Source organism: Brassica napus, unplaced genomic scaffold (genome assembly GCF_020379485.1).
Source record: "Brassica napus cultivar Da-Ae unplaced genomic scaffold, Da-Ae ScsIHWf_1457;HRSCAF=2047, whole genome shotgun sequence".
NCBI classification, from domain to species: domain Eukaryota; kingdom Viridiplantae; phylum Streptophyta; class Magnoliopsida; order Brassicales; family Brassicaceae; genus Brassica; species Brassica napus.
In genome coordinates, this window is record NW_026014870.1 from 931 (window position 1) to 64,597 (window position 63,667).

General features: G+C 31.9%; 6 protein-coding genes, 1 long non-coding RNA gene and 3 pseudogenes across 7 annotated transcripts; 5 read left to right on the plus strand and 5 right to left on the minus strand.

The window, feature by feature from the left end:
* Positions 1 to 1,055, plus strand: part of LOC125597410 — a 1,749-nt pseudogene extending 694 nt beyond the window's left edge.
* An 854-nt stretch (positions 1,056 to 1,909) lies between these two features.
* On the minus strand, positions 1,910 to 6,201 carry LOC125597412 (annotated as a pseudogene).
* A 6,456-nt stretch (positions 6,202 to 12,657) lies between these two features.
* LOC125597413 (B3 domain-containing protein At1g08985-like) lies at positions 12,658 to 13,506 on the minus strand. The gene is made up of 2 exons (XM_048772142.1): positions 13,158 to 13,506; positions 12,658 to 12,872 (listed from the first exon to the last, which is right to left on the minus strand). The coding sequence occupies exons 1-2, from the start codon at positions 13,460 to 13,462 to the stop codon at positions 12,797 to 12,799; spliced, it is 381 nt and encodes a 126-aa protein (XP_048628099.1). The 5' UTR covers positions 13,463 to 13,506; the 3' UTR covers positions 12,658 to 12,796.
* A 5,763-nt stretch (positions 13,507 to 19,269) lies between these two features.
* Positions 19,270 to 22,192, minus strand: LOC111211163 (inactive GDSL esterase/lipase-like protein 23). The gene is made up of 4 exons (XM_048772141.1): positions 21,814 to 22,192; positions 20,482 to 20,600; positions 19,836 to 20,295; positions 19,270 to 19,744 (listed from the first exon to the last, which is right to left on the minus strand). Exons 1-4 carry the CDS (start codon positions 22,130 to 22,132, stop codon positions 19,425 to 19,427), a joined length of 1,218 nt encoding a protein of 405 aa, XP_048628098.1. The 5' UTR covers positions 22,133 to 22,192; the 3' UTR covers positions 19,270 to 19,424.
* Positions 22,193 to 32,867: 10,675 nt separating this feature from the next.
* LOC125597405 lies at positions 32,868 to 34,125 on the plus strand. The gene is made up of 3 exons (XR_007331695.1): positions 32,868 to 33,326; positions 33,414 to 33,587; positions 33,681 to 34,125. It is a non-coding gene; the product is annotated as an uncharacterized LOC125597405 (long non-coding RNA).
* Positions 34,126 to 36,993: 2,868 nt separating this feature from the next.
* LOC125597409 (inactive GDSL esterase/lipase-like protein 25) lies at positions 36,994 to 42,680 on the plus strand. Its single transcript, XM_048772139.1, has 5 exons — positions 36,994 to 37,329; positions 37,412 to 37,527; positions 41,424 to 41,624; positions 41,699 to 41,951; positions 42,043 to 42,680. Exons 1-5 carry the CDS (start codon positions 37,107 to 37,109, stop codon positions 42,417 to 42,419), a joined length of 1,170 nt encoding a protein of 389 aa, XP_048628096.1. The 5' UTR covers positions 36,994 to 37,106; the 3' UTR covers positions 42,420 to 42,680.
* A 594-nt stretch (positions 42,681 to 43,274) lies between these two features.
* On the minus strand, positions 43,275 to 44,943 carry LOC125597411 (epithiospecifier protein-like). The gene is made up of 2 exons (XM_048772140.1): positions 44,806 to 44,943; positions 43,275 to 44,462 (listed from the first exon to the last, which is right to left on the minus strand). Exons 1-2 carry the CDS (start codon positions 44,851 to 44,853, stop codon positions 43,464 to 43,466), a joined length of 1,047 nt encoding a protein of 348 aa, XP_048628097.1. The 5' UTR covers positions 44,854 to 44,943; the 3' UTR covers positions 43,275 to 43,463.
* Positions 44,944 to 57,914: 12,971 nt separating this feature from the next.
* On the plus strand, positions 57,915 to 59,241 carry LOC125597407 (trihelix transcription factor ASIL1-like). Its single transcript, XM_048772137.1, has one exon. It carries the CDS (start codon positions 58,034 to 58,036, stop codon positions 59,027 to 59,029), a length of 996 nt encoding a protein of 331 aa, XP_048628094.1. The 5' UTR covers positions 57,915 to 58,033; the 3' UTR covers positions 59,030 to 59,241.
* A 228-nt stretch (positions 59,242 to 59,469) lies between these two features.
* On the plus strand, positions 59,470 to 60,508 carry LOC125597408 (dormancy-associated protein homolog 4-like). The gene is made up of 3 exons (XM_048772138.1): positions 59,470 to 59,792; positions 60,140 to 60,233; positions 60,342 to 60,508. The coding sequence occupies exons 1-3, from the start codon at positions 59,564 to 59,566 to the stop codon at positions 60,373 to 60,375; spliced, it is 357 nt and encodes a 118-aa protein (XP_048628095.1). The 5' UTR covers positions 59,470 to 59,563; the 3' UTR covers positions 60,376 to 60,508.
* Positions 60,509 to 62,852: 2,344 nt separating this feature from the next.
* On the minus strand, positions 62,853 to 63,572 carry LOC125597406 (annotated as a pseudogene).
* Positions 63,573 to 63,667: the final 95 nt, after the last annotated feature.

Genomic DNA, 63,667 nt, shown 5'->3' on the forward strand with positions numbered 1-63,667 from the left:
CATATTTAAAAAAAAAATATTACATAACTATTGATTTAGTTTTTTTTGTAACTTGATAACTAATGATATAGTTGTTTGGCTAATGTACTCTCTCTCTTTTAAAGGTGATTGATTTGGGAACGCAGTTAAAAAGCTTCAAAACCGTTAAAAGGAGGGTGCGATCTGCATTAGGAGAAGCTGAGACCAAAAGGATTTTCTCAAGAGCTGTTTATCTTTTTAATATCGGAGGCAACGACTTATTTTATGCCTTATTTCAAACCTCTTCACTTGTGAACCTCAATGCCAAACAGAAACTAGTTGATTTGATTATTGGTAATACAACATCCGTGGTTGAGGTAAACCTAAAATCGAAAACTGATCTCAAGTTTATTATTTTTGGTCTAGAAAATGAGATATATATTGTTCTCAGGAAGTGTATAAAATGGGAGGGAGGAAGTTTGGATTCTTGAATGTGGGAGCCTACGATTGTGCACCAGCCGCATCGATCTTAGACACAGCAAACATAGGATCTTGTAACAAACCAGTCACTGAGCTGATAGATTTGCACAACAAGAAGTTTCCAGATGGTTTAAGGCGGCTACAACGTGAACTATCCGGATTCAATATGCCCTTCACGACTATCGCACTTCCTTATTGGATAGAATCAACAATCCTTCTAAATACGGTAACTAGAACAACCTGGTTATTACATATATGTAAGAGATTAAATCTTTAGTAGAATTGTAAAAGTTCTGTTTGTTTGTTTTGAAGGGTTTAAGGAAGGGAACAAAGCATGTTGTGGAAGCGGACCATTGAGAGGAATGCCTACTTGTGGAATCAACCAAACGGGACTAAGTTACGAGCTATGCGAAGACGTTACCAATTATTTGTTTTTCGATTCAGCTCACTTGACAGAGAAGGCTCATCGTCAATTCGCAGAGCTGATTTGGAGTGGTCCGCCTAATGTTACTGGGCCTTATAATCTCAAAGCTTTATTGAACTTAATTAGAATCACCAATGTATATGAAAATAAAGATGATAATACTATATATCTTGTCTAAGCTTTTTATTTTTAAATAAAAAGGTTTCTATTGAAATGCTAGAAGATAGTGCATGCATGAAGGCTGAAGCTATTTTTTGGTTCACTGATCACGAGTTTGTTAATCATTTCATCAAAATCATGTAAAATACTTTTTTTAGTGACTTCGATTAATATTGTTAAATTATCATTAAAAATCAAATGTTTCTAAAAATACAATACTTAAATTTTAGATTGTCAAACTATTTTGAGTTAAAAATTATCTTTTTTAATTTTATTACTATTCAAAATTTATGGTATTGCATATTATATATTTTCACGCAATATTATATCTATGAATTCATGGGCAGACACCTATAATTATAAAGAACATAGCATATACATGTTTTCTTAATATATGTAAAAAATACCAAAGTAACACTATTTATCATACCGAGAGAATATTTTTTTTGTGCACTATCATACGGAGAGAATATATATTATTACGCAAATACTAAATGAGCCGGATTTATTGGCACACAACTTTTATTTTTTTTCTAAATTGTATATACCATTAAATTTTTTTTTGTTGATATTGTGATACATAGCGGACGGGCTACAATACTGTCTGATCCGAATTCGGAATGTCTTCTCACTAATACAAGGGGTGGACTGATATATTTATACACCAAATCCCAGAGATTATCACTATACTACCACTTGGTTACCATTAAAATTAAGTGTTAGCTTTACAACGTTTCTAAAGATTGGTCTCGTAGCTAAAACTATAAAGTGGAAGTAACATTTTAGTTTAGTAACATTGATATCAATTACTAGTGAAAAAGGATTTGAAAATGAGAGCAGGAACAGCTGAAACCGTGATAGACTTTCGAATCAATCCAATACAGAATATGAATTGCAAAGATCAATCTTTTATTATAGATGAAATGAAAACATCGCAAACTAAAACATCATTATATGATTGTGATACGGATATAAATTAACTCGTGGCCCTTGTGAAAACCAGATTGACCACAAGATTTTGATTTGCACTGACTCAGTAGGACTCGTAACCATGGCTAGATGACCTAGACTCCCTGGCCTGGACAGTGGCTGACGTTGTAGGCACCCAAACCTCAGTCATAGGTTCATCGACTGGGTAACTACGAGCTCACGGACGTTCATTGGCTGGATCACATTTTTGTCGCTCCAATAAGAAGATGAGCAAACATCTCTTGTGCCTTCTCGGTATTGTGACGCCCATCAAAGAATAAGTAAGATCGTTGGTACTCGCATAGCCTCACATGCACGTTAGGTAGACCGCAACCATAAGCATCGTGTGTCCCAATTCCGCAGCACGATGAGTTCGTCATGAAAAACCCCTAGTAATAACCAATTGTAACGGTTTTATATATGAGTATTCACATAATATCAAAGCTTGAAATTAAGTTGTAATTAACCAACTCACGGTAGCTTGAGGGTTTCTGCGTCCTACGAATAATGGCATCATAGAAATCGAAGACGGTGAACTGGAAACCAGGAGTGGTTCTAGCCATTTCGTTCAACATCGGTCCGATTTTCTCATTATGTTGTTTAGCCAAATCGTTGAGAGGTTCATGGCATTTTTCCATCCCGGTGTTGTATTCTTGTCTGACGATTGGTAAGCAACCCAATGGTGCTAGGGTTTGGATCACGAACTTACTAGCTCCTGATGAATACAGCAAGCTGATATCGTTCTTTAACTTGTTGGTCACGGAAGTTACAAAAGCTTGTTGGGCAGATGCATCGGCGTTAGGGTTGTTCTTGGAGAAATTCAAGTAATCATTTGCACCAATGTATATCAAAAACGCGGACTTTTTGATGAAGTCATCATTCCAGTTTGCTTTCATTTGATTGAATTTCCTCACTTGTTGACTCAAAGTCAACTAAATCAGAAAGAAAAAAAAAATCTATATTATTATTGCTGTTAAAACAAAAAAGATTATTGATTTTAAGCAAGTCTTTATATGTGATGATGAATAAAACAAGACGGCTTTTAATAATGGGGGTAAGAAGACTGATGTAAGAATATATCTCGAATGATCTTGTAAAAGATATCAATTCAATGTGAGTTAATAGACATATAATATGTAAGATATTATATGGACTTACAGATTCCACCGGAGCTCCAAGAAGAGTAGCATCAGCGACGGCAAAACTAGCTCCACGTGAGACATTGACGTTCGGTACAAGTGCTGGTGGGATCTCGATCGGAATCCCCATGAATTTTGCTGTGTTTTTAAAGATTTTTCATATATTTCTGGTTAATTATTTTTTGGTTGAGTAACTAATATAGCAACACTATTTGATTAATAATTACTTCCTCAGTTCCAGAATGATTGATGTTTTAGAAAAAGATAAAAATTCTAACAGATTGATATTTTACCTTTTCATTATATGTAATAATGGTAAATTATAAATTTCAAAGACATTAATTATATTTACTGATCTTTGATTGATTAAAAATTATACTTCATCCGTTTCACAAAAATAGACTTTTTAGTATTTTCACACATATTAAAAAAATACATTAAACTACCATAATAAATGTATCGTTTTTTGTAATTATCAATTTTCAATAACTTTTAACCAATAGTAATTCAATAAACTCAATTAATTTCTTGAAGTTTACAATTTTTCATAGAAAACACAAAAATACATCTTTCTGAAACAAACTTTTTTCTAAAAAAATCTATCATTAAAGAACGGAGAGAGTAGCAAATAGGTAAACAAGGAAAATAATGCATTTGTCAAAATTTTACGTGTTTTTTAATAAGCGTGAAAACTCTAGCTATAATACACATTATTTTGAACGGAATAAGTATTAATCTATACTATTAAAAGGGAAGGAGTCTAAAAAAATCTACCTATGAAAAGTTGTTGGACCCTTTTATTAAACTTAACTATTTTATTGGTCTTACCTTATATTTCTCTAACTATACAATAATCAATTATCTTACATTTATTTAACTATAAAACAATCAATGTTCTTAATTATTACTCAACTTAACTAAAATATCATTCTCATGAATCTATAAGCAAAAAGTGACTGATGAATTTAAATACCAAAACTATATTGTTCCTTGGTGCCACCAACTTTACAGCATTTCATTCAATCATTTTTTTTATCAAAGGCTTCACTCTATCATTTTTTTTGAATAAGATGACCTTTCTGAAATATTTATCTACAAACCTTATACATCGTAGCTTTTCCTTGACTAACACTTCTAATATATTTATCTACAAAGCTTACACATCATATTCTAAATATATTGTTAGAACATTTTTGTTAAAAAAATATTATAGATGCGATTTTGAAAATTTATATTATGAAAAGAAAATCATTTTAAAAATCTATTATAAAAAAGTTGTTGCAACTATATATAACTCTTTATATTTTTATCCTACCATTTACTACTATAACTATAAATAATTTAAATATTTTAAATAAATCTTATTATTATTTCTCATTCTTTTCCAATAATTTTTCTCCTTACATAAATATATTATGCTCAATGATGGATATATAATATTTAGATATCAATTATTAAAACGAAAGCATATATCATACAACATATTATAAAATGTCATCTAATATTATATAATTCTAAATATTTACAAAATCAAATTTGATAAAAACACTTCACCAAATTATTTTTTAAAATAAAATTATTTATATTTACGTTTAATTATTTTTTATAAAAAATATCTATAATAAAAATTGTTATTCAATATAATTTTTTTAAAAAAGTCCTGAAAATATATACTATTAAATTAGCTTAAAATCTGCCAATTAAGTCTTAAGTCTTACTAATTGAACAAAATAAATAAGTAGAATAGGAATTGGCATTCGAGTCTTCGGATCGGATAAGAGTCGGGTTTTTTTCTGGTCGGGTCCGTTAAATCCTAAATATTATAACTCAACTAAATATCTGAAAATTTTCTATCTGAGTTTGGGTCAATTCCTTCCAAGGTTGGGTTGGTTTGGGTCCATAATTCAAATACTTACAAAAATACATGTAAATTTTGGGTACATAGCAGGTCCGGGTCGATTCTGGTTTAGAACCCAAAGACTCGAAGTACTCGAAATCCCAGAAAAATCCAAAACTCGAAAAATATAAAAAATACCCGATAATATTCAAATAGCCGAAAAGACCCGAAAATTTTACCCGAAAAACCGAAAATACCCAAAGTTTAATCCAGATACCCAAAATATTATATTTTAAGAAATTTTAAAATTTACCTAAAAACTAAAATTATAACCGAAAACCAGAACATGAAACTTAAGAGGATATAGTAATATCGAAAACATAGTTGAAATATCCAAAAATACCTAATATGCACATAACATTTCGGGCACTTAGAGTATCCGATAGGGTCTCGAGTAGGATGTGGACTTGAACCAAGAACGTGGATCCAATAAATACCGAACATGTATTTATCTATGGATCCAAATCAAGTCTGTATTTTCTGGTCGGTTTTTGGATCCAGATAAATGTCCAAATTTAAGAGAGAGTTGCGTAAAAACATACATATAAATTATAAAATATTAAATAATCTAATTCATAAATTGCATAATTTAAAACAAATACTCTACTTTGTTATAATACAATTTACTAACAATACTTTCAAAATATTAATTCATATCAAATTTTGTTTATAATCTACAGAAAACCCGCGCTTTCGAAGCGCGGGTCAAAATCTAGTTAACGTATTAAATGGTGCATCTACTCTTTGTGTACGAGTTTCGAAGATAACTGGCGAAAAAATGTTACCTAGAAAGATGGAAAGATGTATGGGTATTCGTACCAGAAACTTTTAGTCATTCAAAAAAATGGTACCTAAGAAGTCTGGAGCGATGAAACCGTCGGAGAATTTGCCGTTGGGATCATCTCGAGATTTTCCGTACGGCCAGAAACTCTGTGCAACGTTAGTTTTGGTGAGAGTCTGTTTGTTCCCAGCGTCAAAGTTGGAGTCACCGAACGTGAACAAGGCGGCACCCGAGTTTCTTTGTCCGGCGACAGTGACCGGGTTGTGCATCAGTGTCAGTACTAAAAGTAGCCCTAGAACACTCACTAAATTACAGTTGCTCGCCATGGAGGAAGAGAGATAGAGAGAGATGAAGATTGCTTTGTGCTTAAGTTCGTGGACCGGTTCACTGTATTTATATTGCAAATTTAGTTTTTAACAAGTTTCAATATATATACTATTAAACCTAGCGTGTCGCGCGAGGTTAATTTTCTAATACAACTACGTACGCACTAATGAAAGTGAATTGAGTAAACCGTTTATTGATTAATCATATAATTCAAAAGTAACTTCTCACGATGTATTTGGCTTTAATACTGTTTTAGTAAGAAAATCTATTTATTGTCACCCGGATCAGGAATCCAGGATCGTGCATATTAGAGGCCAAATAAACTTTCAAAAAATGAGAACCTTTAACCCACGTGAAACAAAATAAGACATCTCAAATGTTAAGCAAGAAAAAAAGAGACACGCAGAAATAAGTAAGTGAACAAATATAATCTATAGTGGTAGCGGCCACGACGATGACAATAGAGATTTGAGATCTTGCTCGAGATGACAACGTTCGAATAAAGACGATACCGTTCCACAGTATTTTAAATACAAAAAAAGATATGCTGGGCATTTTATCAGATACCCGAACCAGTATCCGAACCCGATCCGAAAAAACCGAACCAAAATAGCAATATACCCGAACATGTATTAAATTATGAGAGATTGAATATCCGAATCCGAACGAGTAATATCCGAACCAGAGGCGGACGGAGGTAAGAAAAGGGTGTGGCATGAGCCCCACTCTAATTTTTTTTTAAAGTGTTTTGGTACAAAATTTGTTAAATATCTTTAATCTAATTTGTTATTGCATTATGTGCCCCACACTTTTACTTTAGATATCCTTATACTAACTATTTATAACATTTTGTGCCCCATGTTTTCTAAACTTCTGGGTTGCCTCTGATCCGAACCCGAATGGATATCCGAAGACAACTGTACATATGTATACTTAATTCTATATTTTTAAGTTACTTCTCTTATTTTATTCAAAATATTTATATTAATGATGCACATTGCTCAAAATCTGACAATATACATATAATTATAGACAAAATCATAGCAAAACGAGTTTGTCCTAGCTGCTTTTTTTCCAAGCACGACTATCGAGGTTACTCGTTCTCCACTTTTCTCTGGCACCGGAAGAGCTCGTGCTCACCGGCGTCGGGACCTATTGTCACATTTTCGATTTATCTTCTTCAGTCTCGTGTTTTATCTCCTTTTTCTTCTGCTGTCTGTGTTCCGTTCTTCTTGGAGGCGTGACTCCATGGTGTCTCGACGGAGCTGCAGTCGGATAGAGTATCCCTCGAGACTCTTCATCCTGTTTCTGAACTCATTGAATTCTTCAATCACCTCCGTTCTCTGTTTCCTGGTTTCAAATCCCGCTGCAAGCTTTTCAGGAAAGAATCACATTTCTTCGCCGCTCATGACGGAGACGGTCTGTTCTGTCAATTTCGCTGCTCTCTTTGTCACCACCGGATCTGCTCAATCTGAGTGCATGCTCACTGGATCTACTCGGCTATCCACCGCCACTAAGCCTCCGCTTCCTCGGTTTAGCGTTTCTCCTCTGGTTCGTGTCAAACCCTAACGAGGAGACCTCTCTTCACCGCGACAATTTGTGTCTTCTTCAGACGAAAGGCCAGAACAGAAGCCTCACCGTCGCACCAGCGAACCCTCACCAACTGGACTATGCAGCTCCGCCGCCGTTTCTGAGCTTAATCCCAACAGATCTTTTGATGTGAGCTTTCATTGTGTTGTAATGGACTTGTGGTCTAGCTCAGGTCTTGATGAGAACTATGGATCCCAATACGGTAATATCGGAGTTCTTTTTCTTAGTTGGATCTCAGTTCGCTTCCCCCATGGATAATAGTCAAGAGTATTGTCTCACCTCGCCGTCGTCTGGATTTAGTATATAGGGTTCACCTCGCCCAAAAATGTGATGTTGTACTTAATTTAAGTCCAATCGTTTTTCATCCATTACAGCTATACTGGAATCCTATTTCCAATTGTAGGCGTCTATGGTATCTATTCCACGGTTCCGTCCGACAACTCCTCTGACTATGCCAACCATTCTGTTCGGGTCAGTGCCAAATTCAACAATGGTTTTGGAGAAGAAAATAAGTTCAATTGCCTCACCATCTTGCTTGCCGATAATGTTGCTTTCCGGGTCAATTGAGATTCACCTAATCTCCCGGGTCAATATAATCGGTTTTAGAGCTGATCTCATTTGTTTGATGGGTTCTTTAGCCTCAATCGGCTTCTCACCCCTCTTTAGAACCCTTTCCCCAGGGTATTTCAACGTCGTTTCAGGCTATTTGAAGCACCTTTCGAGTTGTGGGTTCAAGGATACAAGTGAAGATTATATGCAGATCTCTCTACTTTGAGCAAGTATCTCCTTGAAACACTTATATCCCAAGTTATATTGTTCTACTACTTTTGTTGTTCATCTTGCTGTCGAGCATAGCTCCGGTTGTAATCGTGCCTTAGACTTTATTTAATGAAATTTGTGTTACAAAAAAAGACAAAATCATTTGCTACTCACTTAAAATACATATCAAACACTTGTTTCTTGTGTTAACAAAAGTTGCATCCAAATTTTCAAAACCATGACTAAATTAGTATCTTTCTATTTTTAAAGTCTTATCTCCAAACCTATTAATAGTTTAATCTATTAAAAATTAGAAAACCAGTTAAGTTAAAGTATATTTTAAATACAAAAAACTTAACAGTGAATACTTTATTTATTTTTATTCAAACTTTAAATATCTGAACCCGACCCGAAATATCCGAACCCGAACATAAATTATCCGAACCCGACCCAAAGTGTAGAAATACCTGAACGGGTTCTATACTTCTATACCAAAATACTCGAAAATATGAAATATCCGATCCGAACCCGAACGGGTACCCAAACGCCCACCCCTAGCTCTGAAGGACAATGAAAAACAATCGATTCAGCGGCATAGATCCATAGAGGAAGTCCAATTGATATACCGGAACCAAGAGCAGGCCCAACGCGTTAGATACTTAAAAGGGTATAATAAATAATATTTGTTGATATAAATAGATCAAGTAAGTAAATTTTAAATGATAAAATAATCTTAGCCGATAAAATAATGACAGTTGACAGTAAAATTTCTGATGGATTTCTTATAGTATTTCTTTGCAATTTTGTTTTCATTATCTTCCATCTTTTATGGTTGGTGTTATACCTTGTTCTGAAGAAGGAAAAAGTTACTTGTCCTTTGATGGTTTAGAACGGGTTGGTGTCTTGTGGCTTAGCATGCGTCTGTGTTTGGAGCTTAATAACAAAATTCACCTGAGCAGGAAGCACATGAGCATCTTCATCTCCAGAAAAGTACTTTCTAATTCTACCTCTCTTGAGGCAGAAGCGCATGAATCTTAATTGATTCTAGCAAAAACTGAAGAGTTTTTCCTGTTCAAGATATCTCATATAACTAAGATACAATGGGGTGACAGCAATACAGCTTGCTATCACAGGCTCATTAATGCAACGAGGAAATCGATTAACCATATTCATTACTTGATAGACGACAACAATAGCCGTGTGGAAACTCAGTCATGGATCTTGGACCTTTTTCTTCAACACTCACCAAGATAATGGCTGAGAATCAGACACCTCCTTTGTAAGATGCTGCAGATTTGTCCCTTTTCATGCCTTATCATTGTTCTGAAATCCAGAAAGATACGTTAACAAAGTACTTCTCGAGGCAGGATATCAAGGATGCTTTTTAGCATTAGCAAGAAATAAAACAAGTGGCTCGGATAACTACTATGCAGAGTTTTTCACTGGCGCTTGGAGTATTGTCGGCTCTGAAGCAACGGACGCGATCCTTGATTTCTTCAAATCAGGTTCTATGCTCAAATAGTGGAATTCTACATCATTGATATTAGTCTCCAAGGTCAAAAATGCGGAACTGGATACTGAGTCCAAACCCATTTCTTGCGTTAATATTCTCTACAAAGTAATTTCCAAGCTGTTGATTAAGAGACTTCAAGAGATTCTGGTTCAAGTAATATCGCCTTTTCATTCTGCTTTTATAAAAGGAAGATTATTAGCTGAGAATGTGCTCTTTACTATTGAAATGGTCCATGGGTACAACATGAGAAATATAACCAAGAGAGAAATGCTAAAAGTGGATTTGAGAAAGGTATTTAACTCAATAAGATGGGACTTCATTCTATCCAATCTTTGAGCTATAGACTTTCCAAAAACATACATCAGTTGGATTTCTGAATGCATAACCCCACCAACCTTCTCAATTGCAGTTAATGGTATTTATGTACCTCTTTGTGTTGGCAATGGAGGTTTTCTCTCATCTGTTGTATTCGAAGTTTAATTCTGGGTATATCACGTATGATCCAAAAGCTTTAGAAACTGGGTCATCACACTCGATGTTTTTCTGATGACGTGGTGATCTTTTTCTGATGGTGGGTATACTTCTCTCCATGCCATCACAGAAATGCTTGATTATCTTGCAGGCTGGCCTGGTCTCCATGTAAATAGAGACAAATCTGAGCTATTCTTGGTGGGTCTAAAATAATCTGAGACAACCAAAATAGCAAGGTATGATTATCGTCTTGGAAAGCTGCCAATTAGGTACCTTGGTCTGCCATTGATGCATAGGAAGTTTAGAATCTTTGAATATGAACCTTTACTTCGTAAGCTTGGTATTATATTTAAATCATGAGCTGTTAAGATGCTTAGTTATGTGAGTCGCCTTTAGTTAATGTCCTCTGTGATAAATAGAACAATAACTTTATGGATGACCTCTTTTATCCTCTGTGATAATATAATACTATAAGAAATTATATTTAATTTATGACTAAACTTGTTTTTTACAACAAAAAGACATTCTATTACTCATACTTGAGTTGGTATGAATAATCAAATCAGAATAAAATAGCCAACAAAAACAAAATGTTCCTATGAAAGTATCTCACTGTCCTACCTAAGTGATCTATTCTGTTATGTCCACTTGGGATATAGATGATCTTGAATTCTTTAATCCTGCTCTTGAAGTCTTGAATTACTCCACTGAGAAGCTCAGCAGCCATGACTCAAGATCCTTTACCATTGTTATTACCTCTTTGCAATCTGTACAAAGCATTGACACGTCGAATAATGCATCATGTTATCCACAGCCCATCGAAGCGCTTCTAACTCTGTATGCAATAGAATATCTATTTGTCTTATATTTCTTCTACCAATGATCTGTGTCCGTCCATCACCATCAATCCATGTCTATCCACATCCACTGTATATGGAAGAGGTCCAAGAACCATCGGCCAAGCAAATACTCTATAAGCGTAAGACTTGAGGTGGTATCATAGTCTCAAGCTGTGAAGTTGTGGTTACTGCATTAGCAGTAAACCATTCTTGACCTTTTCCTTCAGAATATCTTATCAACTCCAATGGGTCTCTGTCGATTCCTTTAAATAGCTTATCATTTCTCGCTTTTCAAAGGTACCAAATTATCCATGGATATGGATCCCTGTCCATTTCCAGATCCTCGATAGTATTCATTCGCTAAAAAAGAATTCATATTTTTCTATATGCTGGAAACGGGGAAGATATTTGTATGAGATAGAGTGGCTGCTAGTACCCATGCTTGAAGTGCCGGTGGGCATTCAAAGATCGTGTGAGTTACTGACGACTCATCTGGAACCCACATCGCGGCAAATATTATCACATCGCATATGACAATGTTTTAAATTCCTCGTGAGTGCAACGTGGCCTGTGATTAGTTGCCATATAAGATGCTGAATGTTCTGAGGAGCATTTATCTTCCAGGGAAAGGCCTGTAGTTTCGTAATGCTTGGCTACGTATAAGAAACATCTTCCTGCTCCTTAAGTATGTCTCTTGCAACCCAATACCATGACTTTTGTACCTACCACTCTTGGTGTAGCTCCAACAAAAAGTATCCCTTTGTAAAAATCTGTTTATGGCCAGACTCTTAATCAATGGAATATCCTCTCACGCAACAAAGTTCTCGAGCATTTCCTCGTCCCATTCCTTTGCATTTCCATTTATAAAGTCGCTAACTGTCATTCTGGGATGTGCCACTGGGACATTTGGTCTAGACTTCTTAAGAAATATTCTCAAATTAGCTAAAAACATCAGTAAACATGAATATTTAAAATCTCGTAATTATCACCAAATAAGTTATGGAGTTCAAAAAGTGAAGAATGGTGATTTCAATCTTAAGGGGAAGAATGGTTAATTAAGCATGAAGCTAACATAAGTTATCCTAATGAGTTTAGGATTAGGAAGAAGTGTTTTAGAGTTATCCACTTATGTTTTACTTAATGAGTTTATAAAATTATAATAGATATATAAGGAAGTTCCATGATGTGGTACAACTTATGAGTTGTGGGTTTTAATTTCTGAGATAAGATTTCTAAAGCAATAAAGAGTTTGAGCTTTGAGTTCTTGAGTTTTTGATCGTTGAGTTATGATTGTAGTTTTGGTTTCAATATACTTGACATGAATTAGCATACATTATACCCCATAGTATATGTAGTAAATTATATTTATATCGAAATCATTATTATAATACTGTATTTATATCGCAATTATTATTTATACTTATATGAAGTTTATTATACTCTTCATTCAACTTTGTTATGTTGATCTGACACCATTTATTTTGCATGATTTATCGTTCTCCCATTGTTTTATTAGAGGAGCTACTCTCTCCTTTTTGACATGCTTGTTCTTCTTTAGGCGATGAGCTGTCAAAATTTCAAACAGTTACTATAAATACTAACATTTACTCTATATATTTTATTTTCTGCAAGTAAAATATATTTATAGCTACTATATAATAACTTGTTTTTTATATGGCTTTTTGGGTCATATAAATTACATAATTTAGATTACAATGCAAATCTCATGGGACTGTTTTATTTTATGATACATATATAAAACTCATCCAAAATATAATTAGTTAACATACAAAACACTTGTAATTATATATCTACCAAGAAACTGTATAGCCAATGATAGATAAGACTTACCACATAGAGAAAAGGAATTTGGTAGATTTCCAATATAACTGGATGATATCGCCTGTTTTGAGACCTCTGTCATCTCTGATTTTTTTCCACCCAGATCCGATATGATAAGTAGATTTGTGTTTGTTAAGGTTTACCCAATAGGATTTGTCATTGTCCAGAATTTTCACTTGAACACCATTACGGGGCATCGGAAATCCCATGTTCTTTTCTATGTTCTCCATCTTATTTTTTGGTAAAATCAACCAACCATTTACAGACAGATCGGAGTCTGTTAATACTTTTTCTATCATCATATTGGGATCCATTTTACTAAACTTGTAAAGCTTTACTTTTATAACTAAGAGTTCTTTCAGAAAATGAAATGTTTGGGGGAGATAAGATCTCAACACATATATTTATATATAGTTCTCGGCTAAACAATTTTCCTTGTCATCAATGTTTATGTTAACAGTATCATTTTATCTTAAAAATAATTCTCTAATTTAAGTAACTTATATGGATGTATTTTCTACGCCAGCATATTTTAATTTTAAAATTTATAGGTTAAATTATTTATTCTAATTATGCTACTGCAGCAACCGTGATTTTTAATCCTTACAAAAATTACTTTCATTTATACAAGCTAAATATATTACAATATCTAACAAACATTAAAAGATATTAATACTATAACATTTTTATTCCAAATACTTTGTAATTGAACATTTGGTACATACCTTATATTTTTGACATCTGTTTAGTTTTTAGTTATTACAGTTAATCAGTTTATCCTTTCAACATTTATTCTTGACCACCACATGACAAGCCATGCATATTAAACTAATGTAAATGATATTCATGACAACATTTCCCAACTTAGTAATGTTATGTAGTTAACATTACAAACTTAACTTCATTAATCCAAAGAGTGACATGGACGTTGGAAAATTAACTCTTTTTAATTCTCATGTTTGATAAATTAAAATCCGGCCCACCCGACTGTAATTTAACTAAAATTCGATCCGTCATGACAAAGGGGGAAAATTAGTGTTTTGATTCGAATAGTGAGAGAGAAAGGAAATTGGTGAAACTGTGTGGGTTATTGACCAAAATATAGAGAGAGAAGTTAATCGACCCCGAAATCGAGTAACTCATCTCTCTCAAAATTTTGGTCAATAACCCCACACAATTTCACAATTCCTTTATCTCTCACTGATTTGAATTGAAAACCTAATTTCTTCGAGTTTTCCCCTTTGTTACGACAGAGAGACGACGTCCCCGATATTATTAAAAATATTTGTGCCAATTTCAAAATTTGTGGCAAGATTTCATTTTGTTTTATTAGGCTGAATTGGGTCATACTTTAGTTAAATTACGGTCAGGTCGGTCAGATTTTAATTGGTCAACAGGAGAATTAAACGGAGTTAACGTCTCCAACGTCCACGTCACTTCTTGGATTAATAAAATTAAGCTCGTGATGTTAACTATATAACACCATTAAGTTGAAAGATGTTATCATGCATAACATATACGTCATGTAGTTAATTATGAAATTCATAACTAATTTGGTTATAATTATGAAATTTCAAATATTCATGTTTACTACTGTTTCTAGCTAATTCGAGAAGATTTCTTAAGACTTTTGGACGTTAGATTTTCAAGAGGGTTAAATAACTTCAAGGTATGTTCTTTAACTTTCAAAAGTGTTAAGTAACTTCAAAAATATTAAGGCATGTGGCTTAATGTGTCTTTTAGATCATAAGATATAATTTTATAACTTTCATGATATTTAAAATTTCATCTTTCACCTAAAATTCAATTTTGATCTTTTCTGAATTTGACTAAGTTTTCTTGAGAAGTTTTTTCTCTTAGTTTTAGTAAATTTGATTCTTTTTTTTTGTTTAGTTGAGTGGGTAGAATGGTTAAAAAAAATTCTTGGTATGTTGTATCAATGACTTCAATAATATCAAGTACTTTTGGCAAAACATAAACATATTTACGAAATCCTTTTGATTAACATCTCTTCAAACTTACAAAAGAATTCACAACTAAAATAGTACACATACAAATCATAAAACATACCATAAACAAAACTATCACACATTAAGCTAGGTATCAATCCTAAACATAAATAAGTTTGGACTCTACTTGACATCATCCATGTGTACCACTTTGGGCATTAGACTTCAGAAAACTTTTTGAAGACTTTGTGGGAAGTCTTCAAGCATAAAATACATTGGAAGACTTTCCAAGAAGTCTTCCGAGAGTCTTTCAAGAATCTTCTAAGAGTCTTTTGAGAAGTCTTCCAAAGTCTAACTTAGATCTGAAAAATTTGCATATTCAATAACATTCAAATGGATTCAAAATAGAGAAAACTTCAAAAATATTTTTTTAGGCTTAAATAATAAACAAAACAGTTACATTAGGATGAATCTATAACATTTTAGAATCTAATATATGAAACACACAAAATAGATATCCAAAAATTTTACCACTTTTGATATAAGACTTCGGAAGACTTCCTGAAGACTTTGTGGGAAGTCTTCTAGCATAAAATGCATTAGAAGACTTCCCAAGAAGTCTTCCGAGAGTCTTTCGAGAGTCTTCTAAGAGTCTCCTGAGAAGTTTTCCAAAGTCTGACTCAGATTTAAAAATTCTGCATATTTAAAAGCATTCAAATGGCTTTAAAACAAAGAAAACTTCAAAAATATTTTTTATGCTTAAATAATAAACAAAACAGTCACATTAGGTTGAATCTATAACTTTTTAGAATCTAATATATAAAACACACAAAATACATATGCAAAATTTGTACCACTTTGGGGATAAAACTTCATAAGACTTCTTGAAAACTTCATGGGAAGCCTTCTAGCATAAAATGCATTAGAAGACTTCCCAAGAAGATTTCCGAGAGTCTTCTGAGAAATATTTCAAAGTCTGAGATCTGAAAAAAATTGCAAATTTAAAAACTTTGAAATGCCTTCAAAACAGAGAAAAACTTCAAAAATATACTTTTATGCTTAAATAATAAACAAAACAGTCACATTAGGTTGAATCTATAGCTTTTTATAATCTAACATATAAAACACACAAAAATACATATCCAAAATTAATAGACCTTTGAATGAGTGAAAGATGAGAATCATGTAATGAAAAACCTTTTAAAAAAAGATAAATTAGTGAGAAGACATAAGAAAAAAATAAAAAAAAATGGATCTAAAGTTTGGTGTTTTGATGTTCAAAGAGATTAGAGAGAGGTTTGAGAGGTTTTGAGTGAGAAACACTATATTTTTGTTGCAACCATTTGAGAGAAAGAAAGAGAATGTGTAAATTTTCTTTATATATGAAGACATAAACTCCAATTAAGTTAAATATTTTTCTAGACAGAAGACTTACCAAGAAGTCTTCTAAGAGAAGATTTCCCAAGAAGTCTTCTAGACCCTAAAAGCAAATAACTAAATAGCAAAACAACACTTCATTAAACTTAAAATCAACTTTTAAAGTGTTTAAATATACACAAAGCTAAACACATATATCTCAAATTTATTTGTCTCTAAGTTAAGATTTAAAAATCTAACCCTAAATATACCAATAATACTATAACTTATGTTACCAAACCCCTAAACCAAGGACTATCATGACTCAATCTACATTCACTTTGCTATGTTGAAAACAATTCAATTTTAGTAAAATTAAATATACATCATTTAGAAATGTTTATATTTACATGATTTGGTTTTTTTCCTATCAAAATATATTTTATAAATTACTTTTAAAATCTAATATATGAGAAGACTTTTGGAAGACTTTGCTTTAGGCGGAAAATAAAATTCTACTAAAATTTAGGTGGAAACATGTTAGAAGACTTCTTGGGAAGTCTTCTGGAAGTCTTTCAAACCCTAACCTAATAAAATAACTACCTAAATAGCAAAAAACAATTCATGAAACGTAAAATCAACTTATAAAGTGTTGAATATACACAAAACTAAATAAATGTAGGTAAAAAACAAATTAAGTTAAGATTCCAAAATCAAACCCTATATACAAACAATAATATAACATATGTTATCAAACTTTAAACCAAAGTCTTCTCGGAGTTTCCAGACTCTATAATCAAATAACAAAGCAAAAAAGCACTTCCTTAAACTTAAAAAAAAAAAAATTTAAAGTGTTTAAATCAAGTTATTAGATAAGTCATTAAACACATATAGGTCAAATTAAAAATTATCATGACTCAATCTACATTCACTCTCATCTATGTTAAAAATAATTTAATTTTAGTAAAACTGAATTTTCATCATTTAGAGATGTTTATTAATACATGATTTCAATTTTTCCCTTTCAAAATATTTTTTATAACATTTATTAATTACTTTTAAGATCTAATACATGAGAAGACTTGTCCTGGAAAACTTATGGAAAACTTCAATTTAGGCAGAAAACCTAAATTCTTCTAAAATTTGGACGGAAAACCTAAATCCTTCTAAAATTTAGGCGGAAACCCTAAATTTTACTAAAATTTAGGCGGGATACACTAGCAGATCCTATAATCAAATAACTAACAAAAAACACATCCTTAAACTTAAAAGATACTTAGAAAGTGTCGAAATCAAGTTAAAACCGGACCGACCTAGTGCTTAGACCAGATTCGACCATGAACCGGCCACGTAGCCAGGTTGGGCCTCATAACTAATTCGACTATGAATCAGTCAAGTAGTTGGATTGGATCGTAAAGTTATTGAACTTTATAAAAATCATTAAAACTATCAAAAATATATAAACTACCATATGAACAAAAATAGTTTATATGTATACTGTTTTATATTTGATATTAATTTATATTTTAACTATGCATCATATTTACTAACTTCAGTTTTAGTTTTCTATATTAAAAAAACATTGAACTAGATTATTGAATTATCCGGTTCAGGTTGCGGTCCGTTTTTAAGAGCTTTGTTTAATATATACGCTTATTCATATTTTGAAAGCGAGCTTGAGTACCTTGCTCTTTTGTTTTATAGCGGTGGGAAAACCGAACCAAACAGACTCAACCAAATCTAAAGTGATCTAAACCAAACTAATTATATATCCAATTTATCAATCCAAATGGTTTGGTTCGCCATTAGATCGAACTGAACCAAAAATATCGAAGTATTTATTTAATTAAATTAACTAAATATACTAATAATATTAAGATTTAAAATATTTAACAACTTAACTTAAACAATAAACATATTTTATACATTTTACTTCTACATGAATAAAAAACCATAACTAAGAATAAATAAAATAGTGTGAAGTTCATAATCTATCATAAAAATCGAAAAACTACCTATAATATTTATACTAAATTCAAAATAATGATTTAAAATTATTGAAATACATGTTATTGTACAGTTTTGACTTTACATTTTAATATGAAAAAATAATAACTTAGTGTCATATGATGATTTATTTTAGGTTTTATATATATATTATATTTTTGTAACCGAACAAGAACAAAACTAAAAATCAACTCGATTGAATTGAATAAACACAAATAAACCCAAACTCAAAAGAACCGAACACAAACCAAACTAAATATGAACCAAACTAAACACGCACCAAACTAATTTCGATTGACTTTGGTTAAAATTTTCTAAGACCCAAACAAACCAAAGCGAACCAAACCCAAATTTAAACCGATATGACCAGTCCTACTTCTTTCACATCACACCCTGAATGGATCTTCTGACGTATACCCAAAAGCAATAAGGGCCTCGCTGCTGATAAACTAATCCATACGTAAAATGGAGAATCTACAGCAGCAGCTCGCAATAGTAAACTTAATATGTAGTATTTTTCCGGTAAAACTCGAGCGACAAGAGAATTTAGAAATTTTATCATCTTCATAATCTGTAGTGCCATGGCTAAACTTGTTATATATAGTTAAAGTAAATATAATAAATAGAAGATCAGTTTTTTAAATACCAATTCAAATATACATATACAAGAGCAATTGTTTTTTTTAAATACCAAGTCAAATTTCCGTACGTTAGGGCAAAGCATGTCTATTAGGGTATGCAGATCACATCCAAATCAAATATTTGGGTCTTAGAAATTAGGAGCAAAATTGGAAACGAACAAATATTGGTTTTGAATTTTTGATAGCTTTAAATTTAATTCAATTCCAATAATAACTACAATCTTTTGTTACAGAGGGAAACGCACTCGAGCAAGATGACGAGCTAGAGTCACTAAAAACATTAAGATTCCGAATTTTGTGAAATAAGAGATTTTTATATAGACTCAGTAGAACTCGTAACCGTGGCTTGATGACGAGGTAGAGTCCCTCACGGACGAAGTTGTAGGTAACCAAAACTCACGCATTGGTTCATCGACTGGGTAAGTAACGAGCTCACGGACGTTCATCGGTTGGATAACATTTGGATCGGCTCCAAAAAGAAGATGACCAAAACTTTCTTGTGCCTTCTCTGTATTGTGACGCCCATCGAAGAATAAATAAGATCGTTGGTACTCGCATAGTTTCGAGTGCACGTTGGGGAAACCGCAACCGTAAGCATTGTGTGTCCCAACTCCGCAGCACGATGAGTTCGTTACCAAAAACCCTGTCGCAATAACAAATTTAAATGGGTTTTGTATAGTACGTATTTACTTGGTAAAAAGCACATAAGTAATAGATGTAATTAACCAACTCACTGTAGTTTAAGCTCCTCTGCGTCCTACGAAGAATAACATTGTAGAAGTCAAAGACTGTGAACTGGAAACCAGGAGCAGTTCTAGCCATTTCGTTCAACATGGGTCCGATTTTGTCGTTGTGTTGTTTAGCCAAATTATTAAGAGTTTCATGGCATTGGTCCATCCCGGTGTTGTAATCTTGTCTGACGATCGGTAAGCAACCCAATGGTGCTAGGGTTTGGATAACGAACTTACTAGCTCCTGATGCATACAATAAGCTAATATCGTTCTTTAACTTGTTGGTCACGGAAGTGACAAAAGCTTGTTGGGCAGATGCATCGGCGATAGGGTTGTTCTTGGTGAAGTTCAAGTAATCGTTAGCACCAATGTATATCATAAACAGCGACTTCTTGACGAAGTCATCGTTCCAGTTTGACGCTTTCATTTGATTGAATTTCCTCACTTGTTGATTAAGATTCAACTAAAAAAATTATAATTAATATTACAATTGCACATATTAAAGTGAAGCTTTTATTTATTTTTGGTCAGATATCGTGTTATGTGTTGATGAATATAATAGATTAGTGGATTTTTTTGATAAATATTATATTAGTGGATTTACTAATGTAAATATATATTTGAAAATTTATGTACACTTTGGACTTACAGATTCCACAGGAGCTCCGAGAAGAGTAGCATCAGCGACAGCGAAACTAGCTCCACGTGAAACATTGACGTTCGGTTTCATCGCCGCGGGGATTTCGATCGGAATGCCCATGAATTTTGCTGCATTCTTAGAATATCTTAGCTTTTTTTATTAAAAATAAAAAAGGAAACGTAATATATATATATATATATATAAAGTAATATTTATAGTTACTTTTAGCTTTACTTTTCTTCATTAGTAATAATAATTCAGCTGTACATATTTTAAATAATTCTTACTGGTTTATCGTTGTGGGCAAGTGTAGGCGATAACTAAAAATGTGTTATAATATTCTTTTAGAATTTGAATCTTTTTTAAATAAAATCCACAGTTATGTGAGAAGTTTAGGTTTACATACGTCATTTAGCTACGGGCTACCCTAACACTAATTTGGATCAGAGTACAGTGTAATAGTTCTTCAAAACAATTACTCGTTTCTACCGTAACTAACCAAATGAACCAGTAGAGAGTATTTAAATATATATACAAAATTACTACTCAAATGTCCGGATTTGTTGACCAAATCAAATACATAGACAAACAAAAAATATTTCCATCCGTGAGTTGCATAACAGCTGAAAACTTTACAAAATATGAGTATTTTACTTCATTTGTTTTAAACTAATACTACATGTTTTAAGTTCTTATCTATTAGACTATTAAGAAGATTGATTATAAATACATCATTATTAAATTCTAATAGTTTTTAACTAAATTTTTATTAAATTTAACAATTTATAAATAATCATTATCAATTAATAAAATATTTAAATTTTCAAAATGTATTTTAATAAACTTAAAATATTTATCGATTCAGAACAGACAAAATACATACATTTTTATTAATTGTTAAAATACATCTTAAATGTTTTATTTATAAATTATATCTTTAGATATTTGGTTATTTGAAAACTGAATAAAACTATATATATATCATATTTTGGATATCAAATAATCAAAAAAGCTGAATACCAAAATTAAGATATTTTAAATCTGAAATAATAAATTGAATCAGAACTGAACTAACAACAGAATTAAAATACATATACATTTTGGTATTTATAATTAGGTTCATTTTGTTATATTCCGTTTGGTTATTTCATTTCAAAGGTACCCAATCGGCCAAAACCCATGCCTAGTTTGTAGCGTGGAGATTGGATTTCACGAGACTAAAAGTCAAAAACTATTCTAAAAGTGAAGTCATGTGCGGTAGCAATACCTCACCATACCCACTAGTAGTGGGGTCATGTAAATTCAAGAGATTAACTTCGGTTATAAAGATTTTAAACGTACCGACGAAGTCCGGAGCGATGAATCCGTCTGAGAATTTGCCGTTAGGGTCGTCTCTGGATTTTCCGTACGGCCAGAAACCTTGTGGAACGTTTGCTTTGGTGAGACTCTGTTTATTTCCGGCGTCGAAGTTTGAGTCACCGAACGTAAATAAAGCCACCGCCGGAATACTTTGTCCGGCAACAGTGATCGGGTTATGGAACAGTGTGAGCACCAAAATTAGCCCTAGAACAGTCGCTAAACTACCGTTTCCCGCCATCGTATAGAAAGTGAGAGAGGACGACAGTAGAGAGAAAAGATTGCTTGTGTAAGTCCAATTCATAAAGACCGATTCGTTATATATAATATTACCAAGTATGACCTTTAGTATTTGTGGCGCTGATTATTTCTTAAATAAATGTCTCGCGCAAGGTTACAAATTCTAATGTAAGCATACATCTATCCATTAGAAAAAGTGAAACAAGTAATCGTTTCTTGATCAATCATAATGCTAATATCAATTAAATATTCTAAAACATGGAAAATGGAACCTCTTACGCGTACCCACAGGAAGAAAAAGTTAGTAGTTTTTCAGATTTTAACTTGTCAGTGTTTTTTTGTCGTTAGTTTTTTGTTTAAAAAACATGTAACGTTTAGTTGGAATCCTCTAATGACAAAAGTCCACCAAATTGGTCCTATTTAAAAACAAAAAGGTGTAGAAACTATGGAATAAACAACAATTTACGTGCGGGTGGAGTATTTCCTTATGAAGCGTGCATTTTTACTCATCTATAGGTTGATGGTCTGCCCAAAGCGGCAGATCATATGTATCGGTTGATTTTTTTCTTCACAAACTGTTAAACCATCGACCATGTTTTGTAACAGAATTAGAGATGATAAAAACGCTGCAGATATATTTTTGGACTTCAAAATATCTCATTCCGAGAGCGCAAAATGGAGCTCGGACTCTTTAGCTAAGATTGCAAGATCTTTTTATCGAAAACTTTGTTACATTGCTTGTTCTATTACGGTTTGGTTATCCACACCACCTCAAATCTTAGTAATTGAATAGTATCGTTCATTGTAAAAAAACAGTTAAACCATCGGTATTTTTCTATTTTTCTTTTAAAATAAAAAATTCCACAGTACAGATAAAGTTTGAAAATATTTTCCTGTTCTTTTCTTCAGAAACTGTTAAACCATCGGTATTAAAAACAGAGATTTCTTTTTTGTCTTCTTAAATACAAAAGTAAAAAAAATTATTTTAGAAGAAGATCGAATAGCAATGCATTGGAGTAAAACTGCTTATACATGCTATTATAAACAAAATTTCAATGGGTTGGAGATGATGCTCTTAATCTCTACACTTTTCTTCTTTTGTTGATAATCATTTCTTTGTTTTTCTCTAACCACTTGTACTATATCTTTTATGAATTTTCATAACTGAAGAGAAAAAAAAAATAAAAGATATTAAAGTACATTAAGTACATTAAATACATTAAAGTTAGTTTATACAAAACCAAAACATTTTACAATAACCAAATGAACATCCACAAAAAGATTTATGCTTTCTTTATTTTTATCATCTTTATTTTGTTAAAACACAAAAAAGTAGAAAGCTGAGAAATATTTTTAAGAAAGAAAGTTGGCGAAAAAAATAATCCCTCAACATAAAAGCACTATTAAAAACCATATAAAATGATTAGTATTTACTATACTGATTATAATCAAACAACATAAGTTCACAATAAAACAAATCGACTTAAGAATGATTAACTTGAAACTTAGATGCAAACGATCCAAGTGCTCATATCAATACACCAAAACTTTCTTATAGCTAGAAATTTGATACTTATCAAAGATGCCCGCGGCCAACCACTAGTTGATGGAATGAGTACAATTATCGCTTGATAGAGGCTTAAATGAAGACACTTAAACACATCATCACTGAGCATAAGGGAAGTTCTTGATGGTATATATGAGTACAATCTAAAGGCGCCAAAAACAACATATCTAGGATAGAGATCTAGGTCAAAAATGAAAATAAAGTGTTAGTAGGCAATCCGCTCGGTTGATCCAAAAAATCTAACACATCCAATTTCGCTATATTTCTTGATCAGCCATATCTAGAAAGTTGACCATAAGAAGTTCATAATTACATTAAAAAAATTATCAAAAAAAAGAGAGTAAAAAGTCATCTTTTGGTGTTTAAAATATTGGGAACCGGGATGATATATCATGGTTTTTATGAGTTTGACTATGATATAAGTTCTATTTAGAGTTTTTATATTACGTTTCAAGTATTTTTCACAGACTTTGCAGGTTTAAGTATGTTTTGGATGACTCTGAAAATTCTGTAGCAATTTGGAGTTTGAAGAGAATCGAAGTTGAAAAGCTAACGTCGGAGTCGATCTTTAGGTTGGTGTCGATCGACACCCTTGTGACCAAGCCAACTAGCGTCTTTAACAAAGTTTCAAAAATTGCACTTTGATCCAAAAATCTTCAGCATTTATAAATAAGTCTCAAACATGTTTGTGTCTATATTAACTATTATTTGAGCCGTTGTTTAGGCGATGCTTTAAATTATCTTAGAGAATTTATGGAGAGACAAGACAGAACTCTTTCTGAGAGAAGATTTTGAACTATGTGTATCTCTTACTTTAATTTATTTATGCAATTTATTCAGATTATGTTTTGTGTCAAAGTAGTTAATATTCTACTCAAAGGTAACAGGTTTAACACCACTTAACATCCCCTTTTTTTGTTCTTCCAATTCAAATTTTAAAAAGGTTTTCAGGGCTGAGCCTGATTACATTTATAGGTATTATTGGAGTTTTCGTTTGCTTTTTCAATAGTGACAAACTGTGTATAACTACACGATAACCTAAATCTATAAATAAGTGACTTTTTATTTTATTATTTTTGCAAATTTTTATACACACAAGATAACATTTTATTCAAAGATTAGGTTGCATGTCGTTTGTTTTTGCTAAAAAATGGGTACAACACTTAGTTTAATCCTCAAAAACGACAAAAGGTTCACCAAATTGGTGCTATTTAATTAGGTAAAAACAAAAGGTTTAATAAAAACAATTTCGCTTACGTGCAGGTGGCGTTTACCACTTTAAATTATGTATAGACGGCACAAGAACCAGATCAGATGTATATTGTGAACCTTATATATATATTTTGCTTATATATATTCTATTTATTCTAGAAAAAATAATTACTAATACATGGAGTATTAGTCATCACATGACTAATCAAATTAAACTAACTAAGCGAAATATATGTTATGCATGATATCATTCCTTAATTTAATAATGTTATACAATTAACATCACGAATTTAGTTTTGTTCATCCAAAAATTAATGTGGATATTAAAAACTGTTTAATACTTTGTTTCATCAATTAAAATATGACGATCGTAATTTAAGTAAATGATATTTTAACCCACATTTTAAAAGCGTAAGAATATTTTTAACAAAATCTATTTTAGAAAATCAATATGTTTTAACATTTTTTGATAAGTAGTGTTTTAATATTTTTATTTTAGTGTATTTGAAAATATAAAATAATATTATTTTATTATATTGAATATGAAAGTTATATAAGATACTATGTAATTTGTTTTTAATTATTTTAATCCATTTTCTTATGAAATTTTAATAAAACTACTGTAATTCGTTTGATTAATTGTGTGATATATACTTATTTGATACATTTTTAAATGGGTGCAATTTTGTTTATGAAAATACAAATAAAATAATTCATTATTTAAATAATTTTATATCAAACAAATAAAATTAAATTGATCAAATAAGTTTTATAATAAAAATTGATCAAATAAGTATATTTCACACAACTAATCAAACGAGTTACAGAAATTTTATTAAGAGTTAATAAGAAAACAGATTGAAATAATTAAAAACCAAAATAAAATAATATCTTATATAACTTTTATATTTAGTTAAATTATCGTCAAGTATATCATATTTTAATTGATAAAAACGAGAGATTTAAATGGTTTCTGGCATTTACATCAATTTTGGATGAATGAAAATAAACTCATAATGTTAACTACATAACATTATTAAGATGAGGGATGTTACCATACATAATACATACTTCGTATTGCTAGGTATACATTATTTTAGTTTACAGTGATGGGCAATACTTCGTATAGTCAACTATCTTTTCTTGTTTTTATTTCAAAATAGATTCCCTGAGAAGGGAGTGGCTACCTACTAGAGCTTCGACCAAGCACTCCCGATTCTTCTTAATTATTTATTTATTAAAAGCATAGCTAATAATATACATTATTATATTAATAGACATTTCTACTAAATTAACATTAGTCATTTTATGATCTGATAATTTATAAGTATCATACATATTTTTTTCCACATTGAATGTAATTAATTTATATGACAAAATATTAAGTTTCTGAAACCTATATCTAATATTTGATTATATTATATTAAAGGAGAAATTGTATATTGAGTACCTTCTAAAATGGTGTGTGATGTTTTCAGATTGCAAAACTGCTCAAAATTTCTAGATACAAAAAAAAAATTAGGATAAATAAAATTTAAATTTATATAATATATAAATAAATAATTATCAATTTGTCGACTAATTAAAATTATAAATTAAAATATTGATAATTGTAGATTATTTATGGTGGTAACAAATTATATAGCAAATTTATTATATTTTTTAATTTTTACAAGATTTCATAACGTTTTTTTACCAAATACAATTGGATGATCTTAACACAATAATCTAAGAAACTCCAATCGTATATCATAGATTGCAAAAATACGAAAACTAGAGATGTGTTTTTAAAATATATATACGTCTTAGAAGGAATTCTCTATACATTATTTAATAAATGATTTGTATACGTATCATCACCACATTCAATCTTAGGCTACGCACATTGAAGCTGTTGAATGATTTTTTTCAACAGTTGGAAAAACAAGAGGCAAAATAGTGGGGCTGTCGAATGCTTATTTGGATTCAACCGGTTGAAAGAATTCAAATGTTGAATAAACACCAAGTGGGACCCATTTTTAATATGAGTCTCTCTCTTATTATTAGATTATGTATTTTTATTCTTATCTCAATAATTCAACAACAATTATTTACAACAAAATTTATATATCAAAATTCGTAATTTTTCTACTTTATAAATAAAGATTTGGTTCATTTGATTTGGATACAAAAAAAAACTTCAATTTCTACTATAGTGGATCCTAACAATAATCCGTCTAATAACCAAAATGGATCCTAACAATAATCCGTCTAATATCCAAAATTCTACAAATTACCTTTTTAACTATCCAAATACCAACAACTATCAATTTCAAAATTACTCTTTATGTAAAACTTTTTTCAATTATATAATTTAAAAAGTCTATTTAATGATCTCATATTTTTTTTATTTTTGTTTTTTGTAAAAATGTAACTAAAATAATTTATTTTATTTTATATTATTTTAATTAAACTAATTGAAAACTCTTAACAATAAAAAATAGATAGAGCGTTAAATTTTATTAAACAAAACTATTGTATAGTATAAAAATGAATGGGTGTTGAATTGCTAGGTGGAAGAGAGAGATGATGATGTGGAGTGTAAAAAGTAGAAATTAGAGTGTTGAATTTTTAAGACAAATGATCATAATCTTAGAAAAAATGATGATGTGGCTATTGAAAAATGATGACATGACATACACATTAAAAAATGTAAAGAATGATTTGTAACAAAACTATTATATTTATCAACCAGTTAAATTCTGTTGATAAAAATATAATATTTATTTTAACAAAACTATTTAAATAAATTAACTCATATATAACTATTAGATTAATATGTTATTAAATTTAAAAATAATAAAATAAATATAATTACAAATATATTTTTACATCAAGTTAATAATTATACTTTGTATATATATATATATTATCAAAATTAGTTATAAATGTGCATATACAAATACAAAATTAAAGCAACACTAATCAAATAATGTTTTGAGAAATTGCTTGAAATAAGCTAAGTCGGATACCACTTTTCAAAATACACCGGATAAAAAACACTAACATTTGAGTTTAAGGTTTAGTAGTTATTGTTTAGGGTTTAGTATTTGGGATGAGGTTGAGTTTTTAAAGTTCTATAACTAACTATTAAAAATTTATAAATGATTTGAAAATGTTATTTTTTCTTTTTCATAATAAACTTAAGAAATTTATGAAATGGTTATCATATAAAACTAAATTGAAAAGTGATATCAAATTTGAAGTAAATTAGAATTTCCAATAAAATTTTTGATAGTTTAATGAATAAAATTTCTTTTAAATTTATTGGTTCATTATTTAATTAACAAATTTATTTTACCAATTTAATTTACCCCCTTTCCACCTAGATAGAAGCCCACCATAAATCTTCAAAAAACCTACACAAAACGAAGCCTCGTCGATCGAAACCAAATACTCAAACATCCGGACACAAATTGAAATGATAAGAGATCAAAGCAATCACCAAAACAGGAAAGAAAATTTGCAAAAGAAACTGTCAAACACCATATAGATTGAGAAGCACGGTGCCCGTCAAACCACTAATACCATAAAATCCGACAACATGACACAAGTGGAAAGATCCAAAAGTTCCACCAAGAAAGACATCTACTGATCTTGCAACAAGCCAGCAAAACCGCACAGGAACAAGCTGGAGCCAAGACACTGAGGAGGAGAGCAATGCTCGACCATCCTTTCCGGAATAGAGAAGTACAAATCTGACCCAAATCTGTTTCATTTAGCAAGCGGAGACTGAAATCAAAGGTACCTTAGACTCCCCTACCCAACCTCGCTTTGCTAGTGCTCCAGAGAGGCCACAGACGTCTGTAGCTTCGACTAGATTCACCAAAAACTCAGGCGAAAAATCAGTAACACCAAACAAAAAAAAAAAGAGAAAGTGAAGAGGATGAGGCTAATGGAAGAGGCTAAGAGGATCAAAAGAGATGGCTAGGGGTGGTGACCGGAGCTAGAAGGCTATTGACCCCGTAACAATGAGTACGCGGTTAAACTCTTTCTCTCTGTTTTTATAAATTTTCATATTCTTTTTTTTTTGAAATATGATTTTTTTTGTCGATAATAGATACTATAACATTCTTGATTCACAACTTGATCTAGAAAAAAAATGGTAGAATCAATAATTTAAAAAAAATGAATGTTAAATTTAATTCAAAAACCCTATTTACATAGTGTGTAACCAATTAAAAGAAAATTGATCCTACTCTTTTATAACTCATCCACTAACTAAAGCATCTTCGTTGAAAGAGTCTCTCCACAAAATACCTCATATATATATAATAATATATTTTATTTTTGTTATTAAAGTTTAATTTAAAATATATGTAACCAGTAAAATAAAGACAACTAATCAATGAGTTTTTCACGTTTTTATTGTTGGTCTCTATGCAAAGAGACGTCTCCCAACATTTATGTGTCTCTTTTCTCTTTTTTCATTTTTTAATTACTACAATTTTAAGAGCTTTGTCTTTTTTTTGGTGAGCAAAAAGAGTTTTGTTAAGCAAAAGTTCCTTAGTGGTCTTGTAGCAAAGCAGAAGGCCATACTTCCTTCAATTCAAAATTTTTCTCTTTTCTTTTTCTGAATAATGCTAAACTTGTTCCTCATGTTTTTTATCAATCAGCTTGATCAGTCATGTTGCTGGTGAAGGCAATTGGTCATGCCTTCTTTGGTTTCTTTCTCTCTAAATACTGTGGATTGTTGCCTGAAATATATATCTTAAAGTGAAGAGCATCAATTTATTCTTCGAAAGAGTCTGTGATGTGGGAGGCCAAGAAGGATTTGCGAACTCGCTATATACTTGTGCCTTAGTACTCCTTTTGTCAATGTCTCCCACACTTGTGCAGACTATTGACACTCAAAAAGACATGCCCTGTTGTTTCCAAAGGTGCTTGGCAAAGAGCACATGTAGCATCAACATTCACGTTCCTTTACGGTCTCCTGTTGAAAATATATCGTGTATAGCAATCTATAAAAGAAAAGAGTACTTTGGTATTGCATATTGCAACCACACAGCTTGGTACCAATTGCAAACCTGGTGCTTTTCCCGGATTACATTCAATTTTCACAAGAGGAAAAAGCTTTTTGTACTTATCTTGTCCATGCTTCCACAAAGATATATTTTCCTCCTACACAATGTTAGTTATGCACTTTTCAGTCTCTATTTCAAGCCTGTTCAAAAGTGGGACTCTGTAATACCATCAATAATTAATAGAACTGCAATTTTGAAGTTTGAAAACAAATATGATTTCGTTTGCTAGTTCGTAATCCTGGACAAAGAGTTCCATCTCAGAATACTTTCTTCTTTGGTTTGAGAGCTTGTTCGCAGTTCAATAACAGGGCCAGCTTACTAAGGGGGACAAGCGCGCGGTGCGGTCGCCCGTGGCCTAAGCTCAAGCTCGTGTCCCCCGTATATTAATAATTAAGAAGCCCATTTTTTTATAAATTTATATTTTATATATAAAAAATTATAAATATAATAAATAAAATAGAAAATGGTCCAAAATTATTTGATATGTATATAGTTTTGTTTTCATTAAAAAATATTACTAAATAATTTTAAAAATATTTTAAACATTACATGCATATAAATTTTAGAGATTAAAAAAAAGAACTTGCCCTAAGGCTCATAACAGTGTTGAATCGGCCCTGCTCAATAATGAAAACAAGTGATTATGAATCAATCTCTTAACCGAAGATAAGCTTCGGCGTTTCCTAACTCTACGGAAAAGACCATGTGGATATGTTCATCAGTTTGTTTTGTGGTTCATTAACTAGGTTCTCTCTTATTTTTAAAATTATTGTATTGTCCTCTTTGTTAAGATTTATACATTTTTATTAGGGGCTTATTGCGTTTCACGCGGAATATTTGCTTAGTATTGTTATGTATAATTTTGTGGATGATGTAATTATGTGGTTGTCTTTATTTGTTAAGAGCATTGTTTGATATTTTTATTGTGTTATGTAGTAGTAGGTGATATCTATCTATATCTTATATAATAAATTAGAGTTCAGTCTCTCCACAATCATCCACCTCAGCATATAGAATGGGGGAATTAGTGACACGTGGCTTCTCCTAAATTTATAACTTGCTTTTTCACAAAAGCCTTATGAACCAAACGACCAATCGCTGAATTTGTCGATTGGCATTTTTTCTTAATGTTGAAACGTAATGTCTATTTACTTTATTTTCCAAGTGTTTAATCAGACAATTGAAGAAACAAAGCTCGGCTCCTAGCTCGAAATTGATAATCCTCACCATTAATCATCAAATCAATCAGATCTAGGCTATGGTGAGTTTATGGTTCAAATCAGTTCTAGGCTACGGCAGGTTTAAGGTTTAATCAGGTTGGAAGAAGATCTAGGAAGTGGTATGGTGGGTGCTCTCTGTGATTGTTTTTTTTGTTTCTCTGAGATATATCAGTTTGATTTATGGTTTTGTTTGTTTCTTTTGAGTAATATCAGTACTCTTACATTATCTTATGTTTAAGGCGTTTTTAATTAAAAAAACACTTTTTAATATTTTTCAGGCTTGATTCTTCTTTCATCAGCTTATATCTGGAGTTAGTTATTGTCATGCGATGGTATGTAAATAAAATGTTCTTTCAGCTCAAGGACACATGTTTTATTTATCTTGATGTTTGATGATTGTATGTGTTTGCTTACACATATTAATTGCCAGACATCTACTCTTCATTCATGGGACTAGATACTCAGTTAGATTTAACCACTTGGAAGTAGTTGAAGTTCCAGCATGAGGTCTGGCAAACCTTATTCAGTAACGAGCTTCTTGCTACGCCAGTATCCATATATTTTTAAGTTAGTACAACTTTGTATTGCATAGCTTTACTCTGTTATCCTGAGATTTTTGTTGTTATCTAAAGGAGTAAACTTCACGGATATGTTTGGATGTCCATTCTACATTTTTCCTGAAGTTCTGACCAAGCATTACGATCCAGAAGCAGATATTTCGAGCGCAGGCGTGATGGTTTATGTTTTACTCTGGCTCAGCTCCGTTTTGGGAGGTAACTTTCACAAACTTTTATACGTCTTTGGATGTTTCTCATGTGTGTTACTAATCTAAACATAAACAGAAGAAGAAAGCTTTCAATGTCAGGTTTGATTTGAGTCTGCTGGTGCATCAAGGTTTGTGATTAGGCAGTTTAAAGGGGTAGAGATATTATGTCAAGACTGTAGCTAAAACTTTGACAGGAAAAGAACAGCTTTGGCGAAGATGGCTAAAATCTGAAAGGCTATGACCTTATGATTGATACTTATATGGACTGTCATAACCCAGACATGTAGATGAGACTGAGATACCTAAGGAAGAGTCTGAGGAGCAAGAGTATTTTGAGCTCAGTATCTGTGATGAGGAGTGTGGGAAAGATATTTTCTATATACATGTTAATGACAATATATTTCATTGGCTGTTTCTGATTTGAAATTCTTATTTTCCTGAGAATTGATTTTTGTTTATTTGATGTATGCAGCAAAACAACAGTACAAATGGCAAATTTAAACCCGAGGATACTCAAAAGATAGCTTCATATGAAACATATTTGGTGAGAAGTAGCACAATTGCTCGGAGTTGGAAGCTAGAACTCGGGTGTAACAAAAGAATCACGCATATTGGTTGACTACTCAAAAGATAGCTTCATATGTATTGGTGTAGCACAATTGCTCGAGTTGGAAGCTAGAACTCAACAAAAGAATTCACGCATATTGTTTTATTTGTTGAACCAGGGAAGCTTGACGATCATCTACCATCGTGCCTTCTTCAAATGGAATTACAAAACAGAGACGGAAATTCTCAGGTATTGATTGCTTCGACCTCCTCCTTCAAATATTTAAGCTTATCTGATGATTTTTTTTATTTGCTTTGTTCCTATCTGTCAGAGACCCGTGGACATCATCATGAGGTGGTAAAGATGAGAGATCGGCCGGAGAAGAAAGAGCGAGATTCAAAATTGTCACGTCAGACATTGAGGAAGATAGAGTCGGTAACTTTGGCTGAGCTTAATTCCTTTGTTTTGAACGCCTCCCCACTGGTAAACACAAGATAACCTTTGCCTCTCTTAATTTACATTGTTGTAGAACGTTAAGTTCCTATGCACTGGGGTAGTAAGTGGCATTGATACCATCTACTGATGGTGCTACATTTCGTGCACTAAGATTTTTCGCATACTGTAACGAGGCTTCTCCTCCTTCACTTGCGTTTCATGTAATAAAGAGAATTCAATTGGGGTTGTGAGGTAATGTTTTATCAGCACAAAATTCTTCCTCCTTCCAGCTTTGTTGATAGTAAACTTTTATAGACATTATATGTCACATTCTGAAATTGTTAATGTGACAGTCTCCGATGCATCTGACTCAACTGAGTTTGTAGCTTTTGATACTGTAATAAGTTAGTTGACAAATACCAGGGTTGGAGAGGTCTCCCAACAAATGGTAACACTTACCAACTTACGCACATTTCTCTGTCCGTATTTTACGTAAACTGCATATTCAAGTAACTGAAATATTATCCCTCACCAGAACGCAGGGCTCCAAGACCCCCGGAGTTCGGCCCTTCTATAATGCATCAAAAAAAAATTTCGGCCGCACCTTCACCTTCCAGTTGAAGGTTTCTCGATTCAACTTCTCATCCAAACAGCAGAGCTCATATACAATTGTCACTAGCGCCCAGCCCAACCAAATTTTGAGAATCAAGTCAGTACATTAACTTCATTTTGCTATGTCGGGAAACTACGAAAGTTTTTGATCATTGTTTAACATTGTTAATGACAATGATCAAAAACTAAGGTAGCAATGACAACCCGGTGATTACATGTCTGGTGGTGGAGCTGTGAAAAGAAGTTATCCATGTGAGAACATGAGGGACTCAGACATTAGAAGAAGCACTGCTGATGGGAATGGTGATGGGCAAACAACTGTTCTAAGTGAACCAAATGAGTCACCTGTAGCTGACAAGAATACATGAGAGGATGCAGCAGTTCTGGAGGAAGGGCGCTCCACAAAGAAGAAGAGAAACAATGATATTATTAACAAGTTTGATGACTGATTGACTACGAAGATGCGTTCACATGAACATTGCATTGAAGACTTAAAAAAAAAATCACTTTGTATAAACTAAGACATTTTCCTTAAACCATGTCATTGTTTTAATAAGTTAAGTTTCTCCAGCTAATCTATGTCCAGAAATATTTTTTTAATACAATGAATCGGCTACATCATATAAATCCACAGTTTAAATAAAATGTATACGTTGACAAAAAAAATTGTATAGAATAAAAGGTAAAACAAACATATAAAAGGAAAAATAATATATGCTAACACAATCGACCACAATTTTTTTAATATAATTCTTATTATCTTTGTAAATTTAGAAAAACATTTCAAAAAATTAAAACAAATTTGTTTTCATGAAAAACAATAATGGTCGAACAAGTATATAAATGAAAAAATAAAATAGATAGTATTTTTTGAAAAAATAACAAATAGTAAAATTTAATACTATTTTAAATTAAAATAAATGAAAATTTCATAAATTTATTAAACTTCAAATAATATTTATATTATTTGCTTTTTTATTCACCCCCCCCCATAGGTACTATATGTTACTTAAATAAAATAAAATTTCAAATGACGTTTCGTCTATATGCTGTCCACATGGTATTAAACAGTATAAGTATGTTTTCTAAATAAAAAATCAACTCTACTTTATGTTTAAATTTCAACTAAATTAACTTTGTTACGACAATAGTTTTTATTCTACTTTTATTAAATCAATTAGTCACAACCACTTATGTTATTTCACTTTGAACTAATCAACTTCAAAATAAATTAACACCATATAGTCGCTAACCACTATCAAATTGATCAGAAAAAAATATCATTCTCTTGCAACATATTTTTATTTTCATATTTTGAACATATTTTATTTACTAAGACCATAAAATAAACTGTAAATTCATGTAAAAATAAAATATACGAATCCGGCGCGTAGCGCCGGAATACCACTAGTATATAATAAAGTTGAGGATACTCTCTCTTTCTTCTGCCACCTTAGAACACCCTATTCCAAATGACAACACGTGGGAGGACTTGAAAAACTTTTGATTTTTGTTTCCTGGCGTGTTGTAATAGATCTGGACTATGGACCGTTATATGATTAAGTAGGTGGACTTTCACAACTTCACAACTCATTAATTGATTTGTACCTTTCTATGATAGTCTTCATCTTCTCCAATCATGTAATCTCCATGCTCTTGTCCTTTCTTGCTTTTTTCTTTTGTGAAATTATTAGTATTTGTTGTAGATCAGATTTATGAATTTCCAGTTGTGAGGTTGTTTCTCACGGCGTTAATATTGACTGCTCCTCTTCTTCCATAAATTTTGGCTGATGTTGGGTTGGGTCAGAGTTAGTCATTTTTGATTTTTTTTCCTCGTCGTTGACTTGCTATTGATAGTCCCTACTTGTCTTCGTTTTCAAGATCTGGTTTTTGGTGATGTGACTTCTAAGCTCTCTTTCATAGCTTGGAGACGACTCCACGGTTTTCTGGTTTCGTTTTTTCTCCCCTTCCCTTTTTGTTCTTTCATCTCGTTACAACTTTCATCGCTGTTCGCGTCTCTGGTGGCGCTTCCTTTCGTCATATTTACCCCTCCAGGTTTGGATAGTGTTTTCCTTTTGCTCGAAGGTTGTTTCTGGTCTCAGCTTAGGCTTTGATTTCTCGGTGGTTGGGTTCTATTATCCCACCCTCAGTTGTTTCTCTTCTTTCATTGCTTCCCTTGGTATAGGTATGCGGAGTAAGTTTCTTAGAGCTTTGGTCCCTTCTATCTAGAGCTTTGTGGTTCTTCACTGGCATAGGTGTCTTGTATGTATTAGTTTAGTTTGTAAGGTGCTTCTTACCTTTTAGATGGTGACATTTATTGAGTTAATGTTACTTAAACATTTTGTTTTTATCTTTGATTGTAGAGGTTTTAGGTTTTGATTATGTATTGGTGGTCTAGTTTCTTCTTAATTTGGTTATTTTATAATTTTTAATAGCAAAATAAATATATAATTTGTATATAAAATTATAGAAATTAGTAAAAAATAATAACATAGTGAAAGTTTAAGTTATTTTAGTTGTGAATAAATTAAATATTAAAATATATTTATATTATTGTACTTAATTGTTTTATTCATTTTTAATTTTAGTGACCAATAAAATAGATTATAAACTTCAATATGCTGATGTTTAATGCGAGAAGGATTAGATAATTAAAATTCTGAGATCAATCCTATCTATCAAATTATATCACGTTTAGTTCAGTGGTTGATATTAACATAAAAATAGGCATTTACAAAAATAAATGCTTTTTTAACTACTTTTCTCGCTTTGATACTCATTTTATTGGTTTTCCAAAACTCATATAATTGTACCTTTTATTTTAGAGATAGAGAAAAATGGGAGTCATTTGTATGTAGACCAATTTGGTCCAGCACATGTGATGCTTCATATTTTTGATTATTTTAGTGCTATGATTTATATCTAATAGACATTTGTATGTAGACCAATCCAAAAATAGCATAAATAGAAAGTGCTAGACTAAATTAGAGTTTCTATAAGATGAAGGATCTAAAATATATAAAAAAAATACATGGAACACATATCAATTAGGAGCCGAGCTTTGTTTCTTCAATTGTCTGATTAAACACTTGGAAAATAAAGTAAATAGACATTAGGTTTCAACATTAAGAAAAAATGCCAATCGACAAATTCAGCGATTGGTCGTTTGGTTCATAAGGCTTTTGTGAAAAAGCAAGTTATAAAATTTAGGAGAAGCCACGTGTCACTAATTCCCCCATTCTATATGCTGAGGTGGATGATTGTGGAGAGACTGAACTCTAATTTATTATATAAGATATATATATACATAAATAGATTGGGCATTATTTTTGTAAACTTCTTCGTTTTAGGCGTTTTATTTATGTAATTTATTACGGATTAGACAAATAATTCCACTTCTAAAAGACTAACCACGAAAACCAGTGAAAAGTATTAGAAAAAGAAAAATACTAATTAAACAAATAATTCCACTTCTAATAGACTAACAGTGAAAAGTCTTTTAATATTTTTGTTAAACAAATGCAAAAGTAAATCATGTGGTTTATCACCTTAATACAAACCAACGAACGACTGTAATCTCAGATCAAACAAAACGACGGCGCTTCACCCTCTTTCAATGGCGAATCCCAAATCTCACCTCTTCGCTCTTCTTCTACTCCACTTCTCAACCGTCTCCTTGGCCCAGACGCTCTTCGTCTTCGGCGATGGTCTTTACGACGCCGGCAACAAACAGTTCGTCTCCTCGAATCGCGTCGACGCTAGCTTTCCTCCGTATGGAATCACTCTAGGAGAGGCTACGGGACGGTGGTCCGATGGTCGCATCGTTCCCGACTATCTCGGTAATGTTGAGATCGATGGCTATAGGGTTTCATACTCGTTAGGGATTTGATTTAGTCTGATCTTCTCGCTTGTTGTAAGCAGCTAGTTTCATGGGTATTTCTCAAATCCCTCCGATTCTCCGTGCCACGGCGGATTTCTCTCACGGAGCTAACTTCGCCATCGCCGACGCCACCGTTCTCGGGGCCCCTCCGGAGTCGGTTAGCTTTTTCGACTGATCGTTAAATCTCACTCTAGAATTCAAATTTTTATATAAGAAGAGTTTTTTTGTTCGTTAATACATATGAATTTTGATTTGTTTTTTTCTTTCGGTTTTTGGTTTGGTTTGGTTTGATTGAATAACAAAACTAGGAACATGGTAATATACTAACAAAATCTGATTTAGTTCAGTTCAAGTGTTATGGATAATTTCGAATCATTTAAATAAAACTATAGGGTAATTTGAACTTTTAGAGAAATTATTGGAAACAAAATCAAAATCTGATTTAGTTCAGTTCAAGTGTTATGGATAATTTCGAATCATTCAAATAAAACTATATGGTAATTTGAACTTTTAGAGAAATTATCGGATGATTCTTTCTTCGAATAAAAAAGTCAAGTAGTTTGGATAATTTTAAATATTTTAGATAAAAACATTCTAATAACATGATTTTTCAAAAAAGAGAGGCAAAAAAAAAACAGAGAGAAAAAAGAGCAAACCAAAGACCACCGTGTTCTCTCCGGCGCGTACGCGTCACTGCGACGTTGCCGGAGCTCCTTTCCTTCCTTTTCCTCCGTTTTTCTTCTTTGCTTCCTCTCCTACCTCCCTTTCTCTCTCCGATATACTGTTTGCTCTGGAAGAAGAGACATGCTGGCAATGGAGTAGCGACCAGATCCAGTTTTCGTCTTGGCTTTCTGGTGTCGACGTGAGGTTGGAGTGGAGGAGATGGATTGGAGGTCGGCTTTTAGAACTGAGGATTTTGTCAGATTCAAATTTTCCACTTCCAGAGTTTCGACATAGCCTTCACGACGAGGGCGCGTGGTATAGGTGAGACGTCTCCTGGAGCCTGGATCTACCGTACTCTGCGATGGTGAGATGGCAGAAGGAGTGGTGTAACGGGCGATAGAAAGAAGTTTTGGTCCTTCGGTGTTCGAAGACAAGCTCAGCAAGGAGGCTCGAAGAAGTCGTGGTCAACCGAAGAAGAGGCCTTTGCGCTATGGTCTCTGCACTTCTTGAAGTCGCTATCAGTTTAGGTCTTGTTCCATCGCAGTAGTCAAGGTTCGGTTTTCATTCCCGACTAGTCTGTTCGGTTTCGGGCTTAGGAGCGAGATGCAAGTTCTTTCGGCTAGAGGCCACTTATGATGACCCTGTCTATCCTCTGAGTGTTTCCTTTGCTAAGGTCTGGACTTTTATTCTTAACGTTTGTGATGACCCTGATATGGAGGTGATGTTCTATTGGTTGTGGAACCGGATTATATCAGAGGGTTGTGAGTCCCGTGTTTAGTTTTTGGGTTTGGTGTGTGACAATTTCAGTTGCAGAATTCTCTTTCAGTTGGTGGTGCAGTGATTTATGGTTGATGTGGTCTGTTTTTGAATGCGTTTGTTATGGGAATCAATTGACGAGGCTTGTTTGTGTGGAGGTGTCTGGGAGACTTCTATCTAGGTGTAAAGTGGACGTCAGAGGAGTGCGTTCAAACCGTATCCGAAAGTTGCTTGCTTGTCGGGTTGTGAAGTCTTGGTTCTTGATTACTAATGGAGGATGGTATCGTTTGGCAGGCCATAGGCGGCAACGATAGATCCGGGTTGAGAAGATTGAGGGTCTTTGGGTTTTGAAGCGGATGGAATCGTTGGTTGGCCGAGAGCAGCTTCGATTTGTCCAGATTTCTGCGGTTGCTATATTGGAAGGTCATGTGCACTGAAATGTCAGTTTGTCTATAGATTTTCATGTTTGTAATGTTTTAGTTATGGGTGATTGGTTTTTACCCGTATTTGTTATGTGTCTGTAAATCGTCCTGCTGTGGGCTCAAGTCGCCCCGTTGTGGGCTCAAGTCGCCCCGTTGTGGGCTCAAGTCGCCTTTCTTTTGGGCTTTAGTTCCGGAGATTTCATGATTTCTGCCAGCCTTTGTAAGAGTGTTTAACTATGAATGAATGAATCCCTTCAGACGGAAAAAAAAACATGATTTTTCAAATAGCTTTCCATATTAGCAAAAAAATATTTTTTTGGCAGCCAATATTAGGTAAATATAATCATTATATATGTATTTATATTTAAGAAATTTGTTTATCTTATATATTAAAACAAAAGTCACAATCTTGATTCATGTATGATTTTTTTCAAAAATGGATCTAATGGACTTATTCCTACAAAGTAATGTTACATTTAAATTTTGGGTTTACAAGAAATTTTTGTTGGGCTATCAATAATTGAATTTAAACAATAGATGACCCATTTGATTTATAAATATAATTTAATGTTGTAATATTATACCTTCATATGTTAGTTATTTAAATATTTGTCGATGTTAATTTTTAAAATTATAAAAAAAAAATTAAATAGAAAAAAATCATATTATTTAACAATGATTGATCTTTACTACCTTAAACCAATGAAAAAAAATTTTAAAACTATATAGCTTATTTTAAAAATTAAACAAAAACTAAAATTTTAGTTATTTACGTGATCATATAAATCTATTAAGCGAAAATTTTAATTTTTTAAAAACTTTCTAAATTTGTGAAATGTTGCAATTTCTTTAAATATGACAATAAAATAATATTTTACTAATCTTTATATATATAGTTACGATTTTAATAATAAAATAATAATCTAAATATATATATAAGAAGATATAAATACATGTGAAAGTTTAAAACAATCTATTCAATGAAAAAATATACTGTAAACTTATTATATTTTAAAAATTGATAGACACATCTTATATATTAAAACAAAAGTCAAAACTTTGATTCATGTGAGATTTTTTTTAAAAATGAACCCAATGAACTTATTTCTAAAAAGTCATGTTACATTTAATTTCTAATTTTATTATTTAAATTTTTGGTTTACCAAAAATTTTTATTGGGCTATCAATAATTGGATTTAAACAATAGATGATCCATTGGATTTATAGATAGTATAAATTAAATAGATATAATTTAATGTTGTAATACTATACCTCCATATGCTAATTATTTAAATATTCGTCGATGTTAAATGTTAAAATTATGAAGATTTTTTTTAAATAACAAAAATCATATTATCTAACAATGGTTAATCTTTACTACTTTAAACCAATGAAAACAAATTTTAAACTATATAGTTTATTTTAAAAATTAAACAAAAACTAAAATGTTTAATTATTTACTCGATAATATAAATCTGTGAAACGAAAAGTTTAATTTTTAAAAAACTTTTTAAATTTGTGAAATATTACAATATTTTTGAATATGATAATAAGACAATATTTTACTAATATTTATATATATAGTTACGATTTTAATAATAAAATAATAATCCAAAAAATATATATATATATATATATATATATATATATATATATAAGATACAAATACATGTGAAAGTTTGAAATAATCTATTCAATGAAAAAAATACTGTAAACTTATTAAGTTTTAAAAATTGATAGACATATATATATTATAATATATATCAATTGAAAATTGAAAACAAAATGTTTATATAAAAATAAATGAAAACAAAAATCTGCGCGGTTGCGCGGATCGAGATCTAGTATATATTATAACATATACCAATTTAAAATTAAAAACAAAATGTTTATATAAAAATAAATGAAAACAAAAATCCGCGCGGTTGCACGGATCGAGATCTAATTTTAAAATTAAATATAATTAACTTCTTTGAAGCATATGAATTGTGTTTTAGATATTGGGATTTTCTTTTGGTTCTGGTTTAATTTCGGTTTTCAGATATAGAAGTATGGATATTTATGAATCTCGGTTTTGGTCTGGTTTTTGGTTCCGTTTGGTTTTTCGGTTTATGGTAAAAATACCCGGGCATAATTAGGATGGTAGAAGTTAGGTCAACGTATGAGGGAGTTTAGATTAAATATATTTTGAAATGATTATTCTGGCCAACAGATGACACTGTCACAACAAGTGATCAAGTTCTCTGAAAACAAGAACAAATGGACAGCCAAAGCACGTTCCGAAGCTATCTACTTGTTCTACATTGCCTCTGATGATTGCTTGAACTATGCCAAGAACAATCCGAATCCCTCTGATGATCAGAAACAAGCTTTTGTGGGTCGAGTCATCGCTGCTATAGAAGCAGAACTGAAGGTATAAACACACAATCTTTGATTGGTTCCCTATATGTTTTTCTGTTTGTTCTCTCATCTACCTGACTTTTTCAGGTGCTTTACGGGTCTGGAGGTAGGAAGTTCGCGTTCCAGAACTTGGCACCGTTGGGTTGCTTACCGTCAGTGAAACAAGCAAATGGAAATGTTCAGGAGTGCGCGAGGTTACCTTCTGAAATGGCTGAGTTGCATAACAAGAAGCTGTTGCAGCTCTTGGTTGAACTCTCACGACAACTCAGTGGTTTCCAGTACTCGTTTTACGACTTCTTCAGCTCCATCCAAAACAGAGTTATCAAGTCTAAGACTTACAGTAAGTCTTTTACTGTCACCATCATCATCAGCATAACTCATAAGCTTATTGATATTTGAAAAAGTTGTGACATTTATCATTTCTGATGCAGCGTTTGAGACAGGAATGGCTGCTTGTTGTGGAACTGGCTCTGTCAATGGAACCAGTTGCTCCACTAGCAATGTATGCGCTAAGCCTGAAGATTATCTCTTCTTCGACGGTAAGCATTTGACACAAGAAGGGAACCTTCAGGTTGGTCATTTGATATGGGGATCAGATCCGGAAGTGGTTGGACCAAACAATCTCAGAGAGCTTCTATTCCTTCCTCTGGACATTACAGCCACCTTAGCTAATATACAGGAAGCTATGGCCGCTACAATGCCGAGGCAGATCAAAATAGAAAGTCTTTATGATATCAAGAAGATGGAATCGGAGATGGAGAATCAATGGCTTTATCAGGTTGATAAAGCTACCTCCTTTCTTATCTAAAGCCAGAGAGTTAAAAAGGAGCTACTGTAATAACGAACAAGACAAGAAAACTGAGACATCTTTGTGGTTTTATAATAAAACAATCAGCCTTGAGTTTTAAGATTATCCCAAGCAGTTTTAAATCTGTTGTGACATTCAACTGTTATGTTTTGTTGACAGATTATAAGTACTTAACTATATATTTTCTATATTTCTAAAAGATGTATGTTTTTGTATTTTTACACAAATAAATTTTGATAATAAATATATATTTAATGTTTCTTTCAAACATTTAACTTTCTTAAACATAGGATCATTCATGGTCTGGATGAATAGAAAAATGTTGTAGATAACTAGAGATAAGGGCAACCACAACCGTGTACCGCATAAAAATCCTTTAAAAAAAGTGTTTTCTATTTTTTTAATTATTTTTTTTAGATTTAAAAAAAAAACTAATCAATTGTGGGTCGCCATGTATCAGTGGAGTCCACGAATAGTTAACAGACTCCACCGATGGAATCCTTATGGAAGAAATTTAACAGCTTAAACCTACACAAAAACCTAAAAAGCGTGGACTTTATATGATTTTATAATAATTTTTTTTTAAGGATTCCAGCTACGTACCGCCGTTGCATGTGCTCTAAGAGCATCTCCAATGTATAACTCTATTTTTTCATCCAAAATAGAGTAAAAGTGAAAATAAAGTAAAATTGCTCTAACCCTATTCCATTTTTCACTTTATAATGGAGTGATGAACAAACAAAAAATAGATTACTCAATTTATGGAGTAAATTTTATTATGAAATGAGATATGAAGTTGGGTTAGAGCATTCCTTACTCTATATTCACGTTTACTCCATTTTAGAAAAAAAAATTGAGTAGGGATGGAGATGCCTTAGCAATCATATCATTTATTGGACACATGTACAATTATGATTCCACCGACGACAGTTTCCAAGCCGCCAACACACACAGTACATTATCTGATTTAATTTCACAAACCTTTTATTGGTACATATATGATATTTATCACACAAACAGAGCTTGAAAGTGAAGGCATTGAAATTACGCGGAATTGACTGCGTAGAAGTAGAGCTCATCGGTTCGGTTGTTTGTCGGAAGTTTTCCTCCATGCATGAGGAGACCTTTCTTTCCATATACGGTGGCAGTTGTGTACGCCGACCAACCTCGTGTACTCGGTTCATCTCCTCCTCCAAACCTCTCCCACACCAGTGTTTCCGTATCCAACGCGTAACCCTCATCGGACAACGTTCCTGGACCCAAATGGGCCCTTGGGTCGGGCCAGGTCTCACCTCCAAATATAAGTATATATTTTCCGACAACTGCATGCGCAAACACGCTCCTCGCAGAAGGTTTCTCTCCTCTAGTCTCCACTTCGGTCCATTTTTGAGTAACGGGATCATAAAACTGCACGTGATCAGACTCGTAGTCATTTTTCCCATTAGGATCAGGAGAAGTCGCAAACCCATAAACCACCCAAATCTTTCCTTGCACCACAAGGAATCCAGCTCCTCCTCTTTTCTCAAACCTAGCTAGCTGCTCTCCCGGATCTGGTAGCTGAATCCATTTCCCTTCAGCTATGTTATACGCCTCGATGGTTCCAAACCGCACGGGAGTTTTATTCGCCCCGCCTTTGCTCACCCCACCGAATACATACACGTGGTTATCATCCCAAGCCATGGAATGGAAAGTACGAGCCTCGGGTCCTCCCACTTCATCCAGCTTCGTCAGGAACTTCCACTCCTTTTTCACCGTGTCGTACGAGTAAAAATCGTCGAACTGTTTATGCTCATCGCGGCCTCCGAATATATAGAGCTTAGTTCCCACGGGCACCATCCGGGTGCCTAAGGCTTTGACGTTAGGGAGGTCTCCGCTGCCCGTTTCGATCGACCAAGTGTGTGTTTTGAAGTCAAACACGTACAGGTCTTTGTCGATGGAAATATTTGGCGTTAACTCGCCGCCGAAAGAGTACAGCTTGTCTCCGACCACGGCTATGCCATGTGAGCTTCTTGGTCCTGGTCCTTCTCCTCCTTTCTGCTCCACCTGTTAATCGATCAATGACCAAGATAACTTAAACCCACGATGATGATTCATGATAACTATTAAACATATATTGATGAGTCGGTAATTATTCAAATACGTGACAGGCTAACACAGTTGGTAGTTGAAGGATAATATTTTATTTTTATTTGAGGATGATAAAAAATCTTAGTACTCATTACTCGATTCAAAGTTCATGAATATCTAGGTCGAAAAGGAGTGGGGTCACGTGAATACGTGATGAGAACACAGAAGGACTATCAGTGTCAATGTGTCATATGCTGATAATCGATGTTTTTCTCGTGTAAAAGTTATGTATTTGATGGAAATTAGATTGAAGGCTTACCTTGATCCACTCGCCTTGCAAAGTCGGAGTCACAGCTTCAATATCCATTTTTGTTTATTTGTTGTTTCTCCTCTTTCTACGATGTTCTATTTATAGGACGAAATCTACGCGTTAAGATATACTCCATATCACTTAAAACTTTAAGTGGTGTTTAAGGGAGGTGAACTGAATTAAGGGTTTTAGGAAATTTTGGAATTTTGTTAAAATCTCCTGTTATTGAATTAATAATTTTAAAAACTCTTTTCAAATCAACTGTTATTTAATATGAGATTTGTGCAAAGTCATTAAAACTCATTTAGAATCACATGTTATTCAATTATTAAGAAAATATAAATATTTATACAATTTATTTTGGTTACATAAAAATAACATTAAATGAACAAAGTTCAACCAATAAAAAAATAGTATTTTGTAATTACAAATTTTAGATGACATTAAATTTTATCTTGAACAGTGAGAATATCAGTTATTGTAAAACAAAATTAAAAATTTTAAACACCACTTAAAGTGATACCGAAAGAATATTTAATTACGTGGTTCTTGTGAAGTGGTGTGACCTTGTGGGTATTTTCGTCAAACAAGAAAATAAGAAGATAATATTTGTCTTAAAAGACCAAGCCTTGAAGAGCAGTTAGACAACATGGATGGTGCTCAAAGAGAATGTCGCAAAGTCATGACGGTAAGCAGGGCCGGCTTTAGGATAGGGGCAAACGGGTGTGGGCCCCGGGCCCCATTTTTTTTTGTAAAAATAATATTGGAAAAAGAGTCCAGTTTTTTAAAAAAATTAGGAATATGGGCCCAAATTTTTTAAAATTATCGACAAATACATGTGAAAAAATATTTAAATTTATTTTGGCTATGGGTCCATGATATCTTTGAGCCGGTCCTGACGGTAAGGAGCATGGAAGCGAGGCATGATAAAAATGATGCATGTGTTTCTTTATTTCCGCCATAAGAACATGGCTATTGTAACTGAATTTTTAGCCGCAAGAAATAACACTCAAAAGTAAAATTATAAACTATAAAATTTCAATAATATATGCAACTGGTATCATAATAACGGTTATATATTACTTGTGTGACTTGTTATTTTCTTAACGCAATGAACCTTTTTTTTTTGAACTTTTAACGCAATGAACCTTTTCATCGTAAAAAATACAAAATACTGATGTAACACCTATAAGACGAAATTCGTGGAAGATCATGGATTTGGCCACGCACTCACGCAGTTGTACCCTTGTGGTCTTGATGTTATAAACTTATAATCAATTGCGCACATATTAGACAACAAAATTTGGATAGGTCTTCGTTGTCCTTTGTAAATCCAGGTAACATATTTCAACTGAAGAAAGTAGCTATGGTATTTTTTAAATAATGACATGTTTCAAAAATATTTTGAGCACCGTATACTTCAAGCTTGGTGCTACCGTGCTATATTTATTTATTTTATTTTTATATGGTTAATCAAATCGAGTACTTTTTTTTTTTTTGTAACACTTTTTCATAAATCAGGAATCAAATCGAGTACTTATAGATCAAAACTCATACATCTCTTGTTGTAACAAAAAATCTTTCTCAAACAACGTTTAAATCATGGTTTCTGGAACTTTTCTCCTTTAAATATTAACAGCGACATATAAAACAACTATGTTTTTTATATATTTTCACTTGATATCTGATTTGATCCATATAAATAAAGTACAATTTTAACATACTAAAATTAGTGTAAATAATATTATTTATTTTTAACATAAAAATTATTTACTTATAAGACTCTGATAACTAAAATAATCAATTTAATAAATAAAATATTATAAAAGTTACATAAGATATAGTAGTAAATAATCATTTATGTATATATAAATTTTTAATATGTGTATATATGCATATTATGGATCGAGTCAAATATTTGTTCCTAAAAAATATTATTATTTATGATTTAATTCATTTTATAGATATTATATATGATTTTACTTTGATTTTATAATGTTATATATATATATATATCTGATTTTTTTATTCGAAAAAGATAACGAATCAATCAAAATTTACGTATAATTTGTCCACTCCTAGAATAAACTATAGATACACAAGAGAAACTAAGTTAATATAGTTTTTTTTTTGTAACAGAACTAAGTTAATATAGTTAAAACTAAAGAATGTATAGGTTTTAATATGGCCTTGTTTGGAAATAGTGATAGAGATAATGATATAGTTCCCTAATTATGTACTAGGCCCTATGTTACATGGAAACGGAAGCGGGTACGTGGAAGCGGAAGCGTAAGGAAGTGCAGAAGCGATATTTTTTAAAATATTAGGAAGCGGGTACGTGTTGGAAGCGTATATCCATATATATATATCCATATATATATATATATATATATATATATATATATATATATATATATATATATATATGTAAATTTTTTAGAAAATTAGGACTAAAAATTATATGATTTAAATTTGAAATAAAACATTTATTCATTTATAATAATTTTGAAATGATTTTATATTAAAACTGTAAAAATACACATAAATTATGTTTACAAAAAATATTATATTAATTATTTTTAATTTAAATCATATAATTTTCAATATGTGCTATATCTTTAATAAAAAATCTCAATGCATAAAGATAATTTATAGTATTATTTTTGATATTTGTATATTTATAACTCAATATTCATTACTATTAATTTTTTTTATTTTATATAGATTAAAACTATGGTTTTATATTTTATTGATATACATTGTATTTATTTTTTAAACGGAAGCGTGATTCCAAAATGGAATCATAAGCTTCCAACAAGTTTTTAAAGAGAATATTTTAGAAACGTTTTGGAAGCGAGATTCCGCAAGCTTCCACAAGGTTCCGATTCCGATTCCGATTCCGAAGCGGGAAGCGGACGTCCGATGAAGCTTCCGTGCAACGTAGTCTAGGCCGAGTGTGTAAAGGAAACTACTTCCCTACATCAAACTTTTTTTAGAATGAACAACTGTTGTGCATGATGAATAGTCTAATGATTGCTATAAAATTAGGGTTTTTTTTTTTTTTGTCAACTCTGATTTCATTTCATAAGCCCTCAGGCTAAAGATACATGAATCAGGTTTACATTAAAGCCCAAACAAAGATACCATTTACAAGTTAAATTAAAAGGCCCATATCCAATTCAGCAAAGTTTTCGGCCATCATTATCATCATAACTACGCGTCCATCCTTTAGGGCATGTTACAACGCGTGTTTTAACACGTGTCCCTCATGCACAAAGGTGTATTCTCCGATGACCGTAAGCTTTCCGCCGCCTGGGCTCCTCCGCGAAGATGGATGCATCTTTGTCTTTTCCATCACTTCCCGATCCCATCTTTCTCCAATCCTCCGCCCAAACCATTGTTTATAGCCTGACTTCTGCATCGCCGATTTATAAGCTCTGGGAAAGACTCGAAATTTGATCCAGGGAAAGACTTTTATCGGACCATCTTCAAGATGCCGATTCAACTAAGCCTCCGAGAAATCACTCGAGATAAATCCAATAACTCATAATACCTTGTAGCAAGGAAACTTTACCCAATCGCCAATCATGGCTCACATCAGAGTGAGAGTAAAGATTGACTCCTATAAATAAAGTATATGGGGATAATCTTTGGGAGAAGAAAATCAGACTATAAACTAAACGGGATTTGAAGTAGTTTGCGAAGGGGGAGATTGAAATCACCGATCAAAACAAGATCGGATCTTTATTGATTCAAACCAAATCAGAAATAAGAAAGAGATTTGAAGAACAAAACTGATTTGATTTGAACAAACACAACAAAAGTCGCCTAACGAAAGTCTAATCGCCTAGGGAAGATGAAATCGATCACTTGATCGAAGATTATAATACAGAAACAAAAATCGAAAGTCTCATCTCCTTCTCCGTGAAAGGTCGTAGTGAGAGAACGGAGAAGAGGAGAGAGACTTTCTAGTGCACGTTTTGCTATAAAATTAGGGTTAAGAATTATTTTTTGTACAAGGATAACTTTTAGTTTTCTTATTAAGAAATAAGAAGTTATGGGTCGGTGAAACCAAAACCACGTAAAATTGATTTTCCTTTGGTTAGCAAATAATTTGTCGACAGCTTTTTTACCTGTTTTGTGAATCGCACTAATTTTGCAGACATGTTCTTCTAATTTTGCTCAAAAAAAGTTCTTTTAAAGAACAATATGACACCTCATCATAGGTTCATAGTCATATATCACCGCTCCACTGTTTACTTGTTTAGGAACCTTTATTGTTTAGTTGTCGCAATATTAGGCCACATGGTACAAATTTCCATGCGTTCATGTACACATACATGCACTTGGACTAACCAAGTCAATTTTAATTTTTGTAACCAACTCAAATTGTTTTTTGTATTTCTTTTTTCTTCTGAACACCTAAGTGTCTCAAAATCTAATATAACAAATTTCTAAGTGTGAAATTTTAAATGATTTGAATTTTGTTTTTCTACTGAACACCTAAGTGTCTCAAAATCTAATAGAATAAATTTCTAAGTGCTGTTTACAAAAGAAAAAAAAAACAAATTTCTAAGTGTGAAATTTTAAATGATAAAACTTAATTTCCGATTAAAAACTGAACTAATTTGAAAATAAAACTGAACTAATTGTTTCTAAAAGGAAATAAAATTAAGTTAATAAAAAATAGGAATTTTTTTTAGTTAATTAGAATTTTAATTTATATGGTTGTGATTTGTGAAGAAAACATATACTACTAAAACCTTGATTGGTACAACTGAAGACAAAACATTAATAGTATGCAATAGAAACTGTATGCTATAGAAGTAATATATTCTCATAAATATATTTAATAAAATAATTTTTAAAGCGGTAAATAATTTGTGTATGATCATGATGTATAATTTTTTAATTTCTAAATAATATAGATATGTATATATTATTTATATATTTTATTATATTAAATTAATTTTTAGTATATTTTAAAAGTAAAATATTATTCTTTTGAAAAGTAAAAAAAAACTATTTTAAAAATAGAATTTTTTTTATTGATAAAAATATAGTTTTCATTTTATTAAATAAACTAAAATATTAATAGTATATTTAGGAAATTTTTAGTTAATTAAAATTTTAATTTATGTGGTTGTGATTTGTGAAGAAAACATATACTACTAAAACCTTGATTGGTAAAATTGAAGACAAAACATTAATAGTATGCAATAGAGATTGTATGCTATAGAAGTAATATGCTCTCATAAACATGTTTAATAAAATAATTTTTAAAGAGGTAAATGATTTGTCTACGATGTATAATTTTTTAATTTCTAAATAATATAGATATGTATATATTATTTATATATTTTATTATAATAAATTAATTATTAGTGTATTTTAAACGTAAAATATTATTCTTTGAAAAGTAAAAAAATATATTTTAAAAATAGAAATTTAATTTTTAGATAAAAATATAATTTTGATCTTATTTAATAAACTAAAATAGTTATGTTAAATTATTTTAATTTATTTATATATTCTAAATGCAAATATTTTATCAAAAACCTCATATGAAAGCATCGAACAAAGAGAATTTAACTCCTTTCTTACAAAAAAAAAGAGCATTTGGAGATCATTTATTTTAAATGTTTTTCTAATAATTATTAATTGGATAACAAAAAACATAAATCTTATGTTAATGCTCTCCCGATCAAACCCTAAAACATATTTGTATAACTGAGAAACAAACCAATTGTAGCATTTGTGGAACTATTACTATCCATTAACATCAAATAGTTTTCTACATAAATGTTTGTACGTGTAGTCCGTTAGTTTGATTTTGTTTGTTGATCTTGTTTATCTCAACAATTTACATATCTTCTATTATTTTTAATGTTCTATTATTAAAATAAATTAAACAATCATATTAACCATATAATAAAAATTTAGATTCTTCACATATATTATATTTTGAATTTTTAAAATGAAAATTACGAAAACTTTTAAAAATCTCACTTTGTAAATTTTATGATCTATAGTGTTAAAAAATTGTTATAATAAAATACAAATGATCAAAAAATTATACGAGTAAAAATCACATTTAATAGATATTCAGATTAATATATATAGGTCTTATCACATGATATAATTACGGTTGAATGGACAAAATTAATATTTAACAAGTATCAGAATTTACATTTTATTTTGCACATGTGCGCGGATAATCAATTAGTACTTCATTATTATGCATTATAAATCAGGAATTGTGACATCTCCACTTCCTTTGCTGGTTTTGGAGGATCTGTATATCAGATGGTAAATAATGCATATAAAGAAAATTTACCACTAGGTGAATAGGAAGGAGATAGATGAGAAGAACCCAATTTGGACGCCAGAAAATTTTTTGAAATGTTAGATGCAGCTAATCAACCATTGTATCGAAGATGTATAGATGGACATTTACCTTTATCATCTGCAAGTCGATTGATGGTGCTAAAGACTGACTATAATTTGCCTGAAGAATGTGTGGATGCGATTGCGGATTTTGTCAGAGATGTTCTACCTGAGAATAATTTTGCACCTTGTTCATATTATGAAGTTCCAAAATTGGTCGCTGATCTTGGTTTACCTTATCAAGTGAAAGATATATGCATCGAGGTATGTCTTTTGAAACATATTTTCCGCCTAAAGTAGTCATATATATTTGAGTCAACTTATATATTTTATGCTATTTTAGGTTTGTTATATTCGTTATCTGCGAATTAGGCAAAGAAACGATCCTTGGATCACTATCACGTCAATAAATCCAAGAAGCCGATTACAAGGAGTATTTGATTACAACAGCGATTAACCGAAAAGGATGTACACTTGGAATCAGAGGACGAGATTGGAAAGTATGACGAAAACGATTCAGCTTCATGTTCATCATCAGATAATGCATCTGCTTCAGAGTAGATCTTGCATAATTAAATGTATTAGAGAATTGCTTTTAAATTTTTGTAGATTTCTTTTAAAAATATTTAAGAATATTTGCAAATTTCTTTTATATATATATATAATATCTGAGAATTACTTTTAATCATTGTAGATTTCTTTGAAAAACATTTTAAATATTTAAAATTTATTTTATATATATATTAATTACTTTTAATCTACATACATGTCACCGGATCGACTGATCTTTGTCGATTTTATATTAGGTTCCATGGAATTATATTTTTGAGGAAAGAATGGTTTCTATGTTTCTATATGTTACGACTATAATTCTAAGCAAGTTAATAGATTGGTAAAAAGAAAAGTTAATAGAATGGTAAGAAAAAATAATACTTTGGTAGCAAGCAATTCAAATTTGCGAAGGAAGGCACTAGCAATCAGAGCCGGGCCTAATATATTTTGCCCCAGAAGCAACAAAAACATTTTGGCCCATTTTTCTGAAATTTTTTTACTAAAGACACCTTTACAGCATATCGAACCCACATCAGATAGAGGCATAGAGCTATAAGCCTATAACTATGGTCGTGACCAGTCAAATTACGTAATATTTAATATTTATAAGTATTGTTGGCCCTTTGAATACTCCCTCCGTTCCTAAAAGATGTATGTTCTAGAAAAAAAATTTGTTTTAAAAAGATACATTTTTTAATTTTTCAATGTATGATTTTATGAAAAATTGTAAGTTTCAAAAAAATTAATGGTGTTTATTGAATTTCTATTAGCTTAAAGTTATGGAAAATTGTTATTCACAAAAAACAATGCATATTTAATGAGTTTTCTTAATATATGTGAAAAGTCTAGAATATGCATCTTTAAAAAACAGAGGGAGTATTTAACTTCGTTGGGCCCTGAAGCAATAATGCTTCATCAGCTTCTACTGAAACCCGGATCCGCTAGCAATGGTCGTATAAACATTACTTATGGAATTCGATTTCACTTTTGGTTGAGATGGAAAAGAAAAACATCTTGCCAACACTCTGCTTAAAATTTGTAAGTTTTTTCTTTTTGTAACTGAAAAGGGTTAAACCCGGGTCTATTAAAGACACAGACTTAACCCCGGGGTGGAGGTACAGCCCACGGATAGACCCTCTCCTGGGCATTCAAATGAGCCGAAAGCAATAGCTCATATCCGTGTGGCCAGCGGGATTCGAACCAGGGTTCGCCGTATTGGGTTTTTAGTCCCGGAACTAATAAAATTTGTAAGTTTATTAGTTATATTTGAACATAACTATGATATGTCTAAACATGAGGTAAAAAATGATTAATAGTTTTTTTTAATTAGTTACTATTATTGTACAGTATTTGATGTAAGATCTAAGTACAATTCGGAACTCTAAACTTAGAAAACATAATTACAACACAAAAATTTGGAAGTAAGTACCTAGAAGAATAACATGTATCCCTTATTGGCATCCAGTATATGCTTTTTGTGACAGTGTTATATTTTGTCCTTGTATTTTCTTTTAAATAATATGAGTGTATACTAATCTCCTAAAGGCTTGTCCACCGGTAACATAGAAATTCTGTCGTTATACATGGAAGTTAGATATTCATGTCATTTAACCACACAGGCGAGTAAATCTAAATGGTGGATTTCAAAACCTAGACAGTTAGCACTTTTCTCAGTTTACCGTACTATACCTGTGTAAAAAAAAGTATATATATATATATATATATATAGAAACACATGTGGAAAATTTATTATTATATAATATGATTTTCTGTATGATGTATCTATTGTTGTTTAATACTTTTCCACTTTTCTCACATGTAAAAGACTAATTTATTAAAGTATGATATATAAACTAATAAATGATTTCATAAGTATGATATATAAACTAATAAATGATTTCATAAGTTATTAAAACAATATTAAAGTATGATATATAAACTAATAAATGATTTCATAAGTTAATATACATATTTTAAATTAAAATATTAAAAATAATTTAATATTTTTATCAAGTATGAGACGTGTAGAATGACAATATTTAATTTGTATAATAATTCTGACAAAAAAAATATAATAAGAAGATAAAATTTTAAATATATAAAAATTGAAAAAAATGTACTATAATTTAAAGTTTTAAAATATAAGTAAAATTGATACGAGGCAGGTTATATAAATTAATTATCTTATTTTCATAAAATTATATTTATGTAAATTTTAATTTTATTATATATACCTTAAAAACATATGTTTTTATAAAAAAGAAACATATCTATAAAATTTCTAATTTTCAGTAAATGATTTTTTGTACAAAAATCCATCTCGCGCTTTAAAGTGCAGGTCAAAATATAATAATAAAGATTATTATTAGATATATAATAACAATTTATAACAAAATGAAAAATAATAAATATTAAAATGTCTAATATCAATAATTAAATTAAATTAGAAATTTAAAATAAACCAAAAACAAAACATCAAAATTTCTAATAACACGTGAACAATAGAGTAAACTAAATAAATAAGTAAGCAACTATATTTATTTCAAACTTAAATCACTAAATTGTAATATCCGTACACGAATCGTTGATGCTCTAATCTATTTCTGTTTGAGTATGCATTTTCTCAAATATTGATATATCTTAAATATTGATCTATTACGCTTACAGCAAAATGATAAATTAGTTTGCCTAAAAATTTGTATAGCTAAGTTTTTTAAAATTAGAGCATCACTTTCATAATATATCCACCATTCATCTAAACATTCATAAATTAGAATACTTTAAATTTAAAAATTTAAGTCAAATTGTATTACATAATGGGTCACTCAGTTCAACCGGTAGCCGGGTCCCAGATATTAGCGGCTTTTTGCGGGTTTTATAGAATTTTAAAATACAAGTTTAAAAAAAACCGGATTACATATAGAGTCATCAATTGTGTCAGTTTAACCACGGGTCATGCTTCAGAACAATGAATGTAATGCCTCATGCAGAGGCGAACCCACATGGAAGAAAGGTGGGTCAGCTGACACAGGTTAACTTTAAATATTTTGTTTGTAAGCTATATCATGTACTCGCTAACAGCACAATTGGCTATGTATTTCCTCCTCTGACACTCCTTTCCTGGGTTCGAATACCGCTTCCTGCACCCCTTTTTAAAAAAAAATCCATGCTTCTGTTTGTGCTTTTGTTATAGTTTGGGTTTAAATAAAAGTTATGACCTAGGTAAAAATATATCATGGGTCCGCCACTGGCCTCATGTGTAACATTTAAGTGTAGATACATAATCAAAAATGCGAATTTATATTATATATAAATTTGGTTTATTTCGAAAACATAAACATTATGAAAAATCTACTTAAATAAGGTTGTTGCACTCTTTCATTTGACTAATAATATTTTTGTTTTAGCTTAAATTTTGACTAACAATATATTACCATATATTTCTGTAACAAAATGTAGTCAATTTAATAGGTGCTATAACTAGATTTCCTAAATTTTTGAGATTTTTCTGAGATAAAATATTTTATTTTTTTCTACATGAATCAAAACCATTATATATCTCTTAAAACCTTTAAACAACTTCCATGTTAGTCTTACTTCATGTTTCTTTGAGATCTGATGTTTGCAAAACTATGTTAATCTTCTCCATCTTGCAGCTTTTCTTTTCATATATTTTCTTTTTCTTTGCTCTTTTACATCAAAAATTATAAAGGGTATATGGTCATTGTCAAATGTCAACGTAAACCTTAATTCTAATAACTTAAAAACACTCATATTAGTTTGCATTTAACCAACCTGCAATTAATATTAGAAAAGGGTAAATTACATGTTTACCATTTTCATGGTACCACTTTTCATTTTTACCACCACGAAAGAGATATTTTCAAAAATACATTCTTCATTAAATGGCAAAAGACTCTTATGCCATTGTTATTTATATATATACTAAATTATTATTTAAATACAAAAATTTAAAATTTAAAAAATTGAAAAAAGTAATTTTTTTTATGTTTTCGAATTATACTTTTTCAAATTCGAACTTTTTATAAATTTTTTTTTGAAATTTTCTTTTTTCAATTTTTTTTTCATTTTTTTCAAATTTCTTTTTGAAAAACGAAAATTATGTTTGAAACTATTTTTTCAAAATTTTTATATTTTTTAAGTATTTATTTATATATTTATTAGAATCCTAAATTTCACATTCCAAAAACCCTACCCACCCCTCAACTCTAAACCCTAAGTCTAGATTAGTTAACCCTAAGGGTATAATTGTTTTTTATCCTTCATTAAAAGTGAAAATAAAAGTGGTTGGTGTAAACATGAAAAGTGGTACTATGAATGTGTTATTTGTGGCAATTTCCCATTAGAAAACCCCACATATTAAAATTTGTAGTTACAAAATCAATATCATTATACAACACCTAAAAGTATCCATATCAAATATATCAATCAATAGTGAATGGACTATTAAAGAATCATAAATTATATAGTTTATTTAAATTTATGTGCTATTAAAAAATATATCAAAAATTGAATCATATTCTTTAATATTGTTTTATGGGTTTTTATCGTGTTAACAAATAACGAATCGCAGGTTAATGACAAGTTTTCTGATTTTTACCAGGTCTTCTCTCATTTTAAATATTGTATTTTAACTGAATCTGAACTGGATTATATACGGATCACCAGTTTTACTAGTTCGACCGCATGCCAGGGTAACGAAAACATTGCTAAAAATTATTAAAACCCATAAAAATCTATACTATTAAATTAGTCCAAAATCTACCAAGTAAATCTTACGTTTAACCAATTCAACAAATGTAACTCTTATAAAATGCACATAAAATATAAATATAATATTGTTACATAAGAGAGTGTATATACAAAATCTTAAATAAACTAATTGATAAATTATATAATTTTAAATAAAAAAAAATCGTTTCGTTTTTTTGATAAAATAGGAAGTTGAAACTTAATACTACATCCCAATAAAATCACTAATTTAAATCAAATTTCATATTAGCCGAAAAAAATCTGCTCTGCACTGATCAAATCCTAGGTATTTGAAAAACAATTCAAATGGTAATAGTAATAAGTACCATAGTATCTTGGCACTAATAAATTAAACTACAATTATACCATGGAAATGTACACGTTGCTATTATATTTATATGGGTTTTTATTAATAAAATTCTTCGACTAAAAATGGATCGTAAAAAACCACTCAACTAAAAATTTGAGAAAAAAAACTCTCATGTTTAGTTCCGTTAACGTCTCATTTTCCATGTCTCATTTTCCATTACAGTATTTCTGACAGAGGATAACATGCATTAACATAATTAAAGTGGAGGATTTCTTTCATCAAATTTTTAGTTGAAAGATTATTTTTCGATCCATGAAGAGTTTTATTGTTAAATGCGATTAAATAGTTTAAAAATTTTAGTAACACTTATGCATTATTTAAAGAGAAAAAGACTAGGATAGCACAAAACTAAATTTTTGTTCCCAAAGTAGCACTCAAAGCTCAAAGTCACAAAAATAGGTTTCATTAAAGAGGTAAATATACATTTATACCCATTGGGTTAATTAATCCACACCTTAGGGTTTAGAATTAAGGGATGGGGTTTTGGAATTAGGGTTTAAAATTTTACAAAAAATAAATACTAAAATAAAAAATAAAAATTTTAAAAACAATTTCAAAAAGTATTTTTAAATTATAAAAAGAAAATTTGAAAAAAAATAAAAAACAAAATTTTGAAAAAAAATAAAAAAAAAATTATAAAATTTCGAATTTGAAAACATATAATCTGAAACTATAAAAAAAATTATTTTTTTCATTTTCATTTTTTTTATTTTTATTTTTTTTATTTTTATTTATTTTGTTTGTTTATTTAATTTTAAACCAAGAGTATAAGAGATATTTTACCTTTTAATAAATATCATTTTTGTGACTTTCTCTTTCTAGTGCTATTTTTGAGACATAAACTTCAAAATGTGTTATTATTGACAATTGCCCTTATTTAAAACTATTACGATCGATTTATAAGCCTTTAAATTAAATTATAAATTCTTATAGAATACTTTATCAAGTTTATTATAACCGATTTATAAAGCTAAGGGTTTGTCTTTATTATCTAGTTATTATGTTATTAAGGGAAAGTGTGAAGGGCCATTTCGTCAATTTGCGTATCGGGTCAATTAACGGAGATGACGCATCCGGTGACCTTATCCCTTCGCCGGTCAGAAAAAAAAATCTCGGATCTCCTCTTCCCAAAACAACTTCAGATCTGAAAAATCCATGGACGAAGAAGACGAGACTCGGTCCCCAAAATCTCCTGGAGATTCCTTGTCACCTGCACCTTCCTCTCCTCCTCCGATTTTACCTACCAGCGACGTCACGGTTGCCTCTGCGACGAAACCGCCTCAATCTCTAGCTTTAGTGGTTCACACTCCTTCCGTTGTTGGAGGTAGCAGAAACGGACGAAGCGGAGGCGGCGGAGGAGGAGGAGGGAGAGACGATTGTTGGAGCGAAGAAGCGACGAAGGTTCTAATCGAAGCGTGGGGGGAGCGATTCTCGGAGCCGGGGAAGGGGACGTTGAAGCAGCAACAGTGGAAGGAAGTAGCAGAGGTGGTGAACGAGAGCCGTCAATGCAAGTACCTCAAAACAGATGTTCAGTGTAAGAACAGGATCGATACGGTGAAGAAGAAGTATAAGCAGGAGAAGGCCAAGATCGCTTCTGGTGATGGGCCTAGCAAATGGCTTTTCTTCAAAAAGCTCGAGTCTTTGATCGGTGGTGCTGGTGGCAACAGCACTAAGGCTCCAATGGGACGACGTCAGGGCAATAAAGGAACGGTTTTGAAGAGAGGCTCTGATTCGATGAGGTGGCATTTTAGGAAACGGAGTGCTTCCGAGACCGAGTCTGAGTCTGATCCTGAGCCTGAGCCTGAGCATTCTCCTCCTGACTCAGCTGAGAGTCTCCCACCACCACCACCACCGTCGCAACTGGTGTCGAAGCGGTTGAAGATGGATGAGTTAGGAGGGAGTGGAGTTGGAGATGTGGCGAAGGCGATTCTTGGATTCACCGAGGCGTACGAGAAGGCGGAGACTGCTAAGCTGAAGCTGATGATGGAGTTGGAGAAGGAGAGGATGAAGTTCGTTAAAGAGATGGAGTTGCAGAGAATGCAGTTCTTGAAAACTCAGATGGAGATGACTCAGAACGATCGAGAGGAGGAGAGGAGCAAGCCAAGGATCAATGATGATGATGTCAAGAATAATGGCGATGTAAGTAGCTGACAATTGAACACACAAAATGTTTTATTCTGATACTGCAATGATTAAAAACCGTCTCTAGATTGCTGGATTAGGATTTGATGTTGCTGTTGTTGTTGTGCTTTATGGTATGTGTAAATGTAGAACTCTGATCATCATCGTGCTGTTGTTGCTGTTGTTGTTATCTTATCTTGTCTGAAACAATTGGCAAATAAAAAACAAAACTTTGAACTTGAGTGTCCTGAAACTTATGTTTTCTTAGAAACAAGATGACACACACCACCTTATAGGATATTCACCATGTCTAAAAGTACAACGAGATTAGAGAAAAACCTTAGGAAGATACATGTATTTGATTAGTCAGCATATGTATCCATAATTAAAACATCCTTAATTAAGGTAAAGCTAATAATTAACCTCACTAAATATATTCTTTCTCACCTCTCTACCTCTATAAAACCATTTTCCTTGCATAAGAAGATAAGAGACAAAAAAGCCAAATAGTTTGTAAAAAGATATATATTGTAGTTATATATTTTTGGATAACATTTTGATCGGATGGGGTTCCTACACAAGCTGTGGGATGATACGGTGGCCGGACCGGCGCCGGAAAGTGGTCTCGGAAAATTGAGAAAGCTTCATTCTTTATCCACCGTCCGATCTCCTCTATCCAGCATTACCAAGGCGAATAACAATGTCTGTGGACTCGGGAAATTGAAGATGGATCCAGGTCTTGTTCCGGATTCTCCGACCGGGTCAAGCATCAACCCGGGGACGCCTTTGACCCGTAATTATTTCTCCTCCTTCCTCTAAAACTACACAAAAGAAAATGTTAAAAAGACGAGTGATTATTTCCATTGTATTCATTTTGCATGGTTTCAAGGTGTTACGTAATGATAGATTTTAAATAGTTTTTTTTAAAGCATATCAATGTCAAATTAAAGAACAAAAGAAAGAATATTTTTTTTATGTTCGTCATATGTACCTATATAGTATAAACCATTGTTATTTCTTAAATAGTAAACGAATGGTATGTTCTATAAATATTTACGAAGGTCAACTCATATTTATCTTATACTAGTATAATTTTATTCTAAGAACACAAATGAAAAGGTTTATAAACTATCTATGCAGCGGGAACACCATGTGATAACTTTGGACCATTCAGCGCCGAGAAAGTCCCTTCCGCCGGTGAAGCCGATGCCGCAAGTCTCACTTCTTATGAATGGTTAATATAATCAACTCCGTCACCTTGTTTTGATTATACGTCTCTTGTATAATTGCAACATTGCCTTACATATGGTCTCATTTGCTTTGTGTTTATACGAAACTACAGGATTGTGATCAACGCATGCGCATTGGACCGTTGAAAACGACGAGAAAGAGAGAAAGTGCTACGGGTTTGTATATATATTATTAATAACCTAAGCATGTAACTATGTAAATAACAATTAATTTGTACATAAGTTTTTATACAAAATACAAACACTACTCCCTCTCAAACATGTCTAGACCCCAGCAAAATTTGGAACCCCAAACAAAACTCCCTTTTATTCTATGTTATTTTTATTGCTTGGCTTACAGTCCTCGCAGACCCATCATAACATACAACCTAAGCAATATAATCAACGGCTTTAAATGAGAGTCACATACATGAGATTCCGACAAGGTCTCGAAAATGATTAAAAAAAAATTAGGTAGAAGAGAAAAAAAAACAAGGCCGCACAGAGTGAAGAGACCAGAGTAAGTTTTTTTTTTTGGTAAAAGACCAGAGTAAGTTTATTAGTACATTAGTTTATTAGTACATGAGCTGCTGATGTGCCTTGACAATCAGAGCGTCTCTAGGCATATCTTCCTCACCTTCTCCGGCCATTTTCACTCACTAACACAGCGAAACACAAGCCATTAGGTACAATTTGAAGCTCATGAGCTTCAGAATAAGACGGAGAATTAACCTAGCTACAAAAAATCATCAATGCCAAGATTCGAACAAAGGATCAAATCAACCGTAGATACGGCAATAGATATCTAACACAAGACAAAGTCGATGGAGTTTGGTAGATGCACGCCGGAGGTTAATGAACGGCGGCGAGTTATCGCTCTCTGCGTCTTTATGGGGAGAGAAGAAGTAGAGATCTCTTTTGTTTCGGTCATCTATTGCGTTTAGCGGTTAAACGGTGGGCCCAATGGGCTTTTGAATTTTACTCCTCGATTGGCCTCGATTGGCCCGCTAAAGTGAAACGACGTCGGATAAGAATCTTGTTATTATCGACCATAGTTTTCCTTAATTTTAAGTGTATTAAGGCATGTTCGTTTGTACATCTAGAAGATGCATCCAGATGGTCCATCTAGATGTCTTATCCAGATGCTACATCTGGGTGTCGTTTGCTTCTTTATTTCGTCTATGCATCCAGATAGATCATCTGAATGCAACTATGTTCGTTTGTTTTTCATTTATTAACTTTCATCTGCATCCAGGTGGACTTGTTAATAAAATGACTAAAATATATTTTTTTACGTTTCGACGGAAAAATAGCATTTTTACGGTTTTGGCTGAAAATATTTTTGCGGTTTTTGAGGAAATATGTGTTTTCGAGAAAAAGTGCATTTTTATGGTTTTGGCGGAAAATACGTTTTATGGGTTTGGCGGAAAAATACGTTTTTGCGGTTCGGACGGAAAAAGTGTGTTTGAAGTTTTAGCGGGAAAAATGTTTTTGACGAAAAAGTTTTTTTCACGATTTTGGCGGGAAAAGCATTTTTGCGATTTTGGCGGGAAAAGCATTTTTGCGGTTTTGGCGGGAAAATACATTTTCCCGGTTTTGGCGGAAAAATATATTTTTCCAGTTTTGGGGGAAAAATACATTTTTTCAGTTTTGGCGGGAAAATGCTTTTTTACGATTTTGGCGAGAAAATGTGTTTTCCGGTTTTGGCGGGAAAATGTGTTTTCCGGTTTTGGCGGGAAAATGTGTTTTTTTCCGGTTTTGGCGGGAAATGTGTTTTCCAGTTTTAGCGGGAAATGTGTTTTTTCCTGTTTTGGCGGGAAAATGCTTTTTCCGGTTTTGGCAGGAAAATGCGTTTTCCGGTTTTAGCGGGAAAATGCGTTTTTCCGGTTTTGGCGGGAAAATTCGATTTTCCGATTTTGGCGGGAAAATTACGTTTTCCGGTTTTGGCGGGAAAATTATGTTTTCCAGTTTTGGCGAGAAAATGCGTTTTTTTTCCGGTTTTGGCGGGAAAATTGCGTTTTTCCGGTTTTGGCGAGAAAATGCTTTCTGCGGTTTTGGCCGGAAAATGCTTTTTGGAGTTTTGGTGGGAATATGCGTTTTTGGGGTTTTGGCGGGAAATGCGTTTTTTTGTTTTGACGGAAAAATGCGTTTTTTCGATTTTGGTCGAAAAGTGCAGTTTTACTAGTTTAGCAGAAAAATGTGTGTTTATGAAAATGTGTGTTTTATGTTTTTTTTTGCGGAAAAACGCATCTTACGGTTTTGGCGGGAAAGTGTGTTTTTCAGTTTTTGCGAGAAAATATATTTTTTGGTTATATCGGAAAAATGTATATGCAAAAAAATAGAATTTACAGTTTTAAAATAATATTTTGATTTTAAAAGGTCATTTTTGTCATTTATCATTTTGGACTGAACTAGATGCATCTGCATCCAGATGCACCATCAAGACTCACCTTCATTTGGGTGAAAATTTGAGATGAGTTTTTAAAAATTCAGCTGGGTGATTCATCTGGATGTAGCATTATAATGCACAAAACGAACATCAATTTGCATCTTCACCTAGGTGATCATTCACCCAGATGGATCACCTGGGTGAGCAAACGAACAAGGCCTTACTCTTTGATTAATTGAATGCAAGTCTTCTAGCATTTGTGTATTTCATAGGATAATGGTATTTGTAATTAACAATATAGTTTGACAATGATATGAAAGTTACTTCAATGTAGAGTTGAGTGAAGTTGCAGATGATGAGATGATAGAAAACAACATAATTTTTAAAAGGCAGAAACTTTGTAAAGAAGCAAATAACACTTTTATAGCCAAGGATGACTTCCCCTTTTCAACTGGAGCAAGATTATGACTCTCACGTCCCTGACATGAGAGCTGAGACATGATGTGTTGATGGATACCCTGAGAATCTGAACGGTGCATTCTGGAACATGTTGTCACGGTCTGAACTGGAGCTCGGTGTGGTCAAACTAGAACAGAGTGATTTTGATGATTCTTGAAGCTTCTTTGTATTGAGGAAACGCCCACCGGAGCCTCTTGCTCTCTTTAAAGCATGAAGATGGCGAGACTCATGAAGGTACGGCTGCAAAAAAAAAAAAGAATCGTTAAAGATCTCGTGGTGTCGTCTTAAACCAAATGGGCAAGTGGAAAAGATTGATCATCATACTTTACGGCTTTTGATGAGTTTGTTTGAGCTTCAAGCTTAGCACGATGCTTCCTGCGACGAAGAATGGCATGTACTGTTTGGCATTGACGAACATTGGTTCATTCTTTGATAGTTATGAGGCAATGGCACTCTCTGAAGTAACCAAACCCTCATCTCTACATTGAGGCAGCACCTGCAAATAGTTTTTATTTTCCAATTTAAACAAACCAACGGCCTATTTATTCAAAACTGTGAAAGCATAGACGGTATATTACCGTGATTGGGATG

Bases quoted from the DNA above. Each gene is read 5' to 3' on its own strand.
- LOC125597413 (XM_048772142.1), bottom strand. From the start codon at position 13,462: ATGGATCCCAATATGATGATAGAAAAAGTATTAACAGACTCCGATCTG. The intron at 12,873-13,157 runs GTAAGTCTTATC...AAATTTTGACAG, and splicing joins AAATTCCTTTTCTCTATGTG to CTCATCGCCTAAAGAAGAAC.
- LOC111211163 (XM_048772141.1), bottom strand. From the start codon at position 22,132: ATGAATTGGACTTACACAAGCAATCTTTTCTCTCTACTGTCGTCCTCT. The intron at 20,296-20,481 runs GTAAGTCCAAAG...TAATTTTTTTAG, and splicing joins TCGGAGCTCCTGTGGAATCT to TTGAATCTTAATCAACAAGT. The intron at 19,745-19,835 runs GTGAGTTGGTTA...TTATTGCGACAG, and splicing joins GCAGAGGAGCTTAAACTACA to GGTTTTTGGTAACGAACTCA.
- LOC125597409 (XM_048772139.1), top strand. From the start codon at position 37,107: ATGGCGAATCCCAAATCTCACCTCTTCGCTCTTCTTCTACTCCACTTC. The intron at 37,330-37,411 runs GTAATGTTGAGA...TGTTGTAAGCAG, and splicing joins CATCGTTCCCGACTATCTCG to CTAGTTTCATGGGTATTTCT. The intron at 37,528-41,423 runs GTTAGCTTTTTC...TCTGGCCAACAG, and splicing joins TCGGGGCCCCTCCGGAGTCG to ATGACACTGTCACAACAAGT.
- LOC125597411 (XM_048772140.1), bottom strand. From the start codon at position 44,853: ATGGATATTGAAGCTGTGACTCCGACTTTGCAAGGCGAGTGGATCAAG. The intron at 44,463-44,805 runs GTAAGCCTTCAA...ATCGATTAACAG, and splicing joins TGCAAGGCGAGTGGATCAAG to GTGGAGCAGAAAGGAGGAGA.
- LOC125597407 (XM_048772137.1), top strand. From the start codon at position 58,034: ATGGACGAAGAAGACGAGACTCGGTCCCCAAAATCTCCTGGAGATTCC.
- LOC125597408 (XM_048772138.1), top strand. From the start codon at position 59,564: ATGGGGTTCCTACACAAGCTGTGGGATGATACGGTGGCCGGACCGGCG. The intron at 59,793-60,139 runs GTAATTATTTCT...CTATCTATGCAG, and splicing joins CCCGGGGACGCCTTTGACCC to CGGGAACACCATGTGATAAC. The intron at 60,234-60,341 runs GTTAATATAATC...ACGAAACTACAG, and splicing joins AGTCTCACTTCTTATGAATG to GATTGTGATCAACGCATGCG.